Source organism: Dreissena polymorpha, chromosome 6, assembly GCF_020536995.1.
Source record: "Dreissena polymorpha isolate Duluth1 chromosome 6, UMN_Dpol_1.0, whole genome shotgun sequence".
NCBI classification, from domain to species: Eukaryota; Metazoa; Mollusca; class Bivalvia; order Myida; family Dreissenidae; genus Dreissena; species Dreissena polymorpha.
This window is the reverse complement of record NC_068360.1, coordinates 818005-890093: the sequence shown is the minus strand read 5'-3', so window position 1 is coordinate 890093 and position 72089 is coordinate 818005. Positions and strand designations below refer to the sequence as shown.

Sequence of the window (72089 nt, the reverse complement as noted above, 5' to 3'; positions counted from 1 at the left end):
GTACTTGTTATTGTTAATGAGTGAACAGATTTTTTATTCCTAAGTAATGTTTACGGCGTTATGAGTTCGCATCACAGGATTAGTTAAATAATAAAACTAATCCCACCGCTCGTCCACCAGAAATTGTTGGGGCCTCGCTCTAAATATTGGTAGCGTATTAAAGTTAGGCAACAATGAGTTTATATCAAAATAAACAATGTCTCCAAGTAACTCATTTTATTCCACCACCGTTAAAATGCACATAGTTTAGAATAACCTCAGCATTCGCGTCACAAGTGATGACATACAAAGCTTACACAGTTGTACGTATTCAAATGTACATGTAGTTAAAATACTTCGTCATGAATAAATACTCTAAAGTTCCGTGATAAGTTGACAAATATTCTGTAAAAAGTCACAATAATGGAAATATGTTCACGTAAAAGTGTTTTCTTTACTAATTGTTCGGATTAATTCACAATATGGATTAGTTATTTACACTTATCGGGAGCAAGCTGATGTTAATGCTTCTCCCCCACAAGAAAAATCAAGACTGACTAGAAAATCAACAAAACGTTCGAAGTTTGGCCGAAATGTGGCCGAAAACTGGCCGAAATGTAATCGAAAACTGGCCGAAAATTGGCCGCGGCCATAAATCGGCCACCGGCCAAGAAACGGCCTCAGACCGGCCAAAAAACGGCCATAGATACAAAATGGCGGAGAATCGAACGCTGACATCGTCACATAGTTTCACAACATGGATGTTACGCTGAATACTTAAATTACCTAAGTGTAACGAAAGGATAAAACACTTAACACACAAATAGCATACACATATGTGCTAAATGATATTGTTAGTTCAATGCACTGATATTGACATCAGACTACTGAGTTATAATATCCTACCGTAACCCAAATTCGACGACACCTAAATTTGACGATGTTCTATTTGTATCGATTAAATGGATGATTATTGTCTTGGAATCATTTCAAAGTAATACATCAGAGTTTAAAATTATTATTTTGTGCTATTAAACATTTCATTATTTCTTTCATTATTTGCTAAATATTGCTTCATGTAACCGTTACATCGTCGAATTTGGGTCACACTGGGATACATGTAAACAGAAGGGAGACAATTCTCGCTAATGAAATAAATCGTTAAGAATGGAAACGGATTAAAGTGTTGCTCTGCATATTATACGAGAAACTTGGACCAAGATGACAAGCAACAATGCCTTGTGTGTGCTTGTAAGTTATTGTCTGTTAGTTTTCTTGGTCCAATACGACTATGGAAAAACATCAAACCGTCACAGAGGTAAGGTACTTCAATATGTTCTTAATTAGGCCTACAGTAGGCCCGGTCTATACCTATTTCCGTTGTATTACGACTTTCGTTTCTTTACAATAATATTCATATCAATAATGTGTTCAATCGATGTTATTTTTGCCATATTATTCTGTTGTCAAGTCTAAAAATATCCATTTTGAGAAGGTAAATAACACAACAACATATTACGGTAAAAATTATTAATGGCTTAAGCAAAGTCGAATACAGTGAGGTCGTCAGTTCCGAATCACTATCGAAACTACCCATGTATATTTTAAAACGGCGATCGATTTTAATTTCGGACATAGGGCGTATTACATATAATTTTAACCTCTATGCTTCGCTTACCTTGATTTTGAATTTGGTTCGAAATATAAATGAGTGTTTATGTTATTTCTAAACCGAAACCTTTTTCCATTTCCGGTTAATATTCTCCAATAGCGAATCACGTGACAGAAGGTGCAGTTTATGACTAGGGATCGTCTCAAAACAAACTTCAACTGTCAAAATAGTTTATTTAACGTTCATAACAATATAACCAGACTAGCTTTTGATCACAGATTTTTGTAAAAACTATAACAATAAAGAAAGCAAAAAGTAAAAAATAACAAAACAAAAATTAAATGGACCTCTACCTGAGATCACACAATGAAGGGCACCTGCATATAATATACATATGTACTACAATATACAGTATACAGTTTCCAAGAAACAACATAGAAAACAAGAAGTAGGAATAGATAAAACGAAATAAAATGGGCCCTACCTGAGATCACACACTTGCACTTGCATAAAATTACTATAATATACAATCTAATGTTGCCCCATGTTATCTTAGATTAGCCTCTGTCCACTGGAGACAACACAAGCTTTCTAAGAGAAAAGTTTCATTTCTTAGAGCACAAATTAGAGATTCTAAACAAACAATAACATGAAACCAGAAAATATTTAGCGATTTCAACCTGTGTAGGTTGCACATGACAATTCAAGATTATAGTTAATGCAAATAACAAGGACCAGTTTTCTAAAGGAGTATCAAATAAATTGAACAGTCCTGCTCTGCTCTGACAGGGATGGTACATTTTAATGCAAAAGGCAGTGATAAAAAATAAATACATATATCTATGTAGTGTTAATGCTTGTATAAGACAGCATTATCTGATACCGAAATGACAGTTAAAATAAATGAAAACAACATATCGGTGTATGAATCAAATCTGAATAGCATACCAGCACGGAGTGTATATTGACAGGAGATGAATCGAGTATTTGACCCTTACTGTAGTAAATTCAATCTTATGCAAAAACTATTCATCCGATTTTATTAGTTTATACGTTATCTTGTTGCTTATTAATTCCTCTTTCAAAAAAATATAACTTTTAGTATATTCCCGTTGTTATTGATGGATTTATAGCGAGTTAAACACAAGAAATACACATTTTATGTTTTACCACCGCGCGTTTTAACGTGTTGTGGCTATCGATCTTTTACGATTAGCGTACAGCGAAGCGCCGAGGTTATACATTTTGATGTACCCACTCACGTCTTTTGTTAAATTATAGTTTCATTTCTCGACCGATTTTGACAAATTATATATCATTAGAAAGCTTACGTTACGTAGTAAACAGATATATCAATATATATTAAGTTTTTCTTCTGATTTCGACAGCCCGGCGAGTTATAACTTTAACTTTTGCAAATATCATACCGTTTTGACTAAAACGAAAGTAATTAAGGAATGAAGGCGGGAAAATGTAGCGCGCGTTCCTAACGCACTGAACTGATGCTACGGTCTTGGCGATTATGCTTTTGTTTAGATACCGGCCATTGAATTTCCTTTGCCACGATTATTATATTTTTTATGGAATATATTGAAATATTTTGTTCTAGAGACATATCCATAAAGCTAAGTATTAATGAAGCTTAATAAATTTACGATTTCAGCTCTTGATTATAACACAGAAAGGGTGTTAATTTTATGATGAAACAGCGTATACAAATGTATAGCGGACCCTCTTGATATTTTTCGGCTTTGCATACTTCAAATATAATGGGTGTCAAAACATTCATCGTTTGTTGTTTATTATCAAAAAGGTAATTATGTAAAATTATATGAAAGGTTATTAACAATAAATTATCAATTAATTAAATTTATTATTAAGATTCTTGAAAATCACGGCCAACTGTCTATGCATGTATATTGAAATATCTTTATAAGTTAACAGAGTTATAAATATATAGAATTCTAAATTAAAACTCTGTATTATTTGTATTTTTCGGAAAGATTATTTAACCCCGTTGTGGTCAAATGAGAATGCTGTTTTTAATTATGTTGTTCCGTACACTACCATACACTCTTTATAGGACTACGAAATGACGGAGTTTTTTTTACCGGTACCCGCTAAATACGTTAAATGTTAAGTATTAGATTTTTTAAATGTTTAAAATGTACATGTATAGGTATTAAGCACTTATAATTATTGTGGTTTAGCTGGCTGACATCTATACAGTATTTAGTTTATAGCAATCTGTATGGGCAGATGACTATAAATGTTTTCAATACGCTACATATCTTATAAACGCAAAATTGAGTATTTGGCGTTACATTTCTCCAAGAAATGACCACTAATACCACGAGAAGACATGGAGGTATCATAAAAAGTGTAATCTGACCAGACATTGCCACCTGTGGTTAGGGACCAATATACAAGTATAGGTCCCTGCTGTGGCGTATGACACCATAGTGTTATTTAGTATTGGTCGGCACAGTTTCTTATCATAACGAGATAATTGGTTTGTGCTGAACACAGGGGCAATAAAACCACAGATCTATCAATAAACAAGATTATTGAGATATCTTTTTTTGAACACCGCGATAAAAATGCTCAAACCATGGACTCTAGATTACACGGATAAGAAACATGGCAACATTCTCAGAATCATCACTGCTATATGTGTAATCACCTAACAATTCGTCTAAAAATAATTTATATATTTGAGTTGAAGACGATGTACTGTTGTTTAAGTCTGAATAAACTATCTGTCTGCCTGTCTAAATCCAAGCCGTCATCGTCCCGGTGAAAAAAAATCTGATGTTCAATAGTTGGACATGATGCCCTGATGTCAAAATACGAAATGACCCGCGTAACACGGACCGTGATTTTCAAGACTCTTTAATAAATTGATAATTTAAGGTAAATAACATTTCAAATAATTATACATAATTACCTTGTTGATAATAAACAGCAAACGATGAATGTTTTTGACACCCATTTTATTTCAAGTATGCATGCAAAGCCGAATAATATCGAGAGGGTCCGCTATATACGCTGTTTCATCATAAATTTTACACCCTTTCTGTGTTATAAACAAGAGCTGAAATCGTTAATTTATTAAGATTCATTTATAATAAGCTTTATTGATATGTTTCGTGAACAAAATACTACAATATATTCCATAAAAAATATTATAAGATGGCAAAAGAAATTCAATGGACGGTTTCTAAACAAAAGCATAATCGCCAAGACCGTAGCATCAGTTCAGTGCGTTAGGAACGCGCGCTACATTTTCCCGCCTTCATTCCTTAATTACTTTCGTTTTTAAACAAATTTTTTTTCTATCGTATACAGAATTCTATTCTCCTAAGCAAGATGTAATTTTTAAAACTGAACTCCAAATATAGACGCTACAAATTGGTATTAAGTACGAACATGTCAACCGTAAATCTAGATTCTAAAACTCCAAAACGGTATGATATTTGCAAAAGTTAAAGTTATAACTCGCCGGGCTGTCGAAATCAGAAGAAAAACTTAATATATATTGATATATCTGTTTACTACGTAACGTAAGCTTTCTAATGATATATAATTTGTCAAAATCGGCCGAGAAATGAAACTATAATTTAACAAAAGACGTGAGTGGGTACATCAAAATGTATAACCTCGGCGCTTCGCTGTACGCTAATCGTAAAAGATCTATAGCCACAACACGTTAAAACGCGCGGTGGTAAAACATAAAATGTGTATTTCTTGTGTTTAACTCGCTATAAATCCATTAATAACAACGGGAATATACTAAAAGTTATATTTTTTGAACGAGGAATTAATAAGCAACAAGATAACGTATAAACCAATAAAATCGGATGAATAGTTTTTGCATAAGATTGAATTTACTACAGTAAGGGTCAAATACTCGATTCATCTCCTGTCAATATACACTCCGTGATGTGTAATCAGATAACAATTCGTCTAAAAATAATTTATATATTTGAGTTGAAGACGATGTACTGTTGTTTAAGTCTGAATAAACTATCTGTCTGCCTGTCTAAATCCAAGCCGTCATCGTCCCGGTGAAAAAAAATCTGATTTTCAATAGTTGGACATGATGCCCTGATGTCAAAATACGAAATGACCCGCGTAACACCGACCGTGATTTTCAAGAATCTTTAATAAATTGATAATTTAAGGTAAATAACATTTCAAATAATTATACATAATTATCTTGTTGATAATAAACAGCAAACGATGAATGTTTTTGACACCCATTTTATTTCAAGTATGCATGCAAAGCCGAATAATATCGAGAGGGTCCGCTATATACGCTGTTTCATCATAAATTTTACACCCTTTCTGTGTTATAAACAAGAGCTGAAATCGTTAATTTATTAAGATTCATTTATAATAAGCTTTATTGATATGTTTCGTGAACAAAATACTACAATATATTCCATAAAAAATATAATAAGATGGCAAAAGAAATTCAATGGCCGGTTTCTAAACAAAAGCATAATCGCCAAGACCGTAGCATCAGTTCAGTGCGTTAGGAACGCGCGCTACATTTTCCCGCCTTCATTCCTTAATTACTTTCGTTTTTAAACAAATTTTTTTTCTATCGTATACAGAATTCTATTCTCCTAAGCAAGATGTAATTTTTAAAACTGAACTCCAAATATAAACGCTACAAATTGGTATTAAGTACGAACATGTCAACCGTAAATCTAGATTCTAAAACTCCAAAACGGTATGATATTTGCAAAAGTTAAAGTTATAACTCGCCGGGCTGTCGAAATCAGAAGAAAAACTTAATATATATTGATATATCTGTTTACTACGTAACGTAAGCTTTCTAATGATATATAATTTGTCAAAATCGGCCGAGAAATGAAACTATAATTTAACAAAAGACGTGAGTTGGTACATCAAAATGTATAACCTCGGCGCTTCGCTGTACGCTAATCGTAAAAGATCGATAGCCACAACACGTTAAAACGCGCGGTGGTAAAACATAAAATGTGTATTTCTTGTGTTTAACTCGCTATAAATCCATTAATAACAACGGGAATATACTAAAAGTTATATTTTTTTGAAAGAGGAATTAATAAGCAACAAGATAACGTATAAACCAATAAAATCGGATGAATGATTTTTGCATAAGATTGAATTTACTACAGTAAGGGTCAAATACTCGATTCATCTCCTGTCAATATACACTCCGTGATTTTGGTGAACATTTTTTGCAGACCTTTGTGCAGACGAACATATTGTAATTGTCGTTGACAATGTTGATGTTCCGTTGTTCGTAGGGACGACCGCATGCCTTTATCCATCTCTTACAGTTACACTTCTCAAGATCTTTTTTCGGCTTTGGAAACGAAATAAATTCAATGTCACCAACTAATCTGTCCGGATATCGATTTTCCGAGTAACATAATCCCCATTGACACCGTTTAACCATTTTTTATCGTTTTTTTAAAGAGGAAAACAAAAGAAACTCGTTGGAATAAAAGTGAACCTAAACATGTAGCTTGTCTAGAAAATGGCGGACAGGTCGTTGCTAACGAGTGCGCCCGATTAATCGATCGCTGATTGGTGGATCAATTCTAGTGGGCGGAGCGATCATAGATAAGGCGTCATGTCAATTAATATGAGCACAATATTCAGCAATTTCAACAGCATAAACATTTCAAACATTTGGATCACGGAAACAAAACCAAACCATCGCATACATTTGCTAGACATACACAGCCTTAAGATTCCTAATCACAACATTACACGATGAATGTTGGATATGTATTTTTTAAATACACATCAAAACATGACGTATGTTTTTGTCCCTTTATATTTGTTTCCGCATTCTCGGCGTCATAGGATGCAGCACGATCATTTGACTACGTGTGAAGTTTCCCATTAAAAGGTTTGGTTGACTGAACACCGTTGCATCCGGACGATTGCCCTGCAACATGCTATTTCATATTATATTTCAAGACGCCGATCTATCACATTTTATATAAGCGACTTTGTTATCAGCGTTGATGCATCCATTATGATTGTGTCGCTTAATGAAATCATTTGTTTTAAATTAACTGTTTATGTTGTAAAGGTTGTTTTCGATAAAATGTATTAATGGTATTGTATCGTCAATACGTTAATTGTAATCCATGCATTTTTTTGTATAAAAATGTAGACTACATACGTAGACGTGTTGATTGGCATCAGATGATATATACAAAATGAGTGAAATATAATTGAACTTAACTGAAATAAGATTTTTCCTTCATATAAAGTATGCAAACATAGAACTATTTGTTCCAAACATTTTCTGGTGATTTACCATAAGATTTTCTGTACATTTAAATCAATGTTTGCGTTTTTACTTTTCAAATTTGAAAAACTACAAGAAATGTGTTTATGTTTTGTTGCCAATAGGGATATATCAGATTTCCAATACAATATAATTGTTTTAACATGGGTAACCTTTTTCGAAAACAAGTGATAGTTTGTTCTTTTTTCAATTGAATAAACTTCGATTTACGTTCTTTACTCCTTGCTACAAGGCAATTCGCAAAATCTGATGTTCTTTTTTCACTAAGATGGGATGACTCTTCAATAAGCATGGGTTGTCAATATTTAAAGAAAAACGATATAGGGTCCAGTTAAGAACCAGTTTACATCGATCACTTCATGTTCTGGAAACTAAGATAGAGCTCACAAGCATGTAGCAGTATACAACGGAGATATAAACCATTTCAATTTCATAAAAAAACAGTTGGTTTGTCTAACATGTAGAAGCCCTAATACACATATATTCATAAAAAAGACTGAAATATGTCAAAAAATTGATTTTTGTCACAAAATGAAGTGTAAAGTGTTTTCTTTAACGGAAGCCTAAAACAAGTCAAAACATGTCGTTAGTACCAAGGGTACATTAAAGTATATATCGGATAGGCACCGAGAGCTTTCAAACATCATAATAGAATTTATTTCATACAAACTAAACATTATTTAATTAAATATTCGACGTTTTCCTTCATTTTAACCAAAGCAAGGTGAACCTAAGCATGCATTGAATAATTTTCTTGAACGTACAAGTCTTTAGATCGTTTTCCGTGTGAACATGTGCGTCAAATCTGCGGAATTAGTGTGATTTATAACTGCATATTCCCATGTATGTCGAGCGTCTGTAAGTCAAACCCAAAACATGACTTTCAAGCCCTTTCGGTGAAATAAAGCATCCGAGTGTTTAAAGCGATATTATTCGCATGCATATTTTATCCAACATACTTTTAAATAAACCTTTCATTATTTTTTTATTATTCACGAACTTGTCTGGACACTAATTAAATCCGCTTATTAATAATTACAAATGGTAGAGAATTGTCGACGATTTCGATTGAATATAATTAACTAAACGAAACTTTTGTTTCGCCTATATGTTTTCGACGTGTATATTTTGAAATAAATTCGTTCAATCATCGCATGAGGCTGCAAGGTGGAGATTAGGCGAACTCGGTTTGATCATCAATTTAACCCAGGGTCGATAAGAAGAAATTGTGTGGATATATAAATCGTTTCCCCATATTGCAGTTACATTCTGACGCGTTTTTATTGCTATTTAGAAACACGTTGTGTATGTATTTAGCTTTCAAAACGTTTACGTTACCAAAGCTGTATCTCGTCACAACGACATTTTTGAAGTACAATACTCCATCAATGTACAATGTATTATCCATCACACACATTCAATCAAAAACTTTCTTTATTATAAAAGATCGGAGGCATTTTGTTTTGAAATTTTACAGAATCTGAAGTGAAAGCATTGTTTTCTTATTTACAAAATGCATGCCTACTATATTTGTATATAACTTGTAATCAATCATGCGCCTTTTTAAAAAATTTCTGAGACATCTTTTTGTAGGCTATAATTTTACTATTGAATTAAAGAAGTAGAATACATGTATATCAAGGTTGCATCGCACATGAATTAACAAAAAAAACTTATTTTTCTGAAAAACGAAAATTAACAGTAAAATGAATGTTATGTTAAACAAAAAAGTTACGAATCTAACATTACTTATGTTGTTTTTTTTTTGTTAATTTGCGGCGTTTACTTTCAACTGATTGAAACAAATAAAAATAAAAATGTATTTTCTTACGTCTTATCTTTAAAAAGATTTTAGGGTGACCATGTACACGCCATTTAGCGTAGGTAAATATTCCACAACATACATGTATGAATACAATGTGTCAATTTATTTTACATGAACGCAAAACAATGCCTATTAGAATGGATTTTGAAGTGTGTAAGAACCTATTAAATATATTAGAGGAGTTCATATTACAGAAAGGGTATTTTCCAAAGAATATTGAACAACAAATGTTATTGTGTGCACATAAAGTACACAGATACATGTAAATGTATAAGTAAGTTAATTGAAAGTATACCAAGAACATAATTTCAAAAAATGGAATAGAACTTGACGACGCACTATATCCTTTCAAAAACTTAAAGAATTAACCAAAATAATAAACATCGTCATACTGCATATTATATGGAAGTCCATATAATTATACGTGTATCCAACACGTATGTATTGCCATGTCCAAAGCAGACCTAAACTGTTTACGTGGTCACACTTTCGAAATATCGAATACGGTTACAAAATTGGCAATCATAAACGCTCGTGTCGTTTTAAATGTCACACATGTAAATTGACAACTCTTCCATCTCTCCCTTGAACCAATTGCCATTGACCACGTCGGCCTTGCCAACATGAAGAGCGCAGTAGGTCACACGAATATCCCCCGGGATACCAAACTTAACGGATGAATCGGAGCCCAGTCGGCCAGCCAGCACCCCTTTGTTGAATCGGAGGACAATTTCTTTATTATTAGAAGATGTTTGGTTTACAGATACTACGGTGTCGAAGTTCATCGATCTGGTAACCGTACCAACGTGGAAATTGATTCGTTGGCTGTCTTCGGTGATGAGAATTGATGAAGTGAGGCCACAGTCGCTGTTGGAGATGATATTATGTGGTCGCGAAAGGTCTCTGTGGTTAGAAGTGTGTTTCACCTTGATGATAATCGAGTCGGTTTCTACACTTGTAAATCGCGGTATTATCAGCTGACTATTGTCACCGTTAAAGATTTCTCTCCCGCCCCGTTCTCGTACCGAACATAAGTGCCCGACTGGTCATATGAGCCATTGAATAGCAGAGGCACTTCTGGCCGACATGACGTGTCCAATTCTATAACAGAAAACTTCGTGCAACCGCAATCTTCTTGCACATACTGTAAACCAACAGGACAAGGTCTGCGGACCTAGTCCCAGCCAGAAATGTACTGCTCATATTCTCCCGGACTGCCGGGTACCGGTCGAATGTTATTGCACATTATTTTTGCCATAGGCAATTGATTCATGGAGCACCATCCATTGCATTTATTATAGCTATCTAGCGTACACCCGGTGTTTTCTTTGTACTACTGACCATCTGAACAGCAGTGTTTGGTCGGATACCCATTGCAACAGTTCCAGTAACTTCTACAATTGACCGAATCAGGAAATGTGGCGCCGTCCTTTGCACTGGCGCATATGCCAGAATAGGCGGCGCAAGTTGATGAGGCGACGCAAGTCAGGAGGTCTTGATCCCACGCCATTCTCGGGCCGCATTCCTGTACAACTCCAATGACTTTGCTGTCTCCGTCTTCGTAGCAATGGACGAACTTGTTACAATCAGTATGTCTCATGTAGCCTACGCCATTCTTCATACTGCATCCGGCGCATATGTCTACCATAGTTGGCTTTTCCGCACCTCTGTCTGGTTGTACGACGATCAAGACGAACGTCAGTGTGAAAGCGAAACTCAGCATTTTAAACGTTGGTTTAAACCTGTAAAAATGTCCCGATAAAGTATCGCTTTATAAAGCATTTTGAACAGGTTTTCTACAAACTTGTGTAACATTTTTTTTTCGCATTCCATTTAACGTTAACATGTTCTTTTATTACAAAATACAGCATTAACGTGTAGCATGACAGTAATCAGAAAAAATAAAACTACAGTTATTAACTACAAACGGATAAAAGTGTTTATATATAGCCCGTATAAAGTTGCAAAGTTGCCTTAATTACCTTCGATAAATCCCGTTTTGTTGCTGTACTAACGCTTTTCTTTCTGAAGAGCAAATGCTTTTCAAAGCGATTATATAGAAGAATGCTGGCGTTTATTTTTTTGTTTTATTCGTGATTTGTAAGGCTGCGTGCCATCCGGTTTGTATGATAACGCAACGGGGAAGTGCAGAATGTCCTGACTTCTTAGCAACGGCGACTCTGTGGGATGATCCTACAGTGCTGTGTGTTTGAAACTTAAAGTCAACATTTAGTCTAAGCGCGTCATATTGACTTTAAAAGAAATGAACTAGGAAAAACCAACATTCATACATTTATTAGATTGTTAAAATGTTATTGCATTTTGTTTATGAAAACATTTGCGAATGCTATTTTAATATCAAATGAATTCACGTGTGTTGTTCAGTTTGAACGTTACATGTGTGTTTTAACTTAAAGATATAATCTTCCTTTGTTGTAATTTGTATCCCAGCACATTGTAAAAAATACATTAAACGCTTGGTTCGTGTTTTTTACCTTTTGGAATTGATCTACTTGATTATCACTAACGCAGCCTAACGCAACATAAAAATTACTTAAGTGCTTGCTGCAAACTAATAAGGTCTATATTTCTTGCTACCACATTGATATACTCTTCATATATATATGTCATATTGTAAGTTCTATGTTGTGAACGCAATACTTAATAAGAAACATGCAGTTGAACACAAATAAAATATATTTTTCCACTGTGTTTAGACTTTTTTTTAAAGTAGTATTGCTCGTTTAATGATAATTACCGGAGTCATTATCGATACGGATATTTTTTTAAATGATTTTCTTCTTTCTTAAAATTACACGAATCGTGTATTCTTTGCAGACAGTGGCGCTGGTTTTTTTTTGGACGCAAACTGGATTGACTTGCCTCACAATGATTCATCAACTAAAGATCATAGGCGTTATGATGAAACACCGAAATAACCACCAATACGGGATGAGTTATTTTTTATCAAAGGCACATGTATTTGTCACTGTCGTCATTAAGCATTATTCAGTTGAACATCCTCAGATTATCATATATGGAATGCTCAATACTCAATAAAACGCATCCTCGTTCTTATACCATAAATTGTCAGAAGATACGTACGTGGTTATATAACATATTGACGTAATATATTTTCTTCAGTACCACCCCAAGTCTCCAAATAATGGACAGCGTTATCGACGGAATGAGGAATTTCGCAATTTTATATAGTTGTTCGCTTGCGAACAACTAATGTTAGTACCGAAAAATTCAAGTCGGTTTGCTATTAACTACGATACACCTGATAACGAGAAAGAGTTGTATAATTTATGCAAGAGGTTGGAGTTCTTCAGCTATATTCATTCACAAATGGAAACATAATGTGAAGATCGTGTTAAATGGAATATTTATGAACGCAGAGTATATAGAAAAAAAACTCAATAAACAATGTTTGTATTATACGTGTCGCGGTAGAGAATGTTAATGAATGATTAAAATAGCCCACTATCTGCTGCGTCTTAATGACGTAGTATTTTTGCTGTGCCCAGGTCATTCATAATCTGAGGCTATTAATAGATGCGGGAAAATAAAACTTCTGCTGATAAAGTATAGTGGGATGCTGTGTAACCTTGTTCATAGTGCATTGCACTACAGCGGGGTTAAATTTGATATTTCTGGGAAACGTTCTTTTGTTCTCAACAGATAGTTGCGATCTTTTGTATTCACGGGTGCTAACAACGCAATAGTAGAAGGTTAAGTATGTTTATATCCACAGTTCTCATTTATAAAACGTTGAACATGAGTTCACCAATTACTAGATGTATACTATTGACAACAACAAAAATGCTTTTTAATCGCTAAAACCGAATATAAAAAACAACTACATACAACATGAAATATCTTTTAAAAAGGTAGTCGGCGTAAATTCTTACTTTGAAATAAAGTTTGCAATTTACGTTTCTAAATAATTAAATTGACAACAAAAGTTTAACTATTGTATTTTTTGCACTTGTTTGTCGCATAATCATCGCATGAAATGTGTGTTATCATCGTCAAACCACACATAAGTGTAAGTAGATAAAAATTATACTACATGAGTGCATATCATGTGTGTCCTCACATGCCTTATTATGAGCGTATTTCTACACCATCGAAATATATCGTATGTTAATATTTGATTTACACGCAGTTTTCTAAATCGACACATTTTAATCACGCTTTAAAAGCCGCGTCATGCGAAAATGGGTCTTATGCGTTTTGGTCAGAGTATCTAAATCCCAACCTGTGCATTTGCGCAGTTTGGTCAGAGGCGATGCTGTTCGCTATAAAATCACTCAATGTGTTATGATCTCATAATGTATTTCCTGACCAGACTAAGAGATGCGCGGACTGAGTGGGCTATATATATGATGGGCGCATATGGAATAAGACCCATTTTCGCATGACGAGGGTCATTTAAAATCTCATTGCGGATTGTAAATGACAAAATTTAGCACAATGCATTTCGATAAAAAACTGAATTGAAAATAGAAACTTGTAAATAAGGGCAGCCTATCCAGGCGTTCAGGAACCATTTTTTCCAGACGTGCTCACATTGTATAACTTAAAAAACTAATGTTGTATATCTGTTAATACCTTCTCCCACACTCGTTTTAGAAAAGTTATGTTTCACAAGTATTAAGCAGCCTCGATAACAAAAACGAATAGCCACACCAATGAAAATGTGTTTTTGTTTCGATAATAATTGAAACGAGTTTATTTCTCAATACTTCATGTAAGACTTGGTTATCTATCTATTATAATTATTAGTCCATCTGATAAAAACCTTGAATTCCAAATTAATCTTAAAACATGTCAGTTTGTTAATACTTTTAAATGGATGGGAGGGACGTTAATGACACTGAATTGGTTACTTACGTATTATATATGTAACAGACATATTCCTATGAAGAAAAGCCTAACGACCATGCCGATGTTACGAAAAAATAGTTTCACACCATACTTGAACGTGTTCCATCGAAATAAGATCATTATGTTTGGCTCGAGAGGTTAATCATTTAAACAAGTTTAATACAAAGCATGAATATAGGGGCAATGAAACTCGATAGACATTATGTGAAGAGCAATTCTCTTTTTTGTCGGTATATTTCGATATCTAATACTTGAGACAAGCTGCCAATTGCATATAGAGTAAACAACAGAAACTTATACATTGCATTGATGTACACACCGATAGTATTATTAGCTTAATCTAATTAAGCCTGTGTGATAAATTGCAGTATTTCGAGTTGATCTTTTTTAAGTTAAATAAATGTAAGAATAATGAAAAAAGAACAAAATAAACTCTATTTATGTATATTACAACTTGAAACTTCCTGAATAAAAAATGAAGAGGAATACTTTACAAACGCATCTTATGCATGAGCTATTTACCTCAAAACATACTAAATCGTACACAAAAAAGTCGCTCGCTTTAGAAACGTAATCCCGTTGATGATTTACTATCAGATTTAAAATTCATTTATTGGTTTTCGCATGTCAGGATCAGTAATACTGCTTAGTCACTTTTACAGAAATACGGAGGGTAAAATAAGCAATGAGCTTGTTCGTATATTGATGCATTTCTGATAGGAAGCCATTAATTTGTGTTGAATCTCCAAACCACATCAACGGGTTCTTTAGTATCAGTATCAGCATCTTGCTCGCAATATTGATAGCCCACTGTTTTAATTCAAAGTTAAAATTAGCCGCGTTCTGGGAAATCTGGGCTAAACTTGTCTGCTTAAAATGTCTGCGCTAAACTTATCAGCGTAAAATGTCTGCGCTAAACTTATCTGCGTAAAATGTCGTCCCAGTTTAGCATGTGCAGTCCGCAAAGCCTTATATGGTACGACACTTTCCGCCTATACAGGATTTGAAAAAAAATTGGGTACGAAAAAAATTGGGTACGAAAAACAATTTGTGTAGGAACAAAAATTTGGGTACGAAATTTTTTTTGGGTACGAACAAAAATTCGGTACGAAAAAAATGTGGGTACGAGAAAAAAAATTGGGTACGTAAATAAATTGGGTACGAAATTTTTTGAGTACGAAACAAAATTTGGGGGTACGGGGAAGTAGTACCCGTGGACCTCTCGAAAAATATGAAAGAGGACGGGAACCAAGCTGCCTTTACCTTTATCAATGGCCCTGGGGTGGGTAATGTGGACATTGATGGTCGAGATAGACCGTGTTCTCATAAGAGATGTTCAGTATTAACTTGAAGTCAATTTGTGTATACATGAAAAAGTTATGTTAAAACAAAATTTTGGGTGGGCGTGGTTGTCCACTATCTCTTCCTACACTATTAGCACTAGAACCTTGAAACGTACACACATGGTAGCTATAAGCATATGTGCGACGGTGCACTATTTGGAATTTTGATCTGACCCCTGCGTCAAAAGTTATTATCATGTGCGTCTATGGAAGGGTATTTAGGTAAAAATTACATCCTTCTTTATGACTGTGTCATGATTCTTGATGGTACTTTCAATTTGTATGTAGACACCTTTTCATGCTTGATGACGCTTACATCTTGCCAGATGACCAATGTCTATTTACATTCTGCTTAATGGTATCATGCATGTGTACATATGCAACATTCTTGTTCGTAAATTGCATGATGGGTATGTGTATGTTGGTTTGTGCAGAGAGACTTGTGCAATATGCGCAGTGCATAATGAAATCAAATATTGATGCGTTGAATAAATTAACGCGATGGCAAGATGTGAGTTTCACCCAAGCACAAAGCAACATACAATCATGCGTGATACAATGTCAATTGACCGTCGTTCCGAAATGCTACGGACGACTACGGAAATTTACGGCGTATAACGGAAATTGTATGTTATAGCAGAAGTTGCGCCCCTTTGTGTGATATTTGCTACTGAACCCAAATTAACCGCGTGTTTGTAGACGTAACTTTTTTTTGTTAATGACTAACCATAATTTTGTACAGTAATTTACCTTCAATAACCAAAGAAACTCTATGGATATATTTCAATATATGCTACTAATGCATGTATGCAGAGCTCCAGATAAGACACTTAAAGTCGTAAAAAAATGAATTAAATTTAGTAAAAACAGTAGACTTAAATTCTGTGCGTACGGTTACACATTCACGCCGGGTATGCGAATACTTCGTTGACGGATGGCACTTCACTAACAGAGAACAACAAAAGCCACGCGCGAGAGGTGAGTTCTTCAGCTTTTTTGTATTTATGTTCTGTTTATTTGGTTTTTAGACACAGAACATTGTTTGGGTGATTAATGGTATAGCACTTCGTATTGCGAAGAAAGAAATTCGCGGAAAAACGGTGAATTATAAAAAAAAAGAGATAAAATTCCATCGATAATCAGCATGAATTGAATGATTAGTACATATTTTAACAAAATAAACATACTTGGTAATAAATCAAGAACGTGCTTACTATTCGAAATAAAAGATCAATATATCCAGTAATGTTACAACATGTTACATTTTAGTTTACTAATGTATTTGAGAAAATTCAAATGTTTTAAGAGTCGCATGCACATTTTTCATCTGCACTTCGTTTACCGATCATCTAAAAAAAAACAATGGCACTTCGTTTCCCGACATCTAGACACTTTTTTCCAGATATAACACACTCGTTTTTTGTGAATCAAAAATGCAGAAATCGCTGTGGAATACTGTGAAAGTAAGCAGGCAATAAATAAAAATGTATGTACTTAGTACGCAAATAAAAGACGAATTACGGAAGCATGTTCTTATCCCTTTGAAATATGATTATGATTTGGTATAAATGTGAAAGAGAAATGTTAAACAAATTGAATATGTCTAATGAGTAAAATCTATATGACCATATCACAGGTGGTTAGCGTGTGGCTATGATATTAATTAGTGAAAACATCATTTTGAATGATAAATAATCATATTATAACGAAAAATTAACTTTTCTGAAAAAAAATATTTCACTATCAAATATATATATAACAAGGTATGCAACTCAAAATCAGCCCAAAACGGGGTGCATCGCTTTGAACAGCCATATCTTTATCAATTTTGCAGCGATTTTCACGATTTCGGTCTTATTCAACGCAGAAATGAATTTCCTTTCTGGAAATGTATATGTCTTGCAATATTTTTACAAATGCTGGGTCAACTTTTAAGAAATAACACGATACACAACACGCATGACCCAGTTGACAGTGATCATGCTATCTTTAAGACTGAAATCTTCACGGAGTAAAGGGCAACTTCCCTATAAAGTTCATGTAGTTCGATACCATAATTCAATAAAACGTATGAAAAAACATTATTACCGTTCTTGTCGTTACATTCTGCATCAAGACTAACTGTCCAGCGCCGTTTGAAACCTTTGTTTACATACATTTCAACTAACTGACATTTTAAACATACGAGTGATTTCATTGGTCCAATGCGGAGGTGTGTCTTTACAACTGGAGATTTCATTCATAAAGAATACATGATCACTGTCAACTGGGTCATGCGTGTTGTGTATCGTGTTATTTCTTAAAAGTTGACCCAGCATTTGTAAAAATATTGCAAGACATATACATTTCCAGAAAGGAAATTCATTTCTGCGTTGAATAAGACCGAAATCGTGAAAATCGCTGCAAAATTGATAAAGATATGGCTGTTCAAAGCGATGCACCCCGTTTTGGGCTGATTTTGAGTTGCATACCTTGTTATATATATATTTGATAGTGAAATATTTTTTTTCAGAAAAGTTAATTTTTCGTTATAATATGATTATTTATCATTCAAAATGATGTTTTCACTAATTAATAGCATAGCCACACGCTAACCACCTGTGGACCATATATTTTAAATTACGTTCTAAACGGTTGATCTAAAGCATTTATCTTTATGTCCAAATGAAGGTACTAAGGCTATTTACTTATATGTTAGATAGCATGTCATGAATAATCACTCTGCTTAAACTGCCTCTCAGAGATTAATATCAGCAGCGATGCAGGTCCGAAATTCTATTGGAACTTTTTGGCTCAATGCCAGTAAACGAAAATAGCAATAAAAGAACGGGCGGGGTCGATTTAATCACACGACAGTGGTGTAAAAAGTTATGCATATCCGTCTTTGTTTTTAATATAAACACAACACATGCTGCATATGAAGTTGCATATAAGTGACACAATTATTTATTTCAGGATGAGTGAATCGGAGCTTATGAATGCCGCCGACGGTTCGTTGTTGGATATTAGTTTAGAAGAATTGTGTACAAGCGGACGGTTCTCGTGTGGAATTTGTAAGGCCAGTTATGCTAGAAAAGCCTACTTGAAGCGTCATTTGAAGACACATGAGGATGGATGCATAAAGTGCTCAGTGTGCACTCAGTTCTTTAAAAATGAGGAAGATAAAAGGAAACACATCGAGGACAAACATAGGCCAATCATATGCGAAAGTTGTGGAAAGTTTTTTTCCACTCGTCACTACATGGAATTCCACAAGAAAACCCATGAGGTAGAGGTTGTGAACTATGACAAGAATTGTCCATTTCCAAACACATTTCGAAGCACAACCGACATAGGATTTTATGAAGAACAAATGTGTATTTGCCTCATAAAGACCCCTTCACTACCGTTATCTAGAGCCCTGCTATAAGTAAAATTAAACACGATTGTGTTGATCCGCATTATCCGTTGTATTTTCATTTCTCTGAATCTCAAGTTACCAATAAAAAACAAGTTCATTATGTACACATTTATTTAATAATAAATATTATCTTATTTGAAATTTGCAATTATAATAAACATAGTATAAATTAATAGTAATGTGATTTTTGAAAAATATATTTTCAAAATGTTTCGTATGAATAGCCATAATATCAATAAATGCATTTAAGGTAGAATATAAAACTCAGTTATTAGAGTGCCCGCTTTGTTGAAAGTCTCCGTAATCTGAAGTGCCCTTTATCGGTAAACAAAGTGCCTGCAACTTTATGTATGCCACCTATTACAACATGCACTATCTTTGTTTATATTTCATTGAATACTAGCAAAATTCCAGTATTTGAAGCACAGTGATTACTCTACATGCTGGAATAGCAAACAATTTCTTGCAATAATTCTAAGTAGTTTTATTTTGTTAAAATGTTTACTGTTCATCCAGTTTATGCTGTTTTCCGATCAAATTTTCTATTTTTTGGGCAAAACTGTTCCATTCTTCTGTGAAATTGTGTATTCCCAATACAAAAGGATACGCCATTTATCAACTCGACCATGTGTCTTGTCTTAAAAACTAATCTTTAGGATATAACTTTAAATAAAACCGAGGAACTTACCTCTCGCGCGTGGCGTTTGTTGTTCTCTGTTAGTGAAGTGCCATCCGTCAACGAAGTATTCGCACACCCGGCCGGCGTGACATTGGACAAATAAAATTCAAAATTTGTGATTATGCGTAAAACTCAATATCAATGCATATAATGTAAATATTTCATCAATGAATTCCCACTCGTCTAGGCACTCATTACAATTAAGAAATCAACAGCTCTTTAACGTTATTATGAATAACAGACCATTTTTAAAACAGTCGAAAAGCCAAACGTTTTCCATTATCAGGTCCTTTTATCGCAAAAAGTCTGCTGTAACCCGGCAATTGTCATGAGCTCTTCTTAGACTATAAACCTAAATGCTGATGTGCCAAAAATTATACTTTCCTGAAAAAAGGAATTAATAATAGACTTTAAGGCTGGATTTTTTATAGAGTGTAAACCAAGATTTTGCTGATAAAGTTATGTGGAACTCTGCATGTATGTTGAGAAAAAAAACATTACATAATTTCAAATTTACTAGAGTACACTTATATTGCACCACATAAAATGCTATAAAACTATAATATTGAAGTGCAAAGATAAACTTTATTATAGATGGGTAGGTATTTCGTGTCAATCTCTTTCACATATGAAAGAGCTGTTGGTCATGCTGCTTAAAGTACATATATATGCATGACATAATTTAGATTAAGCAAAATAAAACACTAGGTACTGGCCAAGATTCATAAGAGTCAAATATTTACGAGCAGTAAGAGCGTAATCGTGCGCAGCGAGACTTGCTCATGTAGAATTGAACCTCTTATTGCTTTCTTTCTCAATAATTTCATGTCTCCGATCTAAAATGCAATATGCCCGGTGTTTTTTTTAATGCGGATTAATGCTCCGTTTTAGATCCATAATTAATGAACGCCTCAATATTTTCAAAAATTAAAACCGGATTAATGTTCACCGACATTTGTTCATACAGATGGATATAAATATTACAGAGCTTAACAAAAAAAATACAAAAAAATGTTCTCCCGGCACACGCGCTGGACATACACCTTTAAAAAACGCTACACCAATTCCAGTACTTACGCACTTAATTAATTGTAAACAATGACGGTTGAAATACGTGCGTGGGAATTTTTCTGGTAACCAAGAGCGACGTCAACGTTTTTGACAGACCTGTTTATATTAATTTGTTTTATTTATTTTTTCCAAATTGATTGAAAATTATGTTCTATGATATTTTAATAGTAGAAGTAGTTGTTTTCTCAACGAGGGGTACAATAGTTGTACTAGACACGAGTACTTGTAACTTTCAGGCTTCACTATATATACCACAGACATTATATAGACTTAAAATGATCAATATGTGTTTATAGACATTGTAAGTATAGCCTGGTAAACAGACTAGAGAAATCTGAAAGTAACACGCACAGTTCTGTGGCAATGGGGGTCTAGGCTACTTTATACATATGAGGTCGATATACAATGAACATCGGAAGATTTCGTCTACTGTAATTATTTGCACTAGGGATGTGACTTCCAACACATCAGCCCCGTTATGTCCTGAATAAAATACATGTATATTTTCTTGAGTGCCAACTGCAACTTACAAATATCAAAAATATTCACGGCAGTCAATTTATTGTGTAGGCCTACTGGTCTTAATGGCAATAATAAACGTATATAGTTTATTGGTGATTATATAACAAAGGCAACTAATTTAGCTTGTTCAGTTTACTAGTGAAAATGATTCGGATGTTTTCGCTTTTTTCGAAAAGTAATGTATTCAACATACGGAAAATAAACGCGCGCCACCTGTTGTCATAATTTGGTAACTTGCATTCTGCTTAGTTGCATTCTGCTTACTGCCTGTTGCTAACTGCCGTTGTTAATGACGCTTAGTGGCAAAGCCGATTATGACTGGTTTCTGGAATAATGAACGCACACACATTGGATAAACACCAAGCATGTTGCAACAATCATCAAGTATAACCGAAAAGAGAACAAGCATGTTAGAATTGTCATGAAGCATGTTAGAATAAACATCACGCATAATATAAATATTCATCATGAATGATGTAATGTTGCAACAATCATCAAGTATAAACGAATACACAACAAGCATGCTGGAATTGTCGTGAAGCATATTAGAAAAAGCATCAGTCATAATGTAAATATTCACCACGAATGATGTAATTTTTACCTAAATACCCTTCCATATGCGTCGCATGTTCTTAGTAAAATAAGTTTTTTTTACCAATTTTTTTATTTATCTATAACTTTTGACCCAGGGGTCAGATTAAAATTCCGTCGCCGTAACCGTCGCACATATGCTCATAGCTACCATGTGTGTAAGTTTCAAGGTTCTAGTGCTGATAGTGTAGGAGCAGATAGTGGCCGAACGGACGGACAGAAAAAGCGGAGATCAGTACAATATCCCCACGCTTTTAAAGCGGATAACAATCCAAAATTTTATTGATATTGAATAACTAAAATTTAATATTACCATCACTTCAATTACCTTATATACAATTTTTTAGGAACTGGATGTATTTTCTCCCTTTGATCTATAAATAATTCGAAGGTGACCTACTGAATTTACGCAAACATCATTTTATGTAGGCGAGACAAGCGAGACAACATAGTGGCTGAACGGGTTGTTCGAAAAGAGTTGTACCCCATACATAAAGGTTTAGCAATTTACATATGCATGGTTCTAAGATGGAATGTTTTCTATTATCATAGGTTATAAGTATGTAGCTAGAAATTATATATATATATCCTTACCAGACTGAGAGATGCGCAGGCTGAGTCGGCTATATATATATATATATATATATATATATATATATATATATATATATATATATATAGCCCACTCAGCCTGCGCATCTCTCAGTCTGGTAAGGAGATACATAATGAGTCCATAACACGTTGACTGATTTTATAGGGAACAGCATCGTCTCTGACCAGACTGCGCAAATGAATATGTTGCGTTTAAGAAACGCTGGCCGAAACGCATAAGACCCATTTTCGCATGACGCGTCTATGAAAGTGTGATTTGAATGCGTCGAAAGAAAATAGCGTTTAAATCAAATATTAACAGACGATATATTGCGATAGTGAAGAAATATACTCATAATAAGGCATGTGAGGTCACATATGATGTGCACTTCCGTAGTATATTTTTTATCTACTTACACTAATTTGTGGTTTGACGATGATAACACACATTTCATGCGGTGAATATGCGACTTACAAGTGCAAAAACACAAAACAGTTAATCGTTTGTTTTCAATTTATTTATTTAGAAACGTTAATTGCAAACTTTATTCCAAAGTCAGCATTCACGCCGACTACCTTTTTAAAAGATTTTTCTTGTTATATTTAGTTGTTTTTTAATATTCGGTTTTAGCGATTATAAAGCATTTTTGAGGTTGTCTATAGTATACCCGGAGTAATTGGTGAACTCGTGTTCAACGTTTTATAAATTGAGTACTGTGAATATAAACAAGCTTAACCTTCTACTATTGCGTTGTTAGCACCCGTAAATACAAACGATCGCCGCTATCTGTTGAGAACAAAATAACGTTTCCCAGAAAATTAATATCAAATCAAACCCCGCTGTTGAACCATGAACGAGGTTACGAAACAGATAATTCTCGTTATATTTTTTTATTCGGTTTCAGCGAGTATGAAGCATTTGTGTTGTTGTCTATCGTTTCCCTGAAGTTATTGTTGAACTCGTGTTCAACGGTTTATAAATATAGAGCATATAAACAAGCGTAACCTTATACTATTGCGTTGTTTTCACGAATCTATTAATAGCCTTAGATTATGAATGGCCTGTACTTCGTCATTTTGACTCAGCGGATAGTGGACTATTTTATTCATAAACAAACTCTTCCGCGACACGTATAATACAAACATTGTGTTTTGATCATTTTCTATATAAGCTCCGTTCGTAACTATTCCATTTTACACGATATTCACATAATGTTTCGATTTGTGAATGAATATAGTTAGAGAACTCAAACCTATTGCATCTATTATACAACTCTTTCTCGCACAGATAAGGAATGTGTAGCGGGTATTAGGCTTTCCGTAGATAACACGAACTGACTTGAAATTTTCAGCAACAACATTAGCTGTTCGCTACGCGAACAACTAAAAATTATGCCTGGGCAAACTGTCCAGTCTAGTAACTTGACAATGCTAGCGATGATCAGACACTCTTGCAAAGTGTGTGTCATTATAGAATACTATCCTCTGATCGGGTAAAAACAGTGACTCAATATCGGTGATCTTGACCAATACCAGTGATATTGACTTGGTAATTACAGAGACTCAATACCGGTGATATCGACCGGGTAATTACAGTGACTCAATACCAGTGATATCGACCGGGTAATTACCGTAGCTCAATATCGGTGATATCGACCGGATAATTACAGTGACTCAATACCAGTGATATCGACCGGGTAATTACAGTGACGTAATACCGGTGATATCGACCGGGTAATTACAGTGACTCAATACCGGGGATATCGACCGGGTAATTACAGTGACTCAATACCGGTGATATCGACCGAGTAATTACTGTGACTTAATACCGGTGATATCGACCGGGTAATTACAGTGACTCAATACCGGTGATATCGACCGGCGCCGCGGCCAATTGTATACATCTGGATAACTCTTATGCAACGGATAACTTTTGGTTATCTTATCACGAAATTGAAGATAACCGAAAATTATCCGCTGGATAAAAGTTTTCCAGATTTATACAATTTGCTACAGGTAATTACAGTGATTTAATACCATTTATATCGACCAGGACATTACAGTGACTCAATACCTGTGATATTGACCGGGTAATTACAGTGACTGGAAATCGGTGATATTTACCGGGTATAAACATTGACTCAAGATATAAAATCGGATCTAGCAACAAGGGGAAATGTTGAGCCGAGGGGTCGCGCTGTCACGTAACTATTCGCACAGGTTACCCTTTTTTCGGTTGTGTAAGATTTCAATTTAAACAAATATATACTACTACTACTACTACAACTACTACTACTACTGCTACTGCTACTGCTACTGCTTCTGCTACTACTACTGCTGCTGCTACTGCTGCTGCTACTGCTACTGCTGCTGCTACTGCTGCTGCTGCTGCTCCTCCTTCTCCTCCTCCTCCTCCTTCTCCTCCTCCTCCTCCTCCTACTACTACTACTACTGATACTGCTACTACTACTACTACTACTACTACTGCTACTACTACTACTACTACTACTACTACTACTACTACTACTACTACTACTACTACTACTACTACTACTACTACTACTACTACTACTACTTCTACTACTACTACTACTACTACTACTACTACTACTATTACTATATTATTATTATTATTATTATTATTATTATTATTATTATTACAACATGTTTCAAATAATACCTTAAACATAGAAAGTAATGGAATTATGAAAACGACCACCCAGTTGTATTGCAAGTATAAGAACACAATATCTCTGGAATTCGTAATACACTGTACTATTCTTTTTGTGTAGCATTTGTGCTATGTTTCCTGGCCATCCTGATAGCGGTTGGCGTCGGCCTCATTCTTCATTTCAAAATTACTGATGTAATGTACTATTGTGAATGCAATTTTAATACAGAAATGCTCTGGGGCCATGTTGCACTTAAACATAAAACCCAGATAGCACTTGCAATTTTTGCCCCGATGGGTGTCCGATTTTCCTATTTTTGTAATTCAAACATTTTTCGTGGAGAACGGCTAGAAGAAAAAGTGGTTTCCTAAATATTAACAGCGCAAACATTAAGCCTGTTTGCTTTACCAGATAAGTTTATTGTCTACTAAATCGACTACTAGAACATATTTAAACCAAATGACCACAGTTGCGAGGCCATTGTTGTCACCAGTGACATAATTAATTTGAACGTGACTAACATGGCGCCTCCTTTTTAAGCAGTGTAAACCACATGAACCTCGGGTTATTACCAGTTTTGACCCCATCCTTTGTAAAGGGAACATCGTACACTGTTTAATTTTTAATATTAAACATAATGGAGCTCTGACTTCAGAGAACATATGTTTTCATTATGCAATATAAGTACACATTCTGACCACAGGGACAGACTTTAAACTATATTGATAAGGACCACAATAGAAAGTCATATAAACAATTTAAAACTTTTGAGTGTTGTGTTTTCAGATGCGAAGTTAAGCTGTATCAGACAAAAATTACTAATGCTGTATTAAACTTATAAATATGTCAGTCGTTCCAACAATGTGTGTGTGTGGGTGGGGTATGGGGGTGCATTGTGGGTGCGTGCCACGTGTTATCACAAACTTGTCAGGTACGAAAGCAAGAGTAAAAAGTTAAATGCAATGCACAGCCACTGTCCTTATATACAAGGTAACCATAGTGTGCTTTGTGTGTTCGTTTAAGATGTCACTTCAGTTATTGTTGTACTGTATAACAGTTTATATTACTGTATACTATAATACTTAGAACTATTACCATACTTATGCAATTTGCGAAGTGCTTCCACATTCGCATATATGTTTGTTTGTACGATTTCGTAAATTAATATCGTTATGCAGACGCTTTGATTTAATACTGTTTCTACTGTACTTTTAAAAATGATACTATTTTACTGAAGTTTACTGATTCTATGCTTAGATGTTAATTATAGGTTTTTATCATGTACTCGTGTATTAACCCAACATAACCTCTCATGTCATGATAATGATACCAAACATATTATCATCTTTTATCATTTGCCTATTTGCTCCTCTATTTTCTTTGCTTTGTAAGCTCTCATGGCCTCCACATGATAAATAATACAGAAAATAATCCGGCAACGAAAACGTCCATACAGAACAGCTAAGCAATTATATATTGAAGGGGCCTTTTCAAAGATTTTGGCATTTTTTTTAACTTATTCATTAAATGCTTTATATCGATAAATGTAAACATTGGATCGTAAAAGCTCCAGTAAAAAATCAAGAATAAAATTAAAAAAAGGAAAAGACCATCGCCCGGACCAGGTTTCGTACCAGTGTCCCCTGGAGTCCTGCCAGAATCCTGAAGTAAAAACGCTTTAGCCTACTGAGCTATTCCGCCGAGTACATATACTTGAAGTATTTTATACCTTATATAAGCAATCTTCGTAGTTTCACAAAATTTAACGACAAAAACAGAACTCTCCAAATTATTCAATCGTTTCGCGTTGCAACGCTTTATAATTTTTAGGTTTTAAAATCGTCAAAAGATGCATATAATGGCTATATTAGACCATGGTAAATGTTCAGTATTACTGTTTCCTCACAAATATCATAACTAAAACGATAATTTGCGAATCTGAAACAACTTTTTTCAATTTTGTCAATTTACCAAAGCGTGAAAAGATTCCTTTGATATGCACTAGTAACATTTCCGGCGTGTCAGGAATGAGGTTGTATTACGTTTACATAATTTAAAAACCTTTTTTTAAACAATATTGCACGTACACTAAAGTCATCCGACTATTGCGCTATAGACTGGTGAAAAACAGTTTGAAAATTTATCCCTACTACGTAAATACTTCAATTCCACCTCTATTCACAGATGCATCCATATGTATTACATAGATAAGAACTCTCGAAAAAATCAATGTTCATCCTTCAATAACACTAATGTGTGTTAATTTAAATAAAAACTAATAAAACAAATTCAGTTGCTTAACGAGAAACCAAAACGACTCGTTAAAGATTCATACTGTTTTCTTACAATTATCGCGGTAAAAGCTTGTTTGTTTTAAATATTTATTCAGAAGTTTTAGCCATTAACACATAAATAAACTAATACTTTTACAAAATTAATCATCTGCGTTGTGATGCTTTTTAAGATTACTTTACACCCACTTATGCGTCTTTAATAGTAAGAGGCTCGTAAGAATAACATATTACAACAATTCGTTTGTTTCATATGTTTGATAACACGCGTTTAACACGCTACAAGGATTTGGTAAGAACTCTTCCCACTTTCTCTTATTGTTTGCACTTGAATTTACCGCCCATCCGTCGCTTGATCTGTGAATACTTAAATTTCATTTAATGAACCAATAAACACTCATGAAACACAACAGTTTCAGTTCATTTGCTAAAGCTGGCACACGAAAGACATTCAATAGACTGATAGCCAGTAGGTAAGTACATGTAACAAACAGCGATCGTATTATTCCTTATCGAGTACATTATACAAAGAAATCAAATTATTTATCAGATGATACTAAACCACATTGAATCTGATGAATGTGATTAGCATACATTATGTACAATTCTGAAATGACCATATAAATACAAGGTTAAAGCTCATCAAAGTTGTATGTGATTCCCTGTTATATTTTCATGAAATATTCACGTGTATTTACAACATTAGAAATGCAAGATTTAATACAATTTGCAAACAACGAGATTATGTTAATGTTGTATGAAAGGCTATTGTTGTGGATACTGCATCATCGGTTTACACATATTGTCATCTCCTAGAGGTATATTTCCATGGCAAGCGACAAATAAATGTCAATCGCATACAGTAAAAATTCAAAAGACAAACAAATGGAGTACATGTTTTGAACCGGGGAATGCAAATCATATAATTATTTGTCAACCACATGAAACAATGCCACCTTTTCGGTTTGACCGCGAACGTGAGAAAATCGATATGATAACAGGACCCTTGTTAATTGATCGATTTTGACACTAAGCGTAGTCACCTCTTCGGGTAGGCATTTCCACGGAGACTCTGCGGATTAGTGGGAACACAGTGATTCGAGATGCAGTTAAGCCCAAGATAAGGTACATGTATATAAGGATTTTGTAAAATCCGGGACATTTGACAGATTTCCGGGACTGCGGGACACGTTCTTCATTTCCGGGACAATCACGGACAATCCGTGACGTATGGTATGTATGGCTTCCACCTACAACTTTGAAACCTCATATGTAGATGCACCTTGATGAGCTCTACATGTTACAATCATTTTGGGGTCACTAGGTCAAAGATCAAGGTCACTGTGACCTCTAAAATAAATAATAAAAAAATCTGACAAGCTTTCATTTATTCAAAACTGCACCCGTAGCCGAGCATGGCACACGTTATGGGGTGCTCTTGTTACATATTATTATTAATGAGAATGATTGTATCTATTGGAATATTTCCAGAGATGTAACTGACCTATGCAATTTGGTCCATCAGGTCAGTCCAGACACCGAGGCTGTCTTTTTAGAAGTGCTTCTTCGGTGTGAAGATTATAGAAAAGGTTTTTGGATACCAGAAGGACGTCTTCCTGCCATACAGAAAAGGATTAAAGGAGCCAACTCACTTCTACAGGACTACTGTCCTAAGGTTTTGTTTGTTAGGTTTCTGGTGTTCCAGAAGGTAATTGACTTCTTGAACATGTTTCTATGTTTTTCAGATCATTAAAAAAAATCTGTTTGTAAATCTTTCCCAAAACTTTTATTTAATGATCAATTATATTTTCAACTTTAAGATGTAATGATTTGCTGTTGTGACAAAATGGTTTCCTCTTTAAATAAATACACAACAAAGAAATATACAGAATGTGTTTCACAGTTAATAACGAGATATGACATGTGTCAGAAATTCTGAATTCTTGAATAATAAAAGATAGCAGAGACAGGGACTATTGTATTCAATAACTCCTTCTAAAAATGATTTTAATGTGAACATATCATTTATATTCTACCAGAGAAAAGTACAGTTTTGTTTTAATAGGAGTGTTTTCAATAATTTTTATGCAGTTATTTGAATTGCATGAATACTTATCTGGAACACTTTCTATAGCAACAAAAAGTCATTATGTTTGTTAATTTCAATTGACATTTTTTGGTATTTTTCTAAACATGAAAATAAATCAAATGCTTGCATGTATATTCAATTAGACAAGGAACATGTTCACCCTGGATGACCTTCATCTTAATGCCAGTGGTGCTCGTGGCTGTTTAGAGACTGTCCTCGATATCATGCAGCCAGTGCCTGATGTCAAGGTCAAGGTCACTGTGACCTCTAAAAAAAATCAAAAAAATCTGACAAGCTCTCGCAGCCGAGCGTGGCACCTGTTATGCGTTTCACTTGTATAAAGAATGTGTCTTTTGCAGGTGGTGGTTGTCTGCGAGGAAAGAAAACGTCAACGAACACCAATTTTAGGCCAGAAGGAGGTATGCAGTTTACTGAGACTAATGTTTAACTTCTCAATATGACAGTTTTCATTTAAACCTTCTTTTATTCAACCCTTCTTTTGAATGTTATATGGAATTATTTATATGTTCCCTACCACCGAAGGAGACTATATGTTAAACTCTCCATTTGCCCTGTATGTCATTCTGAAAACTTTTGGATCCTGCAATAAATCAACAATTATTTAATGCCAGCTTCATTCAATCTTGGTTGTGGACGGAGGGCCACATTATAAATGTGTTCTTTATTAGCAGTAGTTAAAGCTTTCCGCAAAAGCATGTATATAATTGTTCATGTTGAATTTAAGTTCCAGAAATCTAAGACTGTTCATGAAAGGTCAAGTTTCGGTGTTAAGGAAGTGACATGTTACTTGTAGTGGTGAGAGCAAGGCCATATATTTTCTGATGAAATTGTTTTAAGCAAAAACATAGTTATCCAATTCTAAATTGTGCATGGCCATCTTGTTACGCCTGTTAATAGTTGCTGTTGTTGTTGTGTTCATTGTTAAGTGTTGTTTTTCGATGAGTTTTAAAGTCTAATAAACCTTTTTATGTGTGATGTTAATTATTTTTTCCAAAAAAAATCTAAAATGGGTTTCATATTCTTATTGTGTTTGCAAATTTATCTATAAGTGGTAAAAAATACGAACTGATTAAGGTGATTTTTCTTTTAAAATAATTAAATGTATTCAGCAAAATGTTCCAGCAAAATGATGACACCTTTTTAATATTGATAAAATCAATACTTATTTTAAGTTCTTTAATTATTCATAGTTTGCCAGTCCATATAATTAACTGAATACTTGAAGTACATTTGTTCTTGTTTTACAAGATTCATGAAATTCAGCCCCTTACAGAGATTTAGGTGTTAGCATAGGAAGACAAATCTGCTGTTGGTTGGGTTTGTGATTCTTCTGTGATAATGATAGAGGAATAAATCACTGTTGTAGCAAAATCATACAACTTGGCAATATATATGTGTGTATATCTTCCATAATTCAGATGTCCTACAGTACGAAGGATTGTATATTTTTAGAACTTGCCCGGACAGTTGCAGTGGAAGTGAAGGCTTCAAATATCTGTGGAACATACCTGGTGAGAAAGCATGATTGAGATATAATCATTGTCTGCAATGAAAAAATATATTTACTGTCATCATTATAAATAATGTTGGTTACCAAGTATGTTAAATTAATATTTTGGCAGAAGAAGAGGAAAGAAGTTGCACGATCCTGCAGACAAAAGAACCCACTTGCATGTTGTCCTTTGTTGATGAAGCTGTAAAAGGTAAGAAATGTAACTTATTAGTGTACCTTGCATAATTATGCTTCTTAGGATAGATAGCATCCATGGTCTGTTAATTATTTTCTTATTTTCTGAATAAAATACTTTTAATTTAGTGGGTCGATAAAAATATAAAATACCCAGAGCACTAAGCACTGACACTTGCATTATAATATAAGAAATGGCAAAAATAGTTTGGACCTTCTTTCATAACAGATATCTCCCTGTCAGTTCACAAACATTTTTTGATGTGAGGATACTGTCAGGTTGTTGTTTTTAAATTCATAATTATTGATTAATTGATAAGAAAATATTGAAATGGTGTTCACTGTAATTTGAACTAACTTGCTTACAGTACATGTTTTCTTATCTAAACTAATCTCAAATTTCTTGTTTATTTGGTATTTATTTTCCCTGCTTAAAATATAAAAAAAAATATTAAATATATTTTTGTGTTTCACAAAGTTTTATATTTAAAGGAGGCACACATTGGGTGTCCAGAATGCAGGGTTGTTTGCTCCAACGAAGATGCTTTGCTCAGCAACTTCTGCATTCGCCACATCTAGTAATTAGAGACTGGAAAAGAGAGTAAAATTAAGCTAAGAGCTTCACCTACAGTATTACTTTAAATCACTAACTTGCGTATGCTTGACAAGCTTTTTAAGTACAAATGAAGAAACAAAAAAAAGGAGGTCTTGATATGCACTTTCCAATATGATGCTTTCTGTATCTTCTAGCAACTAATGACACAATACTCAACTTGATAGTTCTAGCCCTATATAACTGGTATGTCCATTTTAGTTAATCTTGCTATTTTAATTACACCTATTTGTTTTAGCTAGATTGCATGAAATGCCCTCATGTCCGTTCCCTGGGTAGGATCAGTACTAGGTGTCTTTGGGGAAGATCTTAAGAATTCTCCCACAGTGGGCATCCAACCAGTGACCTCCTGTTTGCTAGGCAGATACCATATCCACATCACCATGAAAACCTTAAATCGAGCTAATACGTGAAACGGCCTCAAGTCCGTTTCCTGGGTAGGATCATTAACCCTTTCAGTGCGGGAACCGAATTTTAAAGGCCTTTGCAAACAGTTTGGATCCAGATGAGACGCCACAGAATGTGGCGTCTCATCAGGATCCAAACTGTTTGCTATTCGGATAGTATTCTTTGAAAAAAAATCGAAGAAAATGCTAATTTTAGAAATTCAGCAGACGACATTTTGCAGACGACAAATTTCCCAGCATGCAAAGAGGTGTCTTTTGGGGAGATTTTAAGCATGCTTCCACAGTTGGGATCCAACCAGTGACCTAGTGTTTGCTAGGCAGATACCATATCCACTACACTATGGCAACCTTAAATCTTGCTAATATGTGATAAATTAAGTGTTTCATCGAAATTTGAGAAACACAACAAGGATTATTTTCAGAATAGTCTTACCCCCTGTTAGATACAATGTAGCTTATTAAATTAGAAACCCTGGTTTGCAGGAGAATATTTTGCAGAACATAGTATGTTAAAAATATATATCCAAACTTAGTCATTACTGTTAGTATAATGAGCACCTCTATTTCTGAATATTTTGATTGGATGTTTATGGGCATTTATGTTTGTTGGACATTTGTTTATCATATTTCAAATTTGTAACCAAATGCAGTGACAAGATCTTTAATGGAAATAAAGAAATTTTGAGTCAACATTTGTTATCTGTCAAGAGAAACAGTTTGAAGTGTATAAAGTAAGCCTTATTTATAAATTTATTGTGTGACCAGATATGGATATTACTTATTTTCACTTAACTGAGCAATGCAACAATGTTTTATATATATAACATTAAGGAATGCTTTAATGGGTATATTACCAAATCCGCACAGCTAGCTAGGATGATATTAACCTGATACAGAGATTAAAGATTTCTAAGAATTTTAAGGCTTGCCTTTTATACTTGAAATGATAAATCATTAACATGTTTTGTTCTGTAGGAACATTCGAACATTTCCCACCCACCATGTGGATGAAGATGTTTGGACTGATGATTCTGGGGCATATGTGTGGACAATGTGGTCTTCATTACAGCATGATGCAGCTGCGTATTCAACAATATGTCAACCTGCCCTAGCGGATGTTGATGCTCTCAAATGATGTTGAGAAAAACCCAGGACCGGTACTTTATGACAAAATATATATTATTAATTGAATAACCATATATATTTATTTTAATCTTTAAGTGATTTTTTCTTACATTTTCTGTATCCTTTGTTATTGAGAACCAATTTTATCATATGTTGGTGATTGAAACCCTAGACCTGTAAGTGCTTCTTAATATTTGCATCAAATCATGTTAAGTATTTTAAATAACTGTTTTGTTCAGTTTAGAGACAATTGAACTTCCTCAATAATAAGTACACTGGTAGCATCAAGTTTTTATTGATGATTTCTACTTTCTGTTGAATTATTATCCTCTCCAAAGGCAGAGAGATATAGTTTTGGCGTTTTCCATCGGTCAGTCTGTCAGTCCATCTGTCTGTCCGTCAAAAACGTTTTAGGGCTATACCTCAGAAACTATATAAGATTTCAACATTAAAAAATGTGTGTATGCTATATTCATACAATATAGCAAATTTTACTTTTTTCTTTCTTTTTAGTTTAGTAATTAACATAAAAACAGAACAGTAACATACTTTATTACATTAACAGAGGCTCCGATTAGATGTGTATCTGCGTAAAATACTAATAGAAAATATAAATCTATAGATAAATTAAACAAAAATAGAGTAAAACAAATCATGGTGAAATCCACAATACACATCAAGAGCTATTAGTAGGCTTATCTCCATTGACTTGTTTCACAATAAGTCTCTATTTTGCCTTGCCTTTCCATTAACATTTTTAAACAAAAATAACATTTGTTGAAAACTTAGTCAATGATAATAACTCAAGTTTAAAATGTGGACACTGTAAGTTAATTTACTTTGGCTTCCACATCTGCACTTACAAAATTTGCTTGTTATCCCCCGCCATAGGCGGAGGGATATATGGTTTTGGCATTATCCATCCATCCATCCGTCTTTCCGTCCGTCCGGCACTTTTGTGTCCGGAGCCATATCTTGGAAGTACTTTGGCAGATTTCATTGAAACTTGGTATGAGTATATATATGGATAGGAGGACGATGCACGCCAAATGGCATTGTACACCATCTGTTAATAACGGAGTTATGGCCCTTTGTATCTTGAAAACAATGCTTTTTAATATAAGATTAGAGCTTTATCTCCATTAACACATGAGCCAGAGCCATGAAACTTGCCATAGTTGTTCACAATTATGTGGGGGTGCTTCACATTAAACACCCATAATCCCAGGGGCTAAGGTCAAGGTCACACATTGAGGTAGTAGGTCAAAAATTTGATGAATTATTCATTATTTAGTCATTCCTTTACTATGCCATGAAACTTGCACTGGGGGTGCTTCGCATTCTACACCTATTATCCTAGGGGCTAAGGTCAAGGTCACATATTGAGGTCAAAGGTCACAAACTTGATGAATTATTAATCAATTTAGTCATTTCTTTACTATACCTTTTCTTTTAGTTCTACACTCATCCATAAAGGCCCGGTCAGATCGACTAACGAATATGTAACAGCGAGAAAACTGACAAAATATGCAGATTTTGGTTATCCGATGATAAAATTTACATGCTCTGCCGCTTAAGACTCTTGCAATTGGTGTGTGAAGTGTAGGAAACACACAATGACGGCACAAGTATTGGTGATGTAACGGGAAAAAACGTACGTTTAACGGATTTGAAGCGGATAATTAACGGTCGGCTAACGGATATTACCGCGTGAGTAAGGGACTGGATAAAACGGCAGTGTAACTCATTAGTACTGGACAAAACATTCTCCCAACGTGAAAGAAACGGAAAGTACTGAACACCAACGTACAAAAAACGGCCAATCAACTGAAAGTGGATAAAACACACAAGTCTCTTCATAATGTTTGATCATATAATATACATACACATAAAAATGTATATTCAAGCATACATACATACAGATGTACATACATATGTACGTATGTACGAACCAGACACAAGATGCCGCAGCGCAATTGCTAGCTTCATCCCTGGTTCAATTGGAAGTCTGTATTTGTTGCGCTGTTTCGTTATCCTTGGGCCCACTCGTGCGAGAATCTCATCAAACATCTCAGGTGGCATTCTCAGGAAGTTGATGAATGCGCATTGGTCCTCTCGTCGTAGTTCGGCCATAAGTTGGTCATACAGACTGAACTGACATCTCTGGGCCTAGCCAAGCCCTGATCCTCCATCTGTGCTGCTTCCGTGTCCTTGCTCTCGTTTGAGCAAAACGATGCATAGCCAGATTAGCATCCAAAAGGCCAATCTGGGCTTGCACGAGGGTGGCTTGACACTATAATTTAATGTAAGCTCGACACTCCATTGTACATGGACACCTTCTCACAAGGCGTACCAAAATGAAATGATACTTCTACCCACAGACTTATTATGGTTAAATTTATGTCCATACTTTTGTTCTGCCACACTTCTCGCACTTTTGTATACGTAAGCTGTCTGTTATTATCTGTTGAACAAGCATTAGGTTTCCAGAACGGTGCGGTTTATCCGTTGCAAGTCTGTTATTAGTCTGGTAGTTGTCTAATGGTTGACCAGGACAACCGGACATAAACCGGATACGTACAGGAGGTGTAATGCACGAGTTCTGAACAAATCGTAAACTAAGGTATGAAGACCGCACATCAAACGGAAGTCTCTGTCCATTCTATCCGGTAGAAAATTTTGAACATGCTCAAACTTCCCAACGGACGGAACGGATGTAACCGGATATCATCAAACAAGGAGTGGATTCACCGGATATGAAACGGACATTAAACAGGCACAAACGGATAAAATGATTTTGTGTCCGTTTCTTGTCCGTTACCTCGGTGTGACCGGGCCTTAAATAAAATTTATTTGGCGGGGGATATCAATTCAACAAATTTGCTTGTTATAAGAGTGTTCATGCAAATGGACATCCTGCAAGAAAGACTTCCACTCCATAGGACAGCTAGATGAACATATCATCTTTCATGTGGCTCAAGAAAAGTGCTGCAGATGGGGAGATTGTATCAAAGTTCTGAGTTATAATTGTCTTAAAATACACGCACTTAAACATCTCTATGATGTAAGTTGAGTACTGTGTACGAACTGGTGTTAGTTCATTTTCTGCATATCTTTATTTCAAAGTCATCTCTAGTCTTTATGGTCAAATACATATTGTCTGCCAAGTTTGTGTGCCTCATTACTACCGTTCATCATTTGCTTGTATCAAGAGTTAATTTTTTTTTACACTTATTTGTTTTGTTACAAACCAATGAAAGACTTCAATGGCCATGTCTTATACACTTGTATAACAACATATGGATACTTAAAAAAATTTAGTTGGAGAAAATTATGTATGTATGTAAACAAGACAAATTTCCTTAAAATCATCGGTCTTGTTTTGTCTGCCATTATAAGGACCAGAACATATTTTGGACATTCGAGGATTGGCTTGCTGTGTTAGAGGATCATCAGGTAAAGGAAGAAACCACAAATCTGTTTTTATGCATTTAGTATGTAAATTTTACTGTTCAGTTAGAACAACACAGTTTAGCTTCATTCTCTGTTTTTGAGCCGCCGCATCTACTGATGTTCGAGGCATATAGAAATTGGCCTGTCTGTTGGTACGTCTCCTACTGTGTAAGGCTATTACAAAATGACATGTTTCCTATAACGTCAATAACACAATCCTACAGAGCTTTGATCCTCTCTTTAATGTTGTCTTTGAACACTATAAACACATCCCTTACCTCATTTTGACCTGATGTGTCTAAAAAATCTAATTACTGCAAATCATAGACAGACAGACAGACAGACATACAGACAGACAGACAGACAGACAGACAGACACAAAACATTACAATATAAAACACAAAGTTGAAACTAAAGGTAATTGTAATTATTTGTTTGCTTTCTTTTATTTCAGAATGTTGAATGTTATTTAGATATCTGTTATATCACAACTACTGTTATATATCTTATTCTTTAGCTGTCGAAATAATCCATACCTATGATCCTTTTTATAACAACATCATTAAATCAATGTTATTTTGTTATATGCATTCCATGGGAACTGATTCCCTGAGTTCCGGATTTATATTACTGTCACTTCATCTGCTAGGCAACTTACTTCTGCAACATGGCTAACAGTGTATGCTACAACCTGGACTTAGGGCAGTATTATGCAGGCTCTCTGATCACTGAGCTGTGGAAAAAAAAAAGAAGTTTATACCAGTAGCAAGACTTATTTTCATAAAAATTAGAATATTGTTGCAGGTATAAAAAAAATCTTGTAAATGTAAGAGTGTTATCGGTTTGCTGTGCATCTCTGAATGAGAGGTTCAGGCCAGGATTGGAAATCTCACATCCCCAGTCATGGACCATAGAGAGTGTTCCTCACACAAAGCAGTTTGTTTGCACTTAATTTGGTGTCTATGTAATTCAGGTAGGGTGTGTTGAAACAAATACTAATGAGCACCATCAAAGTACTTGTGGTGAGCATTTACACCGTAAACACCTCATATTTATGTAAATAGGTACCAGTTAAAATGTAGATATTACTTTTAAAAATTTAAGAGTAGTCCATAACAGTTTAAAAAAATCTAATTACTGCAAATCATAGCCACCATATTTAGCATGGACTCAACATTTTTGCAAACACCGAGTACCTGTGACAGTGAAAATTTTGGGAAAATGGAACCACAGCATCTAAAAACCTCACTTATATAAATATGAGTATGTAATATACATGATAATGTAGGTATACACGGGAAAGATTTTTACAAATGCTTAGTTTGATTTTACATGGACCATTCAAATGGACCATGTATATTGAAATTTGTTGGTCTTTTTGTTTATAGTTATGTTATAAAGAAAGCTGGAGTAATGCTAAATTGTGAAAATAAATTTCCTTCAGTTTGTGGAGAACTACTTGGCAGGGAAGTCCCTGCAATTTTCTTGGACAAGGAATGATGTGGAGGAAAAGAGAAATCAGATTGCACAGTCATCGACTGCTTTCAGCCGCGAAGGTTTTAGGAGAATTTTTTTAAGCTTAGGTTGTTTATTTTTTAAGCTTAGGTTGTTTTTATGCCCCCGGTAGGGTGGCATATAGCAGTTGAACTGTCCGTCAGTCCGTCAGTCTGTCAGTCTGTCCTTCCGAAAACTTTATTGGCCATAACTTTTGCAATATTGAAGATATCAACTTGATATTTGGCATGCATGCATATCTCATGAAGCTGCACCTTATGAGTGGTGAAAATTCAAGGCCAAGGTCAATTTAAAGGTCAAAAGTAAAGAAATACAATCAAAGGGAAGTAATAAGCTTTAAAAGGGAGATAATTTCAAACCTTCCAAATGATATATTGAAATTTTATTTCAAAGTGGCGCAATAGGGGTCATTGTGTTTCTGACAAACACATCTTTTGTTTGTTTTAAAAAAAGAAGCTGAATGAAGGATAGTAATAAGCTTTTAAAAATGATGAGTGTTTCATAACAAGTTTGAGATGTGAACAAACCACAATGTGCATATCTAAACATTCGATTTTGTAAAAAATAAATAAAGAAAGGGAACAATTATTTTATTATATAATTACTCAACTAAAGAATAGCTTTACTTGCCCAACTAAATCAAACAGGTTTCAAACACTAAAACTGGTCAACAAAGGTTACATAAAAAGCACATTATTTTGGTATGTGTTGTCTTACTTTTGTGTTAAAATGTCATTTAAAAAAAACATGTGTCCATTGTAGAGGCTGTCTGGTTCCAGGATTGAACCCATTGCAGATTTCAGGAGAATGCATCAGGTATACCATAATTCTTGTTAGTATTCCATTGAGATCTGTTATTGAAAATTTGAACATTCCAAAAGATAAAACATGTTGTCTTTATTTTTTTAATGAAAGGTTTAGATAGTTCACATTTGTATTGTTTGGGTCATTAGACCTTCACTCCTTAAAAGTCTTTTAGGGTCTTTTCCTTTTGTATTCTCTTAAAGACAATTTTTTCTTGTTCAATATTCAATATATATTTTTTTAAATACAGAAAATAAGAGAATTGTGGATAGAGATTTGAATTGTAAATTGTAAGAATTGGTCAACTTTCACCTATTGATGACAGTGGTTATCAGAAAGAACAAATAAATGGAAATTATGTTACTTTTTTCTATAGATGTTCAACAACTGCAAGAAGGTGGTGGTAAACCTTGCAGAGAAGAGCTGAAAAATGTAAGGCAAATTCTGCTTATCAGTTCAGTTTGTGGACAATACAAGATCTAGTCTTGATCTTCAAATGGTCTTCAAAACAGAAGAATATTGTTGCAAAATGCAGTTCTTGATTTCTAAAAACAAATTATTTTAGCTATCTTAAACAATTTAAGCTATTTAAGTTCCATTTGATGTTAACAACTTTTTTTGCAAGCATTAAGTTGTCGCTTTGTTGGTTAGTCTACCAGAACATTACTCAAAGACAATAACAGATGTCAACTTTTGAAACTACAATAATCCCAAAAGAAAAATTAGATTAATAGAGAAGGAATTGCATAAGAACCACTACTCTTGACTTTTTTTTCACTTTGATTATATTGAATACTTTGCAAACAAAAACAGTTGAAGTTTTCATGCCCCTGGTAGGGTGGCATATAGCAGTTGAACTGTCCTTCTGTCAGTCTGTATTTCCGTCCTAAAACATTAACATTTCCCATAACTTTTGCAATATTGAAGATAGCAACTTGATATTTGGGATGCATGTGTATCTCATGAAGCTTCACATTTTGAGTGGTGAAAGGCTAAGGTCATCCTTCAAAGTCAAAGGTCAAATATATGGCGCAGTGGAGGGCATTGTGTTTCTGACAAACACATGTCTTGTTTTTCTATAATAACCGTTTTCTGGAGTTTTTTATGCATGGATTTCACATCCCCCAGATGACAACCAGCACTCCCACAACAACCATCATGCCAACCACCGTTTCACAGACTGACATCTTCACAGAAGGTAAAGAAATGTTTTATTTTATATGTGTTTTGCTCTAAGAAAACCTGGCTTAAGCCATGTGCGTAAAGTGTCGTACATGATTAGCCTGTGCAGTCTTCAAAAAGTCTATGAAAGCCTAATGTGTTGTCCATTATAAGCCTCTATGGACACTTTATGCACATGCATTAAGCCCTGTTTTCACAGTGTGAGGCTCATATTTATGTGAAGTACTTACTGAAATGCTAAACTTTACGATCATCTTCTCTAAATATGACTCAACCAAACCAGTGTTTAAAGTTGCCAAGATTGGTCAGTTAAGTAATATTTTGTTCATTGATAAATTCTTAAAATACATTGATCATGGAGAAGAATATTTTTGTGTGAGTTACCTCATACAAAGATGTTCATGTTTAGCCTCAAGTCCCCAAAGTTTTTTTTAAGATCTCATTCCGATCTTAACCAATTTTAATATTTAAAGGAATGCTTTTAACATACAGGGCAGGTAGCTGAAAACCAAACCCATCATGCTAACAGTTTTGGTACAATACTTCCTGGTATATTATCCCATGCTTCTGCAAGGTTATACACTAACAGTACCCATGTATGGGCATTCAGTACGGCATGTAAATAAGACATAAGGAGTTTTCTAAGAATATCTATGGACCAAGCACAAAATCAAGGGGCTATAGGGTTGTGGAATCCTGCTGATTGACATCTCTGTGTTTCCATTCCAGAAGAGGCCACGCTCCCTATTCAGCAGCAACTGCTCCCTCAGCAAGGCTCGGTGGTGAAAGGAGCCGGGTAGGTCCACAGGGTCATACCCACCCAAGGTCAGTGATACAGCTGCATTGAGTACATTTTACATACGTGAAATACGTGTAATTAATGTTTTTTGGAATCTTTGTCAGTGGAGTGTTATATTTGAGTCTTAAAGTTGCATTATATGAATCATTTTTCCAAACATTCCGTTATTAGATAGATGTTTAAAAAAGAAAGAGTTCCTTACTGAAATATAATAAGCCTTTAACATTTTGTTCATTGAGGATTTTTTCAATGATCCTTGCTCAGGGGCGTAATGCATGTGTGTAAAGTGTGTAGTCCGCACAGGCTAATCAGGGATGACACTCTCTGCTTTTATGGTATTTTTCATTTAAAGGAAGACTGCACATAAAAATCGGGGAATGCACTTTATGCACATGCATTTAACCTGCTTTTCCAATAGCAAGGCTTAAATTTTATGTGTTCACATCTGATAGGGAGTTAAATAATTATTAAAGGGTAATTGTATGGATGTCACTGTAACACTAGCTGTGCCCTCCTTGTTTCCATAGAGACCCTAAGTGTTGAGTCTGTGAGTGACCCCTCTATGGGCCAGTCAGATTCTGGCTTCATCGAGCCCCAACAGTCAAACTCCCGAGAGACAACCGTAACCTCCATCCAGCAATCCGCTAAGAGGATGAGAGATGAGAGGTGGGTAGTCAGCGATTTTGTAGCCAAATTGAGTTAAGTTCAGGTACCAGCCCGTTCGGGAAAATTTGTGCGAAAACCCCAGACATTGGGAAAATTCACGTAGTGAAGTTTTCACATTAGGAAATTGATGTATTTCATATTTTGCTCCCAATTACTTGAAAAGTGATAATTTTGTGTTTTTAAGTTATCAATATTATATTATTTTGAGTTCAAGGCATTCAAATGTTGAATTTTATTTCTAAAAAAATTAGAAACCTTCAATTGAGAATTTTTGGACAGCAATTGGGAAATTTGTAGTTTTTCCCTATTGGGAAAGTGCTGTTTTCAGGAACCTTTCAAAGAACGAAAAAATCACTGGTGTTGGCTTATCAAAGGACTCAAAGAAAATAATAAAGCAGTAGATTTTAATATCAAATGATAGTACAGATGGATGATTTTTAGCTCACCTGTCACGAAGTGACATGGTGAGCTTATGTGACCGTGTGATGTCTGGTGTCCTTTGTGCGTGCCTGTGTGTGTGCGTCCATCAACAATTTATTTGTGTAGACAGTAGAGGTCACAGTTTATATCCAATCTTTATGAAATTTGGTCAGAATGTTTATCTTGATGAAATCTGGGTTGGGATTGTATTTGGGTCATCTGGGGTCAAAAACTAGGTCACTAGGTCAAAAACTAGGTCACTAGGTTAAATAATAGAAAAACCTTGTGTAGACGATAGAGGTCGCAGTTTTCATCCAATCTTTATGAAATTTGGTCAGAATGTTTATCTTGATGAAATCTGGGTTGGGATTGTATTTGGGTTATCTTAGGTCAAAAATTAGGTCACTAGGTCAAATAATAGAAAAACTGTCAACAATTTGTTTGTGTAGACAGTAGAGGTCACAGTTTTCATCCAATCTTTATGAAATTTGGTCAGAATGTTTATCTTGATGTAATCTGGGTTGAGATTGTATTTGGGTCATTTGGGGTCAAAAACTAGGTTACTAGGTCAAAAACTAGGTCACAAGGTAAAATAATAGAAAAAACTTGTGTAGACAATAGAGGTCGAAGTTTTCATCCAATCTTTATGAAATTTGTTCAGAATGTTTATCTTGATGAAATCTGGATTGGGATTGTATTTGGGTCATCTGGGGTCAAAAACTAGGTCAAATAATAGAAAAACCTTGTGTAGACAAAAGAGGTCACAGTTTTCATCCAATCTGTATGAAATTTGGTCAGTATGTTTGTCTTAATGAATTCTGGGTTGGGATTGTATTTGGGTCATCTGGGGTCAAAAACTAGGTCACATAAAAGAAAAACCTTGTGTAGACAATAGAGGTCACAGTTTTCATCCAATCTTTATGAAATTTGGTCAGAATGTTTATGTTGATATAATCTGGATTGGGATTGTATTTGTGTCATCGGGGGTCAGATCAGGGCCGTTAATCACTTGCGCCACCTCTTTTTTGAGATGCATTACTAAATGAGCCAATGCAACTTCCGAGGTGGTGCTCAGGCCCGGATGTTTTGAATTTCATGGACAATCTTACAGGTTGATTAGGTTTTATATGATGTTTCAACATAATTTGCATTATTTTTAAAAATCGGGCAATGTAGTGCGATTCTGCGAAGATTGGTTCGTCCAAAAATGTACAGACACGTACATTCTCAACCCATTTAAAAACGTAAGAACCTTTATAAGTTGTGGCATGGTGCAGTTTTAAAAAGCATTTCGATGAATTTTTCCTGTGTGACGAGAAAATGTCCAACCAATTAAATCGCTAACTGCATCAAACGATTGCGTCCAACATACATTAGATGCTGCATGCACAAAGATATTGGCTTCTTGCCGACGTAGTAGATTATTTTGCATTTTTCCAAATGAGATGGAGCCAATGCTTAGGAGGTGGCGCTAATGATAGGAGGTGGCGCCAATGCAGGATGTATTTATTAACAGTCGTATCGGAATGACATTATCACATGACGTAGATTTGATAGATAATGTTATTTGTTATATTAAATTTATTATTCAGCGTACATACCAAGGCCCAAAATCTTTACAGAACACAATCTATAATAAATAAGATGTAGTTTATTTAAATATATAAGTGATCAACTCAAGTTAGAAGTCACCAGCATGAATTAAACATAATGTACGATGTATACCAAAAATTTGTTATACTCAATCAAACAATAACTTTATGTTCAACATTATCAAAATAATCCATCGACATCAATATGTGTATACAGTATGATAATTCACGAAATATGTATAAGATAACACTTCGTCTTGAAATAATGAGTTGTGACCGTTAATCCAAAAGCTTAATTTACTAAACGGCCAAGGTCAACGAATCTTAATTAGGCTCATTTTTGTTATTTTTCCCACTATCAACCCCGAAAAAAAATGACGTTAGCTCGGTCTTTTTTTCGTTGGCATTTTTGTAAAATGCATGTAAAATGTTGTTATCTTACAGAGACGAACGTTTAAATCCATCAATACATTATTAGAAAACTACTTTTTCTTATTAAAAACGCACGCGACTCAAATGAGCTGAAGTAGTCAACTTACAAAAAATAATGTAAGTCCTGTAAACATTACATAAAATATTTCACTGTAAAATAGGTATAAATGTGCATTGGCGCCACCTCCTAATCTGAGCGCCACCTCCTTGACCTTGGCTTCATCTCTTTTTGAAAAATACAAATTTATCTATTAAATCGGCTAAAAGCCGATGTTTTTGTGTATGCATTTACTTGTACAGGTTCAAAGCAATCGTTTTATGTAATGAGCGTTTTAATTGGCAGGGAATTTGCTCGTCACACAGACAAAAGATATCAATTTGCTTTTACGAATTCTACAATGCCACAATTTATAAAGGTCCTCACGTTTCTGAATGGGTTGTGATTGTATGTTTCTGTACAATTTTAGATGAATTTATAATCGCTGAATCGCACTACATTGGTCGATTTGTTAAAATATTGCGAAAAGTGTTGAAAAACATATAAAACCTAATCACCCTGTAAAATTATCCGTTAAATTTCAAAACATCTGGGCCTGAGCGCCACCTCGGAAGTTGTATTGGCTCATTTATTAATGCATCTCAAAAAAGAGGTGGCGCGCGTGATTAACGGCCGTGCAGAAACCAGGTCACTAGGTCAAATCATAGAAAAACCCTTGTGTAGACAATAGAGGTCACAGTTTTCATCAGATCTTAATTAAATATTGTCAGAATGTTTGTCTTGTTAAAATCTGTGTTGGAATTAAATTTTGGTCATCTTGGGTCAAAAACTAGGTCACTAGGTCAAATTAAAAAAAACAATTTTGTAGACAATAGAGGTCACAGTGTTCATCAAAACTTAATTAAATTTGGCCAGAATGTTAATCTTGATGAAATGTGGGTCGGGATTGTATTTGGATTATGTGGTCAAAAACTTGGTCACTAGGTCAAATCATAGAAAAACCTTATGTAGACAACAGAGGTCATAGTTTTCATCTGATCTTAATGAAGTATGGTCAGAATGTTTATCTTGATATTATCTGATTTTGGATCGTATATGGGTCATCTGGGGTCAGAATTTAGGTCACCGGGCCAATTCTAGTAAAACCTTGTGTAGATGAAAGAGGTCACAGTTTTCATCACCTCTTAATGACATTTTGTCAGAATGTATTAATTAATGAAATCTTTCTTGGGCTTGTATATGGGTCTGATAGAATTTAAGTTGATGTAGCAAGGTTAGTCAGGTGAGCGATTCTGGGCCATCATGGCCCTCTTGTTATTAATATGTTAATGCCGTAGCCATGATAAAGTCTGCTTAAAATTTATTGGACTACTCTCTAGATGTTAGCTTTACATTTGAATATGTGCCAATATATACCTTTGTAGGAACAATTCAAAATTACAAATGTACAGCTTACCTGGTATATTTAAAGCAAATAGAGTCTGTTGAGGTTTATTCAATATACATGTACATTTCAAGATGACATAAATTGTGTTGCTCTGCTTTTCAGTCCTGGTGATGATGCCGGTGTGAAGAGGTCAAAAGTAGCAGTTGCTGAGGTACATGAATTTTTTACATTCTGTTACTTTGATGCAAATATGAGAGATATTTTTAATCGAGTTTTCAAATAATTTGAAAATCCTAGTTCTTTATTATTTTCTATACCTTCTTCTGTAAACTTCTGTATATAAACCCTCACATTATTTGATTATGTACCCCCTATAAGCATCCCCTGCAAGGGTCCCAGACATCACGATAACGGACAAGTCCAGTCAGCCAGATCACAGGGAGATCCAGTGGGCAGAGGTCGCACACACCCAGCAGGTGGAAGTGGAACCGGAGGAGGAGGGGGAACCAGACATATTCCCATCACAGGAAGCTCTGGACATGGAAACAGCCACACAACAGGTTAGTTCAGTGTAGGTTGTAATTGGTTGACGGTTTTGTTTTGGTTTAAACTTTTATCTTTCTGATGAGGTTAAGAAAACATCTTAAAAATACTTGTGTATAGAAAGAGAAAGTCTATTAACTACCTTAGTTTGAAAGGATTTTGTCATTTTTCGATGACCTAATGTTCCACACATATGAAATTTTATGCACATATAAAAGGTTTTATTAATGGAACTTGGTTCTAAGTTATGTAATATCGCGAGGCGGATGGGAATTGTGCCAATGGTTTGCTTAATTTTGCACAACAAGGCACGTGACAATTAGCGTCACCCGTGCCTAACGTCCTTTGCATAACTGATAAGCCAATCGGGCTTCCAGCTGGGCGGGCGTGAAACGTCGTTTCATGTTTGGCGGTTTTTCTTGCTTGCCCAGCAGGGTAGAAGGAAAATTTAGTTGTTTTTGTTAACGTTAAAGACATTTTGAAATAAATGTCCAATTCACTCAAATTGGGTTTCTTTGTCTCTCCATCCTTATCCCCTGGTGGTGAAATTCATAATGTTAGTGGAAAGGCGATTCATAATTGTGCGTGATTTGCCCTTGTACAATACCTGCAAAGAAGTTAAGGTAGTACAACTGTAATGGGCAATATTCCAAAACCCATTAAAAGTATTATTTTCATAAACTTCATACCATATGTGGTCTTATTACATATTTTTATGGTGGCTTTCCATGCAATTTTTTTTCCTGATTTTTTTTATGTATGATGACCCATAATTTGAATTTTCTTCTAAATTTAATTACACCTGGGGATACATCATTTCAATAAACTCATATTTTTTAGCATTTTTTAGCTCACCTGAGCACAACGTGCTCATGGTGAGCTTTTGTGATCGCCTTTTGTCCATCGTCTGTTGTCCGTTGTCCATCGTGCGTTGTCCGTTGTGCGACATCAACATTTGAATTGTTCACTCTCTAGAGGCCACATTTATTGTCCAATCTTCATGAAATTTGGTCAGAAGATTGGTTTCAATGATATCTTGGATGAATTTGAAAATGGTTACGTTTGCTTGAAAAACATGGCTGCCAAGGGGCGGGGCATTTTTCCTTATATGGCTTTATATGGCTATAGTATTTATTGTCTGATCTTCATGAAACTTGGTCAGAAGATTCATCCCAATAATATCTTGGACGAGTTCAAAAATGATGCCAGTTGGTTGAAAAACATGGCCACTAGGGAGCGGGGCATTTTTCCTTATATGGCTATAGTAAAACCTTGTTAACACTCTAGAGGCCACATTTATTTTCCGATCTTCATGAAACTTGCTCAGAAGATTTGTCCCACTAGTATCTTTTATGAGTTCAAAAATGGTAACCTTCGCTTGAAAAACATGGCTGCCAAGGGGCGGGGCATTTTTCCTTATATGGCTATATGGCTATAGTAAAATCTTGTTAACACTCTAGAGGCCACATTTATTGTCCAATCTTAATGAAACTTGGTCAGAAGATTCATCCCAATACTATCTTGGACGAGTTTGAAAATGATGCCGGTTATTTTCCAATCTTCATGAAACTTGCTCAGAAGATTTGTCCCACTGATATCTTTGATGAGTTCAAAAATGGTAACCTTTGCTCGAAAAACATGGCTGCCAGGGGGCAGGGCATTTTTCCTTCTATGGCTATAGTAAAACCTTGTTAACACTCTAGAGGCCACATTTATTGTCCAATCTTGATGAAATATGGTCAGAAGATTTGTCTTAATGATATCTTGAATGAGTTCGAAAATGGTTACGTTTGCTTGAATAACATGACCGCCAAGGGAAGGGGCATTTTTCCTTATATGGCTATTTAAGGCTATAGTAAAATCTTGTTAGCACTCAAGAGGCCACATTTATAGTCCGATCTTCATGAAACTTGGTCAAAAGATTCATCCCAATAATATCTTGGACGAGTTCAAAAATAATGCCGGTTGGCCATGGCCACCACAGGGGCAGGGCTATTTTCCATATATGGCTTTAGTAAAACACTTTAGTTAACTCTCTAGTTTAATCATCTCCCCTTATTTAATTTTATAGTAAATTTGTATCCGTTTTGTCCGGAGCATAACTCTAAATCTACTGAAGGGATTAACTCTTAATCTACAGAAGGGATTAACTTGATTTTTAACCAGGTTTTCCGAAGGAAAAAACTGGTTATTAGATTGGCGAATGCGGGCGGGCTGGCTGGCTGGCTGGCGGGCGGGCGGAACCAGCTTGTCCGGGCCATTACTTTGTCGTTCATTGTGAGATTTTAAAATCATTTGGCACATTTGTTAACCATCATTAGACGGTGTGTCACGCGAAAAAATTACGTCAATATTTTATACAATAACAACACATATACATATATCTGATTTGCAAAACATTAATGTACCAAATGCAACTAAAATATCTGGTCCCAACACTTCTTTACCACAGGAAAAACATTTATAAACATAGCCATAAAAAATAGCCATAAATGAGCTTGTCTGGGCTATAACTATGTCATTCATTATGAGATTTTAAAATCATTTGGCACATTTGTTCACCATCATGGGACGGTGTGTCGCACGAAAGAATCACGTCAATATCTCCAATGTCAAGGTCGCCACGACTAAAAATAGATTTATTTTAAAACAAACTTACCAAGGGGGTTAATTTTGTTTGTTCATTTCAAAAGTTAAGTTTGAGTTGTCTCCCTTTATCAGATTTTTTTTCACAATGAAAACCTGGTTTTGTGACAATTTTGTCCCTTGTTGAAATATAAATAGATGACACATGTGCCATGTTTTACAAATATTATTCTACTCTCTAAAACAAATGTTTACATACAAGCAAACACATTTCAGTGGGGATGGCCATGTTAACATGGCTCTTGTTTTAACTGTTTTAATTCTATTTTTTGGAAAATTCTTCAAAAAATTATTACACATTGAATAAACAAAATGATGACATAATCAGTATTAAGCAACAATAATTCATCAGGCTTGTATTATGTGTTTAACTTTTACAAATCCATGACTCATAATGGACACACCCTTGTGAAGGTGGAAAGTATGATTGTGTTTCATACACCCTGCAGGCGTGTTTTGTTATTCAAAATAAGACAGTTACATGCATAAATGCTTATTCATCAGAGAAGGTCTGCCAATTCTGCTGTACATGCATTTGATGTAAGTAATGAGAGAGACATCTGTTTTCCTGAGGGACATTATTCTAATACATCAGTTCGGTCTGTAGTGGAATCTTCCTTTATAAAATTTTGTTTCCACACATGGTGACTGGTTTAATGTTTTGCAATATGGTTAAGTAATATATAAAATATTACACATATAAAAAAAAGTGGAGCCAGGATTGAAGGCTTTATTGTCAGTTAAATAGTTTATACAAGAACTGCTCATTTTTTTCAATCCTCTCTTCCAGCCCATCATTTTGTTTTTTTTCAGGTGGGGGCTCACCCTACCATTCAGGTGGGTTTTTCTACCAGTAAATCAATTCCGCCCAAATAACTATATCAAATTGTAGCTAATTAAATGAAGTTGGAATACTGGGTCCTCAGTTCATGCAGCCTCGGGCCGGGAATGACCTCATGAACATGGACCTACACTCACAATAACTCTGGTTTTGTTGCAGGGCTGTAGAAATCAGTTCAAATGTAAACCATACAGGGCTACAAGCCAACAAATAAGGTCAACCTTGCTTAAATTTTAACTTGGCGTTTTTCGGAGTAAACCCGAGGTATTGTCATAGCCAGCTCATTGTGATGCCCGACGTCGGCGTCATGCTAAAACTTTAAAAATTGGCTCTAAAATCAAAGTGCTTCCACCTACAACTTTGAAACTTCATATGTAGATGCACCTTGATGAGTTCTACACGCCACACCAATTTTGGGGTCACTAGGTCAAAGGTCAAGGTCACTGTGACCTCTAAAAAAAAATATTCTGACAAGCTTTCATTTATTCAAAACTGCACTCGTAGCCAAACGTGGCACCCGTTAAGCGGTGCTCTTGTTTGTGTCCATAGTTTGATTCTGGCCAGTCATCGCTGATTTTTCTCTATTTGTTTTGTTAATTCCAAGCTCTTATGCTGTTTCTTTAAAAAAAAAATACTGGATATCGTTATGAAGGGTTAAGGATCAACCCTTTGTATTATATCAAGAATAAACCTAGCGTTATCATATGACTGTTAAGACAAGAACCTGATTCAAAGGTTCTGAATAATCTTTGAATCAGAATCACTTTAAAAATTGTAGTTGTCCATATTTACTTTTTTAGGAGAGTATTTAGTGGGTGGGGTAAGATATTGTGGCATTTAAATTCAATGGGTGAACAAATTGATTATTACGTTCAACCATGATAATTTAGAACATTGTTAAAGTCACTATCACGCTCACCAATACATACAGCTACTGTATAATGCTATATAAAAACATTCAACAACAAGTAGTACCATACGATGGTTAATTACAATAGGAAGACCCTAAAAACAAGTAACATTGATGTAAAAACGTTATATTGCAAGGATTCGGCAAGTTTTAAGCATCGATATAATAAAGAAATGAAATTTAATTGGACATCCGATGAAGCCACAACGTTAGGAATTACTTTCACAAATAATGAAAAGGATACAGTTCTAAAAAACATACTACCTAAATTACAGAATTTTAAAAACTGCTTAAAATCATGGCATCATCGTAAACTTACACTTATTGGAAAAAACACAGTATTGAAAACGTTTGCACTTCCTAAGTTAATATATGTATTTACAGTTCTCCCAAATCCACCAATTGATGTTATTAACGATATAAAATCAGCAATATTTAATTTCATATGGGACGGTAAGCTTGATAAAATAAAAAGAACTCAGCTAATTCAATCTGTAGAAAATGGAGGTATCCAATTAACGAACATTGACTCATTCTTGAATGCAATCAAATGCAGCTGGGTTAAAAGATACCTAGATAGTACCAATACGAATAAATGGAAATTATTCTACCAGAAAATCCTAAAAAAATATGGTGACTCCTTACTCTTTGAATGTAACATCAGCAATACTATCTTACATGAAATTGCAAACGAAAACATATTTCTGTCTGATGTTCTATCAGCGTGGAGTGATGTCACTCATAATTTAGAAACCCAAACCAGCAGTAAAACAATAATATGGAATAATAAAGACATAACGTCAAACAATAAGACGTTTTTCTATAAAGACTGGTTTGAACGAAGCATTAAATATGTCGACCAATTATATGACTTCAGAATTAAGGATTTCTACTCTTTTGATAATATATGCTACATATACGGAATTATGACCTTCAAATAATTTTCTGAAGTACTACACACTAATCAAAAGCATACCCATACATATTAAATCTGAAATCAATACAAATAATACACCATGTACTCAAACAACATTTGTAGAAAACATACTTGGAAGAAAAAACAAAACAAATAAAATATTTTACACATATATATATAATATGTGGAGACTTTAATTGTGTATTAGATGTAAACTTGGATTATCAAAATTATGCATCCATTAACAATAATAAAAATGCAAGAAATACACTGCAATCTATTATAAGAGATAACAATATAATTGATACTTTCAGATATCTAAATGGCACTATCCAACAATATACATGGAGACGGTTAACACCATTACAACAGGCTAGACTTGATTTTTTCCTTACTTCAAATAATCTGTCATCCAAAATTAGAAAATCTACTATTGATTCATGTTATAAGTCAGATCATTCCATCATTGACCTAGAAATAATTTTTGAGGATGTAGCACATGGAAAAGGGCTATGGAAATTCAACAATTCACTCTTAAAGGACATTGACTATTTAAACTGCATTAATACTTTGATAGAAAATATTAAACTACAGTACTGTATACCTATCTACAACATAGAAAACATAGAAAATATTCACAATAGCACCATACAGTTTGTCATCAATGACCAATTATTTCTTGAAACATTACTTATGGAAATAAGAGGAAAAACTATTTCTTTTTCATCATATAAAGCTAAACAGAACAAAAACCATGAATCAAATCTAATTAAGAAAATTGATATACTTCAAAAATCATTAACTGAAACTAATTCTGACCAACTCCGTGAGCTACAAAATGAATTAGAAAATGTGAGGGAAAGTAAACTTAAAGGATCTCTTATACGTTCTAGAGCTAAATGGATGGAAGATGGAGAAAAACCCACAAAATACTTTTGCTCGCTCGAATCTAATCATTATACAAATAAGTCTATACCTTTTATTGAATTAGAAAACGGGGCTAAGTTAACAGAGCAAAACGATATTTTAAAAGAAGCTGTTTCATTTTATAAAACATTATACAATAAAAATGACAACGAAATAAAATACGATATTAATGCTGATCTATGTAATATTAATATACCTAAATTAAATAAAGTGCAATCTGACTCATTAGAAGGACTGCTGAATATTGAAGAAGTATCAATAACACTTAAAAATATGAAACATGATAAAAGTCCAGGTTCTGATGGATTCACTGCGGAATTCTTTAAGGTTTTTTGGAGTAAGTTAGGCCACTTCATAGTGAGAAGTCTAAATTATGCTTTTATTACAAATTCCTTGTCCATAACACAAAAACATGGAATTATTACTTGTGTTCCAAAAGAAAACAAACCGAGATGTTACCTGAAAAACTTACGACCATTGACATTATTAAATGTAGTTTACAAACTAGCATCGGGTTCCATTTCAAATAGATTAAAGACAGTACTTGATTTTTTAATTTCCAAAGATCAGACAGGTTTCATTAAAGGTCGATTTATTGGTGAAAACACCAGATTACTTTACGATATATTGAAATATGCTGAAGATAATAATTTACCTGGGTTACTTATGACAATCGACTTTGAAAAAGCGTTCGATACTTTGTCCTTCCAGTTTATAGAAACAACTATTAGATTTTTTAATTTCGGACCAATGTTTCAAAAATGGATATTTATGTTCTTGTATAATACCATGGCCTCCATACAAATAAATGGATTCTTGTCAGATACTTTTTGTATAGAAAGGGGATGTCGTCAAGGAGACCCAATCAGCGCTTACATTTTTATTATTTGTGCAGAAATTCTTGCTATTAAAATAAGGGAAAGCAAAGAAATTAAAGGTATAACTATAAATGACCTACAATATAAAATATCACAATTTGCGGATGATACATCTTTATTTCTGGACGGATCAGAATCATCTCTTAATTCTACATTAGATATGCTTCATGAATTTTCATTATACTCTGGACTTAACATAAACTATGAAAAAACTAATTTAATTTGGATAGGCTCTATGAAATATAGTACTAGATCAATAAAAACTAAATACAAACTGACATGGGGAGCTACTACCTTTAAGGTTCTTGGAATAATGTTTGATATTAATTTAGACAAAATGGTAATGACAAATTTTGAAAACAAAATCGAAAGTATTAAAAGATCAATAAGTCATTGGAATCGCAGAAATATTACTCCTCTAGGAAAGATAACCATTGTTAAATCATTATTTCTACCTCTACTTATTCATCTATTTGTATCACTACCAACTCCAAGCGTAGACACTATGAAAACAATAAATCAATACTTTTATGACTTCATTTGGGCAGGACCGAGCAAAATTAAAAAAACAGTAATTGTTAAAGATTATAATGAAGGTGGATTAAATATGATAGATATATGTTCTTTTGAAAATTACATGAAAATAACATGGCTTAAAAGAATAGTGTCAGGAGAAGGAAATTGTTATGCACTGGCTAAATCGTTAATAGATTTTAAAATATTATTCAATACTGGTAAAATGTATGCCGAAAAAATATGTTTACACTTGAGAAATAAATTTTGGCTTGATGTTTTGAAAAACTATATATTGTATATTGAAAAGCTGCCAATATTAAATTGTGATGATATTTTAGATATGCCTCTTTTTTATAATCATAATTTTAAAATTAGCAATAGCTTTATCTATATTAAATGTCTATATGAAAGAGGCATTCGGTTTGTGAGAGACATAATGATAGAAAGAAACTGCTTCATTTCCAAAGAATCTTTGGATACACAACTTGGAACAAATGTAAACTTCCTATTGTACCAAGGATTAATAAACGTAATAAAGAAATACATTGACAATTTTGAAGACCTGCCAAATTTTGACAAAAACACTAAAGGACCCATATTACCAACTTACATAAAAAAAATATTAACCAGTCCGAAAGAAGAGAAACATATTTATAAAACATTAATTCAAAACAATGACATTCCAGCTTGTAACACTAAATGGAACTCAGAATTTTTAAATATTGATTGGAAAAAAGTGCATGGACTTGTTTTCAATCTAACTAAGGAAACATATATCAGATGGCTCCAGTACAGAATAGTCCACAGAATATTGGGAACAAAATCCCTAATGTTCAAAATGAAAATTGTTACAAATAATCTATGTACATTCTGTAATTTGGAAGTTGAAAATATAATTCACTTGTTCTGGAACTGTCCATATACCCAAGAAATTATTAAATTTGTTGTTGATATTGTTCGTAGAAGTAGACCAAGCATACATATTCCCATTACATGTCAGGATCTAGTACTTGGAATTATTAATCCAAAAATGAATGATTTAAATATAGTTTGCCTAGAGCTTAAACGGTATATCTTTCATTGTCAAAGAAAAAACAGAATCCCCTCAAAGTACGGACTTGTAAACAGAATGAAACAAACTTTTGAAATTTACAAAAGCACAATTAAATCAGATGAAGAATTAAAAATATGGTCCCTTGTGAAAATATTTACTGACATCACATATAATGACATAACTAACCATAACACATAATTCAACTAATACATATGAATTTGTTTTGTTGTTCTTGTAAACTCTGCATTATCAGCTTGCGTATATAATGCAATTCAGCACCCATACTAATTTTTTTTTTTTTTTTTTTTTTCTAATGTGCAATTTTTTATGTTAAATGATATGTACATACTTATATTCAACACTAATTTAGTTTGTAATGAACAAACTAGTGTATGTTGTTGTTGTTACATACTTGTACTATAACTCAATTATAATTGTATATGAATGTATGTTTGAATTTAATTACCAAATTGCTATACATGAACTACTTTGTTATATGAAATTCATAATGTATGTAATATTCTACGGAGTGAATAAAATTTTGCAGGTAAAAAAAAAAAAAAAAAAAAAAAAAAAAAAAAAAAAAAAAAAAAAAAAAAAAAAAATATTTTACACACTACAAATTAAAAACCCTACAGAAAACTCCAAAATCAAAAATAAATGGCAAGTCCTTTTTGGAGAAAATGAACTAAATTGGAAACACATATTTACCATGCCATATAAAGCAACAATTGAAAGCACACTGAGAAATTTTCAATATAAATACATCCATAGAATTATAGCTACAAATAAATATCTCTATAAATGCAAATTATCTAACTCAAATCTGTGTGACTTCTGCAGTGAAAACATTGAAACTATAGAACATCTTTTTTGGGAGTGCAAACACATCCAGCCTATTTGGAATCAATTAATATCTTTTCTTGAACAACATCAACTAAACATTAAACTATCTTTCTTAGATGTAAGTTTCGGAATTAACTCATTGAAATCAATAGACTGTAATAATATTGTGAATTTTATGGTTATATTGATGAAATATTTTATCTTAAACATGAAGTACAAAAAACAAGTACCAAATTTTAAGTGTTTTGTCCATAGTCTTAAACTAAAAATCCAGATTGAGAAAGAAATAGCCCTCAGTAATGACACATTACAAATCTTTGAACAAAAATGGAATCGGATTAAATTCTCATAATGTTTTGTCCACTAATATACATTTCACTCTAATGTTAGTTTATCCCTCTAAAATAGTTTTGTTTATTTTTTTTCTCAATCGGACAAGATCATTGTGAATATACAACAAAACACACAAGTCCAGTATGCTTTCTTCAGACTTTATACAACTCATCATTGTTCATAACTATTTCTCTGTTGTTCTTTTCTTTTCTCTCTAAAAAAATATATATATATATTAGCATATCTTGTATAACATGTCTGAACTTTATTGCTTTGTACAATCACTGTGTTGTATGCTCATATACATGTTTACATTGTATGTATGATATTGAATAAAAAAATAAAAAAAAAAAAAGTTTTAAGCATCTTAATATTGCAGTTATTCTAAATCTGCCAATGTAGGGATGGCGTTGATGAGGTGGGTGTGGGGGATGGGGGGTGGAGGCATGAGTAGGTCTGAAAAAGTGAACAAAAAATAAAGTTGTATACTAAGTATTTTTCCCTGTTAACTAAGATCTATAACATTGTTAGATTTAAATTCTAATGACCACCTACCTAACAAGCTTGTTTCCATTTAATAACAATGTACAAACAAAAATATTAATTCAAAATTTCATAACGAAACTAAATAAGTGTATACTTAAAAGTTCCTTTGACATGAATAGGGCTTTCTACACTATATCCTCCAGTTAGTTTCAAGTAATCAAGCAAATTTGGTGAAACTTGGCATGCATATATAAGGCAATGTAGGGATTAAGTACAACCCTTCATTTTTCACCTTATGTGATTGATCAGGTCACTGTTACTAAAAATGGAAACAACGAGATGTGTTCTTCAGAAGCACAATGTACTAAGGGTGCTTTGATGAAATTTTATTCACTTATAAAGGGCAATATGGAGATTATGCAGTACCATATTTCTTACCCAAGTTGAAATCACTGTAACTTAAAAATAAATAAAGAAATTCACACAATCTTACTCCTGTAATTACTGAAAAAACTACTGATGGTACTGAAATAAAACATGTAATTGAAATTTTCTTTCAAATCATTAGTTAAAAAGTACTTACATATTTTTAGAACAACTTCATGTAATACTTTTTTAGAATAAGTGACTCTCTGCAAGCCTTCAGCAATTTTAAAAATGAAAACATCACTTATTACGGTACATCCTCTCCACTCCTGTTATTAAGCATTGTCAAATACACAAGTTTTAGCCATGAACCAGCAATATTTTCAGCCGTAGTCCTTTCCATTACACTTCATAAAATGAGTGGGCTCAATGCAGACAGCTCTGGGCTTTAGCATTGTTGAAATCCAATTTTTTTACACAGCCAATGAGGAAAAGCTGTGGATCATTAGATCTTTTGAAGACAAATTAACAAATTGGAGCAACTTTCTAAGTGCTGCCACATCTGCCATAGCATTGTGTGCATTGTATGTTTCACCAAGCAATTGTAAAACTAAATCAACTTGCTTCAAGGACTACTTTGGATATAATTTTCTGAATATTGATAGAGAATCGATAAAAGCACAGTTATACAAAATATCAATTGCACTAACATTTATCAAAATTGAAACAAAAATTGTTAAATCAAAATGACGACCATTATGAACAACTAAGCACACATTTTGAAACTGTTCAAGCCAATGTATAACTCTTTCGACAGCCTCTCATATTGACACTGGCTGCACAACTTATCCAATGAATGTAATTGTCCCATCAGTCATTGAAATGCCTGTAACTTGTAAAGACTTATTGGAACAGTTGGTGTGGCGTATGTTGCAAACTGACAACCAGACTGGACTTCCACTGATGCATATGAGTAATCTGCGGGAGTTCCCTTCCTTCAAATGGAAACATAGTTGACATAGCAATCTAGTAAAATATTGATGTGCAATATCACATTTAGAATGCAACTAAACATAATATATTGGAATTTTATTAGGTTAATAATCATACTGCTGATCTACCAGCCACAAAATGTGTGAACTGCTGATCAACCAGCCATGAAATTTGTTTATAGAAGAACAAAATCATGATGTTTTTAAGAAGATTATTGTTATTTTGGACAACTTATTTTGGCTTTTATTCTAGGATTGGGAAAATTTTCAGCTAATTGGACCAAAATACTTGTATTTTGAATTAGGAATGGGTCAGACATTTGACCCCAAGGATTTGTATATAAAGGCCATCAAAACGTTGCCTCACTTACACTTGCGAGATTGGCGGTCAACATAGATAATTGGTTTTACAACACATTGTGTATAAGTTTATCTTTTTCATGTTTGGATGTAAATTTTTTATTGTTACCGCTGATAATCCAAATAATAGGTTCTTACGTCATTTCATTTTAGATAACATCGCTAGCTGCAATACTAGCTGATTCAGTCACAACTTGCTCTATCACCTCACCAGCTGGCTGTTCCATTATTTTTAAGTAGGTGTCCGATATTGTTTTGAGGTTTAATGGGGACAGCATATTGCTAAAGGGATGGTCCATCCAGGTGTCCACGATTGCTTAATACAGAAACAAATATAACTATAACAAAGATTCAAGTAAGTACAAGATCTAAAAAAAACAATACACATTTACTTCTGGTTACTGTATCTCGATGTTTACAGTAAAGAGAGCATAGACAAAGACCATAATATAATGATAATAATGCCCGTAATTTACATCTTTGAACTAAATGTCTATATAAATGTGTATTTTATATAAACGTTCTGATCATATATCTGTGACCTTACCTGTTTAAGTTTTGAGTTGACAACTAAGCATTGTATTCCACTTTTCCAGTTCCATTTTCCCATTGTCTTTGATTGTGTGGGTTTTACCATATGCTTTAGTGTTTACCAGCTGGCAGTCAATGTTACTACACTCTACATACAGATTTTTTTCTTTTTTGCTACCTTTTTTTCACTTGTTAACTGTCTATTTGGTTACGATTCACGATTGTTGTTATTTTATGCTGTCGCAAAAATATATTACTTAGTGTTCATTTTTTACGTCATTTTTAAAGAAAAATCTATTTTGACGTTGTAATATATTGTACTATGCATATCAGCGATATAATCTATTATTGAATTATATAAAACATGTTTTTATTTAAGATTTATACTTTGTAAATAATAAACCGAACAAAACTGGCATCTCACAACTTCAGTAACGATATTTACCGACATTAGCCGATGTAAACGGATCGTACAAAAAAAACGTGGGAAATGATTACAGTTGTACTACCTTAAGGTTATTTGTCTCTTTTTATAAAGCTATAGTAATTCCACTATTCTCTTATATTGAAAAAAGGTTTATTGTAATGGTTAAAAATAACATAATCAGTAAGGCTTAGAAGAACGAACTATGTCATGCTAAGCAAATCAAAAACATCAGCACACATATAATATTACAAAAAAGCATAATATGAAGTCACACAAATCAACAGTATGATGTCATTAGACTGTGAATGTGACTCCTCCATGTGTTGGCATAACTCCGAACTAAAATTTCACAGAAATTAATTCAGGCACTTAAACTTAAAGTTAAACTTGGCTTGCTTCATACGTCTTTATCATTTTCAGATATTCCATTTGAAATATATGTCTTCAGAATTATTTTTGGGGTCTTGACAGAAAATAGTCAAAAGTCTTTGAACAACGGGAAGGTGGAATCTTGGGATTGTTAAACCTGCCTCTTAATCCTTTACAGCTTAGAAGCAAAGTGAAAATGGCTTTATGCAACTGCTGTATAAGTTTGTATGCCCCCAGATCGAATGATCAGGGGGTATGTTGTTTTTGGCCTGTCTGTCTGTCTTTCTGTCAGTTGAGGTCACTAGGTCAAAGGTCAAGGTCGCTGTGACTTTTACACTCAAAATATAGCCTTGCTTATAAAATGAAAAGTCTGAAAAGTCTACAGATGAAGTGTGAGTTTTAAAACCGGTCCATTGATTTTTGGCGAGGTTATGGGCATTGTTTGCTCCTTAATAGCTGATGAAGGTCATCGAAGCGCAATAGGGGGCATTGTGTTTCACAAACATAGCTCTTGTTTGGAAGTTCTATTGCCCCATGCCATAGCTAGAGCACTCTTAAACAAATATGCATTTACAATTATCCTTCTCATTTTTTAGTTGCATTGCATATATTTGTGACCAAGCCATAAGGGAGTACAGTATGTCAAGAACAAGAGCTGTCACCATAGGATGACATATGCCCCCTATAAACGCTTTGATAGAAGTTATGAGCATTTTTCGAAACCTAAACGCAAATTTCGAAACCTAAACGCAGACCCTAAGTTCAAGTTCAAGGTCATAGGGGTCAAAATTTTTGTGGGTATGGAAAGGCCTTGTCCATATGCACATGCATACCAAATATGAAGGTTACATCTGAAGCGACATAGAAGTTATGAGCATTTTTCGAAACCTAAACGCAAAGTGTGACGGACAGACGGACGGACAGTGCATTCACTATATGCCCTCCTTCGGGTGCATAAAAATTAAATGTAGTCATTTCAAACAGATTGATCTTTTTGCCTTGTCAGTAAAAGTAATGAAAGTGTCTTAAACTTTTGTTTATTTTTTTCAGAGACATTTATCATTCTACTACCCACAGGCTACATCGAAACAACCTAAAATGGACTGTGTCTGTGTTTATGACAATGAAGTGGAAGGGTAAACTAAAATTTTGTTTAAAAATTAAATTAAATATATACTTGTTATACCATCTAACCAATCATACATTTAATTACATCAAGTTTGTAATCTGTTCAATAAGAATGAGCTTTATAGTTCGGGTTAAAACAAGATGTGTTTGTGAAACACAATGTCCCCCTATATGACGTTTAGCCTTGTAGAATGACCTTGACCCTTCACCACTCAAAATTTGCAGCTCCATGAGATACACGTGCATTTCAAATATAAAATTGCTAGCTTCAATATTGCAGAAGTGACATTACATGAGCAATTTTGACCCATGTATTTAACCTTGAAGGAAGACTTTGAAAGACCTTGACCTTTCACCACTAAAAATGTGCAGCTCCATGAGATACACATGCATGCCAAATATCAAGTTGCTATCTTCAATATTGCAAAAGTATTCATAAAATTTGCAATTTGGGCCACATATATTTGACCTCTGACCTTGAAGGATGACCTTGACCTTTCACCACTCAAAATGTGCAGCTCCATGAGATACACATGCATGCCAAATATCAAGTTGCTATCTTCAATATTGCAAAAGTACTCATTAAATGAGCGATTTTGGCAACATATATTTGACAACTGACCTTGAAGGATGACCTTGACCTTTCACCACTCAAAATGTGCAGCTCCATGAGATACACATGCATGCCAAATATCAAGTTGCTATCTTGAATATTGAACTACTGCAAAGTGTACATTAAATGAGCGATTTTGACCCATATATTTGACCTTTGACCTTGAAGGATGACCTTGACCTTTCACCACTCAAAATGTGCAGCTCCATGAGATATATATGCATGCCAAATATCAAGTTGCTATCTTCAATATTGCAAAAGTTATTGCAAATGCTAAAGTTGGCGCAAACCAACCAACCAACCAACAGACCAACAGACAGGGCAAAAACAATATGTCCCCCACTACTATAGTGGGGGACATAAAAAGTGTTAAGAAATACTTATCTTATTAATAAAAATCATTTCACTTCAGGAGCTTGTGGTGTTGCAAGGTATGCAAACAGCAGCAACATCAGTGTGTCCAAGCTGCAGGTCATTTGACAGAACTTTGTCCTGTATGCGACAAGGAGGTGAGCAAATATAAAGCTAACTTTCAAAGAAATCATATATGTATCCCTAGGTGAAACCTTAGTTTACTTTATAAATTTTCAATATCATATAGCCTTGATACTCGTACAGTTGCTTCCTTGAAACATTTACTGACATTCAAGTATCCGGCAGGGGCATGTGTGTTAATGGAACCCAATGTTAACAATATGTAATTAATATATTTGTATTTACATTACTTTTCCTTGTTTACAGCTTCAGAATGTGATTGTACGTTTGCAAGACATTGTCAAATGTGACAAACAAGTATGGTATGTTGCTTCTTATTTGGTTATTGTACACACAATGTATTTGAAATACATACAACTTGACACTTTTTATGCCCCCGAGGGCATATAGTGACCGGACCGTCCGTGTGTCTGTCCTTCTGTCACACTTTGCGTTTAGGTTTCGCGTTTAGGTTTTAAAAAATGCCCATAACTTCTATGTTGCTTCAGATAGCAACTTGATATTTGGCATGCATGTGTATGTCATGGAGCTGCACATTTTGAGTGGTGAAAGGTCAAGGTCATCCTTCAAGGTCAAAGGTCAAGGTCATCCTTCAAGGTCAAATATATGGCTTCAAAGCTGCGCAGAAGGGGGCATTGTGTTTCTGACAATCACATCTCTTGTTAATTATAAAATTACATTTCAAAACATATGATGCTGTTTTGTTTTTCAATATGGAACATTTATTTTGAATATTTACACTGAAATATGATTTTTCTGGATTTTGTCAAAATTTGCTCATATTAAAGGCTGCATTACTAAATTCATCATTAAATGGCAGTGTTATACCTTGGCACAGAAGGCACCACCAGTTTGTCAACGAGCCATTCAAGTACATATCAAACATTATAAACAGACAACTTTTGTGTAATGCTGAACAAGTTTTGCGTCTAGAGGTACTTTCTTCGGTTTTCTTTTAAGACTGTGTCATATCATTTTCTGTACAATTAATGATATCCTCTAAAGATTGTGTATCTTGAATTTTCTGTAAAAAAAAATCAGTTATTATATTTGTCACTTTTATGTCCCTGCCTTTTTAATGTTGAAAGAGCATATCATGTTACCTCTGTTTGTTGGAGTGTGTTCATTTTTGTTTCTGTGTGGGACATTTTAGGATTATCATTAGTTTGAATATATTTCAAAATCACATAATTTATAACAAAGTCATTAGGTTCACATGAAAAGATGATGTGCAACTGGCAGTGAAAAAGTGTCCTAAGTACACATATCTAGTTTTCATGTAAATAATAATGACTTTTGGGTATTTTCAACATGTTATGCAATATCTCTAGTTAAGTTTTATCAATATAAATCCTTAGAAAAGGGCTTTCCAAACATCAAAATTAGATTTGAAACATTGTAAAGATCGTAAAAAAGTCTGGAAGCAGCATGTGTTTCATTTCCAACAGAATAATGTGATTAAAATGGATTTCTTACTTTGTTAAATTATGTGTGCTTTGTCAGGTCTTGTAATTGCTCAGTATTACTCTTCAGGTTCAAGGGGAGATTCAAGACAGAATTTCAAATCAGCTTTTGAAACGATACAATAATCCCAAGTAAGTACATGTATATGTATTTGTATGATTTGTATGCTGAGGCAAGGCCATCATTCAAATAATTGTTATGACAACTGTTTGATGACAATTTTAGTTACATTTGCTGGATTAAATAAAACTTCTGATATATTTAGATTAATGCTTCATTTAGAGGTCCTCTAGAATATTTTCCCAATGGTCAGGGTACTTAAGGCGAGAGGCCCAGGCCTGAATGGCCTTCATGTTCTACTATATAATACAAGAGAGTATGTTTAGTATACAAAAAGGAGGACACTCTTAGGGAAATAATGGGTAATCTGGATGATTTAGGTGAAATGAACAATTAATTATTTCTAATATATTTATTAAGAGAATGAATTTGACTAATCCAGCTTTTGTTATTAATTTAGCAATATATACGCCTTGAGAACAGCCAGTTATGGGGAAAATGAGAACAGCTGATTGCACAGAATTGTTGAAGAACATAAGCTGTGAGCTTTTGTATATTTTAATTGTTTAGAAGTTGAAAACAAGGTCATCAGTGTCATGCAGTGAGCGCTGATAATGAGAATTCAATAATAAAAATATAGAAGATTACCAGTAATAATGCCCCCGGATCAAATGATTGGGGGTATATTGTTTTTGGCCTGTCTGTAATTGTATGTGTGTGTCTGTCTAAAAAATTAACCTTGGGCATAACCTTTGCAAAATTGAAGATAGCAACTTGATATTTGGCATGCATGTGTATCTCCTGGAGCTGCATATTTAGAGTGGTGAAAGGTAAAGGTCATCCTTCAAAGTCAAATATATGGCCCCAAATATTTCTCTTGGTGTTAACTAATAAGAAATATTAGATATGCGTTTCAAAAACTGGAGAAAAAAAAATTATGCCAAATTGTTTATATTTACAGAATCTACATCGAACACATGATGATTTGTCTTACGAAAGAGGCTTCTGCGTTGCTGCTGTCATGGCTATATTGTAAGCAGTATGATATAATTTACCAGGAATGTTGGAAGACAGAACGAACATCACCACGAGGCCACATCACGACAGCCATTGTGCCAGACTGCATGTCTCTAGCAGCTTGTGTTAACTGTTTGGGTTATATTATTATCTACTGGCTTATTTTATAGATTATTTGTTATTGGAACTTGAGTGCCAGACGTATGACTAGCTATTAGTGAGGTTTTTAATGAAGCTGTGCACGTTAGATTGTGAATTGTTATGAGAACTTTATTTCAAAAGATATGGCTATGACTGGCTGTTAGTTAGAAGTTTTGGAATGAAGCTGTGCACATTAGATTGTGAATTGTTATGAGAACTTAAGTGCAAACGATATGCCTATGACTATCTGTTAGAAGTTTTTTGTATGCATTTTATTATGAATTGTTAAGGGAACTCAAGTGCCAGACCTATGATTAGGTACTAGTGACATTCTAATGAAGCTGTTAGTTTGAAGTTTTGTAATGAAATTGTACACAGATTGTGAATTGTTATGAGATATTTAGTGTGTGAACTATGTCTAGCTATTAGTGAGAAGATTTCTAATGAAACAATACATTAGATTGTGAAATGTTATATATCAACTTTTCTGCCAGACCTATGACTAGCTATGAGTGAAAAGAATTCTTATGAAATTTTACACATTATATTGTGAATTGTTAAAACAACTTTTGTGCCAGATATATTATTAGCTATTAGTTAGATTTATATGAAAAAGTACACATTATTTTTGTTAATTGTTAACAGAACTTTGGTGCAAGACCAATGCCTGTCTATAAGTGTTATGATTTCTTATGAAACTGTACACATTAGTTCTTAAACTGTTAAGATAATTTTTGTGAGAGGAGTATGTTTATGAATGTTTTTGAATATCTTAACTGGTAAAGTATTTCTAAGCATGAAGTGCAGATGTTCAAGACGCACTTTCCATGTGCGCTGAATCACAGAGGACAGAGTTATGGACAAATAATTACAACTTCTGTCACTTTCATATGAATGCTCTATTCTGATTGGATAATTTGTTCATGTGACTGGTTTTTCATTTTCATTTTTTGATGAACCCACCTTTTATGCAAATTTAAACATGAATAATCATGGCGCTACTTTCTGGTCATAAACAAGTTGCCAAAATGACATTATGTTTTCCGCAAAACTTAATGGTGTTTTTTATTGGTCAATAGTGAAGTGACATTATATTTTGTGCGCGATGAAACCGAAATTGAAAATAGTTTCATACGCTAGATTAAAAAGGACTTTTATGACCCTTACCACGATAGAATTTCAGCTTTAAGATAAATTTGTGTTGTAATTACGTTGGTGTTTATGCAAATTAGGCGTAATTTTTCCAACAGTTCATACACTGATGAAATGCGGAAAAATGATATTCAATTCTTAAGTAAATTTTTACATAATTTATGCCTTTTCCCCACCTCATGGTAACTTAGTGGAGCAAGCTTCTGTTTTTTTAAGTGACAAATTTTGTACCTCGTCATAAGCTTGCAGTGAAGATATGCGAGACACAATTTTTTTGTGAATTTATTGACATATCCCAAACCTATGCTCTTATTCCTAAGTGAGTCAGTTAATTTCATCCCAGTCAAAACTGTCTCTCGGGTATTTTTAGTGATTGGTGACAAAGCAAAGCCAAAGTATCAATAGATATGCAAATGAGCCTAATATGTCACTTAAATTCAGCTTTGATTTGCCTTTGTATTTTTATTTGATATTGCAATGTTTAATGCCTTCTGATGCTTGTTTTTGATATTTTTTTAGCTTACTTGAGCACATTGACGTTGTTTCGCGCGATAGAATTACGTCAATATCTCCAAGGTCAAGGTCACACTTAGAGTTCAAAGGTCTAAAATGGCCATAAATGAGCTTGTCCAGGCCATAACTATGTCATTCATTGTGAGATTTTAAAATCATTTGGCACATTTGTTCACCATTATTGGACGGTGTGTCGCATGAAAGAATTAAGTTACTAACTCCAAGGTGAGGGTCACACTTAGAGTTCAAAGGTCAAAAATGGCAATAAATGAGCTTGTCCAGGCCATAACTATGTCTTTCATTGTGAGATTTTAAATCATTTGGCACATTTGTTCACCATTATTGGAAGGTGTGTCATGCGAAAGAATTATGTCGATATCTCCAAGGTCAAGGTCACACTTTGAGTTCAAAGGAATAAAAAAATGGCCATAAATGCGCGCTTGTCCGGGCCATAACTATGTCATTCATTGTGAGATTTTAAATAAATTGGTACATTTGTTCACTATCATTGGACGGTGTGTCATGCCAAAGAATTGTCGATATCTGCAACGTCAAGGTCACACTTTGAGTTCAAAGGTCAAAAATAACCATAAATGAGCTTGTCCGGGCCATAACTACATGTATGTCATTTATTGTGAGATTGAAAATTACTCTGTACATTTGTTCACAATCATAAGACGGTGTGTCATGCGAAAGAATTACGTCAATATCTCCAAGGTCAAGGTCACACTTGGAGTTCAAAGACAAAATTGGCCATAAATGAGCTTGTCCGGGCCATACTTATGTCATTCATTGTGAGATTTGAAAATTACTTGGTACACGTCTGTGACAAAGCTCTAGTTATAAATATTTAATTTTTTTAAACCAGGTTTTGTGACAATTTTGTCCCTTGTTTAATTTTAATCAACTAATAAATGAAATTTCATTACTGTATTTCAATATGACCTTTTTTCCTAGTATTGTTGTTTTATACCATGTTCATCTTATGTCTAATTTAAAATGTGTTGTAATGTCTCGCAATAAAATTGTACATATTTTCATGTTTGTGGTCATTTAAATAATAAAATATTGTCATTCAGTATTCTTTTTCATGTTTTCAATAAACTGACCATGTTACTCTTGAGTACAATATGTAAGCCATATATCCAAATACTGGATGTCCTGGAATTCAGATGGTGTGCGGCTAATAAAGGAATATGTAACTCACATGTTCAAATATTGAATTTCTCGCGTAACGTTGGTTCACGGCTGACAGTGACCATGTAATACTGAGAATAAAATGTGAGGCCAGTGTCCAAATACCTATGTCCCCAATAAAGTAAGCGCGCGGCTGACACTGATTGTAACATTGAGTATTACAAGTAAGGCATTAATCCATATACTGGATGTCCTGTATAAAGATTATGCGGCGGACATGGGACCATGAAATGACGAGTACAAACTCAAGATTTCAAGATTCAAGATTTATTAGATAACATGTAAATAAAGGCCTCCGGCCCAAAATACAGCATTCATTTACAATAACATTATACAATGATAAATGCCACCTTGTATACATTGTGATTTTACACTTGTGTTTCAACAATATACACAATATTATACAACACAAAATATAACAAAAACAAAAAGTTTGTAATCAAGGTAATTTTATATTCCCAATGACATTCATTAATTTCGTAACATAGAAAGTTAATTGTTTTATAACAGTGATATCAGTGCTGCTCATTAAAATATTAAATGACGTTTCGTTTCTTTGGCCGTTATACCAATTATGCAAATAACTTGTTCTTATATCTGTGTACTGGGGGCACTCAAAGAAAGCATGGAATTCGTTCTCCAATACATGTACGTCAAATCTTTTTAACAAAATAAGCATGTTCGGTTTTCGCGCTGTACGTTAAAATGCCTTCCAAGCTCAATGTTCAATTTATGATTGGAACACCTAAAACGAGCATATGCGCGACGTGACTTAAAGGGTACATCTATAGTTAAATATTTCTCCGGAGTTAAAAGTGATTTAAAAAGTTTGTAAGTGTCGCAGCGCGGAGATGCATTTATCTCATTGTGCCAGTCTTGGGTTTTACAGTCTTGTATACGCTGTTTAAAATATTGTAAAAATATAGTCATATCGCCTACGTCCTGGGCAACCCAAACAAAACCAAAACCATATTTACAAACTGTAAGGCATATATCCAAATACTGGATGTCTTCTATAAAGATTGTGCGCGGCTGACAAGGGACCATGTAATAATGAGAACAATGTGCAAGGCATACATGTATATCCAAATACTGGACGGCCCATATAACGTTGGTGCACGGCTGACCATGACCATAAACTATTGAGTACAACATGTAGGGCATATATCTAAATACTTGCACGATCTTTGAACAAATACAAATGTAAATGAAGCGTATTTTCGACAATGGTTCAAATAAGATACCATAGCAACTGAGTATACTTTAAAGTACATGTTTATCAAATCCTATATTATTGGTCTTATCCTATAAGCCCGACAACTTCCGTTTGTGAGAATATTCACTCGTAAGATACCTTACTTTCATTGCATGAAACAATGCCCACGTCATTAAAAAGATGTGTGATTATTAAAATTTACAAACAAAACTTTAATATAATTTGATCTTTAAGGATTACAGATGTACAATCTTTCAGTATGAATGAAAGGGTTCCTGGCGTTTTATTTTCTTGCCTCTTTTATAAAAAAACTTTATACATGTAACATGTGCTGAGTCGCGCAGTTGGAAAACCGGGCTTAATGCCCGTGCATAAGAAAGGATTTCCTTTAAAACAAAATTCCATTAAAATTATAAAATCTCGATATTATTTACCTACAATAAGAATTTATAATGCCGCGATCGTTGAAGAAATAGCACTAAGAACTTCCAAATCGCGGCGAGAATGCTGTTGAATAGTTTATTTGAAAGGCTTTTGCTGATAAAATATTCTTGTATAATTTGGTATTTCAAACAGTTAAAACCTTATAAAATATTATTATTTCAAAACGGATAGATATATGTGGACACATAGATCTAGGTCTCTGATTAAAACGGTTTCAGTAAGACTTATTTCAATATTGATTGTGTGGATTTTTTAAATTGTTTAATTCTCTTTTTATTTAGATCTTATTCATGAGTTATAGGTTATTAAAGTTTTGTTTGTTATCCAGTTTTTTTTTCTTTTGGTAATTAAATTAAGCCTTCAGTATTGTGGGCAAGGATTTCGCGAAAAGAAAATAACAAACGTTTCACGCGCGTGTTATTCGTCGGATCAATTAGCGAACTGAAGAAGATGCTTTGTGTGTTTTTTTCTTTATTCTTGAGAATTAGTTAAAAGACGGGATCCTAACTTCAATTATCAGTTTGCGTTGTTGATTGATTTTAATCGTGTGATCATTTGCCGCGGCCGGCGAATTATAGTCATCTCAAAGCTTTTGTTTGTGTTTTAATAGTAATCTCACAGCTATCTGTTAAAATATGTTTGTATATTAACTTGCATGTGTAACATTGACAGGAAAACTGGTAATACTAATAAAAGAAGATATTAAATGAGAATTTAAACCCATAAATTGTACTTAAATCTAGTTTTTTTATTCATACCAAAATAAACATATTACCCAGAATAAAAATCTTATTTCTTCAATTTGAGGTGAATAATGACGAAGTTTTTCACAATGAACCAAAGCACGTTTGACGACGTGAGTATAATAGGGTAAAAGAGCTTAAAATTGTACCATAGGTCTTTGGCTAGTACAAAACAAGTATTCTAATTTTGTAAAAGGTAATACAATGTTACTTCATTGATTCCACAGTTTTTCAAAAAATAACATCACTTTGTAATTTCATATGCGTAAATATTCTTGTAAATTGATGACAGTGTTTTAGTATTACTTATTGTGTAACTATTATTTTATGTTCAAATAAATAACGTGAAGTGTTTTGTATCTCCACACAATACCACATACCTTTTTATATATGTACTAAATATATATATACTAACATCATTTACATGCTTCATGCAGCTTAGCCAAAAAAGAGAATGACCGACAATTAAATTAGCTCATATGATTACTGATAATCTATGTTTTATTTTATGTGTTATTTGAATGTTTAAATAAAAAAAACATGGATGATATAACATTATATTCTTCTGCCATAGGCAGAGGGATATTGTTTTGGCGTTGTCTGTCCGTCTGTCTTTCCATCCGTCCGGAGACATATCTTGTAAGTGCTTTGGCGGATTTCATTGAAACTTGGTATGAGTATATATATAGAGATATGAGGATGATGCAGCCAAATGGCATTGTACACCATCTGTTAATAACGGAGTTATGGCCCTTTGTATGTTGAAAAAATGCTTTTTGAGTGTCAAATATAACACTTTTGTGTCCTGAAGCATATTGACGGGGGATGTCAATTCAACCGATGTGCTTGTGTTTATTTGCATTCAAATTGTAACTACATGTATACGGCTACAAACTAAATGTATGCAGTTTAGACTGTGATTTATGAATTGCTACAAAATGGCTAGATTTTTAGTGGCGAAACAATTTTATTTTTTCCACAATAGTTTGCGAAAGAAAATTAGAACTGGGCAAGATACCTGTATTTATGAAATATTTTAATTGCAAATCAAGTATGCTCTCATTCTGTTCCACATAATTATACAATGATAATAAAAAAAAAAGACAATTAGCGGTATTTATATTTCCCAACAGTCGAAATCATTCTGCTGATGAAGTCCATAGTACACAGACCAAAGCTCCAGGTATGGCTTTTAATACTTAGTGCAGGGGTTTTCAGCCTTATATTACAGAGGCCTATTAAAGGCTGCTTCCCAATTGAACATTTCTTTAAAATCATGCAGTTTTCCCCAAAATCCTAACTTACAGAGGCTTTTTTCATTTCCCAAAGCAGTAATGTTAGCTAGAATTTCCCCAAAATGAGCAATTTATTCCCAAAAATAAGCATGTTCTTCCTAAAATCCATAGGCTAGGGCCTTTTCCCAATGAAGCGAGGAAAACCCATGTAGTGTGTGTAATTTGACAGTCTTAAACTTATTGGATTAAAAAAATTAATGACAATCAAAATTGATTAATAACACATCACATAATTTTGATTATGTTAAATCAGTGTATGCTAAAATTAAATGCGTTTGCAAGCTGTTAAGTTGAAATGAGACATTTGATGAAACAAACTGTTTCCTGGGTAGGACCAATACTTAGTATCATTAGGGCGATCTAAAGAATGCTCCTACTTCAGGGACCTCCCAGTGACTTAGCCAGTAAGCAGACATTGAACCAGCTTTAAATTCCTGCGGCTCGAAAACACACACAATTATAAGATGGTGTTCAACCTTTTAATCGGTTGTTGTAATAACCAGTTTTACTTTTCTCTTCATCTCTGTCATTTTGCGGAAATGAAATATACCTAAATGGCGGACGTTTTGGAAAGAGAAACAATAAAATTTAATATCTTTAAACAAATATACGGCGTTGATTTGTTTGCGACCAGTGAAAGGAGATGGACTGAAGCGACCATGTATTTTAATGAAGGTAGTGTAGTAAGCATG

General features: G+C 34.1%; 1 long non-coding RNA gene across 1 annotated transcript; it reads left to right on the top strand.

Annotated features, from left to right (window-relative positions):
* The first annotated feature begins 28842 nt into the window (after positions 1-28842).
* Positions 28843-67512, top strand: LOC127834559 (uncharacterized). Its single transcript, XR_008027993.1, has 19 exons — positions 28843-29463; positions 30237-30296; positions 31351-31409; positions 31521-31601; positions 32078-32163; positions 33581-33762; positions 38628-38739; positions 39461-39514; positions 39879-39934; positions 40631-40700; positions 41414-41509; positions 42011-42149; positions 46141-46189; positions 46357-46538; positions 60970-61055; positions 62073-62169; positions 62402-62457; positions 63689-63750; positions 64641-67512. It is a non-coding gene; the product is annotated as an uncharacterized LOC127834559 (long non-coding RNA).
* Positions 67513-72089: the final 4577 nt, after the last annotated feature.